This window comes from Dipteris shenzhenensis, chromosome 5 (assembly GCF_047967505.1).
Source record: "Dipteris shenzhenensis isolate YYH24624 ecotype China chromosome 5, Dip_SZ_1.0, whole genome shotgun sequence".
Taxonomy (NCBI): domain Eukaryota; kingdom Viridiplantae; phylum Streptophyta; class Polypodiopsida; order Gleicheniales; family Dipteridaceae; genus Dipteris; species Dipteris shenzhenensis.
The window spans coordinates 38,269,539-38,341,627 of record NC_141600.1 but is presented as its reverse complement, the minus strand read 5'-3'; the positions used below and the strand labels follow the sequence as shown (position 1 = coordinate 38,341,627).

Sequence of the window (72,089 nt, the reverse complement as noted above, 5' to 3'; positions counted from 1 at the left end):
CATCTCCCTCAAGCTCCTCCTTCTACTATCCATTCCATAGAGGATCCAAATGAAGGGAGACCTTCACATTCAGTTTTGAATTAGAGATGCCATAATGAACTCATTCAGTAGCATCGACTATAACCCCTAGCCTTCCAAGCTACTGATGCGGGTTCGATTCCCACTAGCCGCTCACCAATTGAACTGGTTCAAGTTACCCTTCTCCATCTCCCAAATCCCACTAATCTAGGCTTGGGTTCTGGTTCTTGCTCCGTAGGTATCAATCTGTCAAATCACCTTCTTTAATACACTTTTTTGCGAGGCCTTTTTGGCCTTTTTTGGGCCTTCAGGTGCCCATTTTCAGTGTTTCAAATGCTCTTCAAATGTCATTTCGAGGGTTTTGGACCGCTCTGAACGCATCAGTGATGTCAGAAGTACCAAACTCTGCACTGTTCATTAGTGGAGTTCTGTCATATTTTAGTGTTTAGAGGAAAGAAAAATGAAGAAATTGTGAATTTCTCTCAAGGCCCCAAAATGAGCTCCCTTCTTTCCTAATTATTAGCAATGCCTGTCAAGCCAACGGGATAGCAAATCTTGACACATCATCAATAAGGCAGTGGGTTAGGTGACTAACATGTGTTAGATTGGTGGGATAGAGCTAAGGTGATGGGTTATGGGGATAGTGAGCTAAGGCACAACGGGTCATCGGGATAGGAATTGTCTGGGAGCACGTCATGTCACCGACCCCCTTCTAACAATTCCTTGTGGTTGTCCAAGTCGTGAGCATGGGGGGGTTGTGAGGACCTAAACTACTTGTCACAAAAAAAAACATCACAAAACAACACAAACGAGTGGTTTCTACAAGTTGAACTATCAAGCACCCAAAACCACTTTGAAATTCCACTCCAATCTTCATTTTCAAGTGTTTTTAGTTGGATTTTACACTGCAACTAGCTTAGCAATCATTCTAGCTACCTCCTTGTATAAAAAAACAATTAAAAACTAGCTCAAATGCATGACAATGGCTTTATGGACAAAAAGTTAAAAAGTGAGCTTTCCTACTCTAAAATCACTCTTTCTTCACTAGTTTCTGCTTCCATTCCAGTCCTGATCTCAACTGACAAGGCCTAAGGACATGTGCAATGGGGCTTTTATGGGAGGAAGCTAAACAAATGCAAAAAATATCTCCTCGGTAGCAACGCTAAAGATGTGTTGCTTGGTGGAGACACATGTGTCATGGGGATGCTGGAAGTGTGCCGATGGAGCTCCTCACTCCTGGGCTACTCCTTATGAGAGCATTGCATAGAAAGCCTTCACTCTGTCACTCGAGTGCCTACCAGATCATTGTAATGGGGTTTCCACCAAGAAGGAGGGAAGAAAGAGAGAGAGGAGGGGGAGGGAAGAAGGGAAGCGGAGGGAGAAGGAGAAGAAGGTGAAGGCGGAGGATCATGGCAAACACCAAAGGCAAACAAGGAGAGCAAGAAAGCCTCAATCTCAACACATTAGTAAGAAGAAAGCTTGTATTTCTCAAAGTTTGCACACAACAATGAAGACCAAAGTCAACTAGGCCTTTTATACAAGTCACCTTTTGAAGGGAGGGCCAACCCTACTCCTTGTACCACTCTCTCTCTCTCTCTCTCTCTCTCTCTCTCTCTCTCTCTCTCTCTCTCTCTTTCGTTACAACTACTTCGGCCCATATGGCACCAAGGCATCTGTTGATTCTCACAACCTTCCCTCTGTCTTCAAATGGCTCTTGTGTTATCCATATACGGGATCCAAATGGCTATTGTGTTATCCTTGCCAATTTGGGCGATCCCGATGACTACCTCGATCTTGAGCCATTTGTGGCACAAAACCCATAGGGTTTGAACGGGCTAGATCCATCAATATGATCAATGGTTGTTAACACCAATGAATATTATTCTCAATACCACAGTAATCCAAAGGGATTTCTCACTCCAAACTAAAGTAGAAAATACCCCTCAAGGCCTGTTGATGCCAAGTTTTTAGAAATTTAGCATTTACTCTCCAAGGGCACCAAGGGATGGAATAGTGTTTCACACAATCATTGACCCTAAACTCAAGGAAGTAGCTACATTCCTATTCTTTCCTTCTAGTCTGCACATTGTTTTGCTTAGTAGGTAGCTGGAACAAGATTGGATCCAAGAATTTGGTCATCTTCTTCATAAAGACACTAAATTCCCAAAATGTAAAATTCCCCACTTAATTGCAGTAGTCATTCATCTATTGCAAGATCCACAACAAGACTACTGCACCCAAGTGTCATAACTACCAATGAACTAAACCACATCCAACACTACACGGTCATTAGGGTGGATGCATAGGCGCCTCATGTATCAACAATTTTGACAAACCTCATCACCATTTTGCTATCCTCCAACATCAAGCCAACCAAATGCTCCAAATGTCATAAATATTCACTAGCTTGGCCAAGGAGGAGCATACCAAGAATTAGAATGACAAATTGTAGTAGACATCCATGACCAATTTCATGGAATGACAAATTGTAGTAGACATCCAAGCATACCGAGAATCAAAATGACAAATTGTAGTAGACATTCAAGACCGATTCCATGGAATCGAGATAGAGGTCACGTCACTTTTGGACCAAATAGTTGAGAAAGAGGTTGAAGAGGTGTGGATGAACCAAGCTCTCCAAACTTGAGAGAAAACAATGCTTGACATGACTCCCACCCTCCAACAGAGCCAAATACCACTGTCAGTAGAGTTCATGGTACAACAATCCTACAGACTGCCGATGATCACTTCACCTCAGTCCAGGCTTAGCAAACATAGGAACTTGTACAAGCTAGGCTCACACTAGTCAAAGAAGAAGAAGAAAATCCAAGATTTCTAGGAAAAGCTTGTAGAGATACGATAGTCTCTGGTCGCATGCAATGAGCATGCAATTCTTGTATCGACGAGGAGCTCACAAGGAAATGCCTCTTACTCAAAGAATAGCTTGCCACCAATTTACAGGCAACTACTACTCAAGTACAGGCCTTGGAGAAATGGTCAAGTACCAGTGATCCATTCCTCAATAAGAATAGGTCACCTTACAGATGAAAAAGCTTAAGGGTGCATATACATTGATCTACCATAAGTATAAGGAGAAGTTTGATGAGATACACTTGCACAATGTTACAATCTCAAAGCTTGAACCCCAATTGCTAGTGTAGAATAACTTACGCAATGGATGACACAAAAAATGAAGCCCCACTACAATACACAACCCTGCAATTTACCAAGAGGCAGCTCTACAAACAGAAAATTGTCTTAGAGAACATGCACTACTCCAATGGAAGCATCTCCAACTCAAGATCCTATCTACTCGTCCAAAAATAACATGGGAACATTTTGTAGGGGAAAAAGCCTTCTGCAACATTTGTCAAGACTTGTTGGAAGATGAAAAAAATATCTTTTGCATGTCCATCCATTCAAGGTTCACTTCACTTAGGACGGATGCTTTCACTACATATGTATGCCTCATGGGAAGTCCTCCCCTTAGGGTCACTAGTGGCCTACTACTACTACTAGAAAAACCCTCAATCATTTCTATAGGGAATGACTTGTCTGCCATCCTACCCTTGCCAATCATGATCCCATCTCACCAAGAAAAAGAAGTGTCGGAGGATGACTTGGCGTATCTACATCTAACTTGCCATATCTTACCACTCTTTATGCCAATCTCATACCCTCACTACCTCTTGTTGCCACCACTCTCTTAACCTTCCCTGATGAGCTCCAATCAAATCTCCGTTCCCTTCACTACCTCTTTGCTCATGGCTCTCACCACTTCCAGCTTACCCAACAATCTCAAACTTTCTATTCCCTCACTCCTAGTTTCTTCCCTCCTATTGCTAATCCCACCATCGAGGATGACCAAGTTTCTCAATCCATTTTCCCGGTTCTCGTCATAGACCCCTCCCACAAATAACACCCTTACATATTGCCAAATTCTCTCCATGAACCGTCAATCACCTCTAACACCGCTTGAGATGCCATCAGCACCAATGGACATGATCTTTGATTTTGAAAACCAAGATCAAGATGATTTGAATCACACTCCCATGCTGGATTCCAATGATGGGGATGATTATTATGTAATACCATTTCCAGGTAACCCCATCAAGGACTTCTGGAACAACCACCCGGATCTGAAAACTCAAGGTAGATGGCCCTGAACAACTTTCTAGTCAATGTTTGCCAGCATTAGATTATTGGACTTGTATCTACAAGTTGGATCGCCAACATGATTGGAGATGACCCAAACTTTTTATGTGACCTTCTTGCTTGAATACCTCCATGCACCTCCATGACTCATAACCCATCCCAAGTTCTATGTAGTACCATGACATCACCGTTGGGATGCGTGAAGACCATACTATTAATCGACCACTAATTGAGCCATACTTTGGAGTGGAATGGAACATCCAAGGCACATTGATCTGGACACTTTAGCAACATGATGCATGCATGCAAGGCAACATCGACCGCATCCTACAACAAAGTGCTATCTTTTACAAAACCTTGGAATACATACTTGAGATTTACAACCATATCGATTGCCATCATCTGCCTACACTCAGTTTCAATCCCAATGGTCAAATTGATGCTAAGACTACAAGTAGACTCAATCAAAGAGTCATCTTCTTAGAAGCTTGCCACATATCTCTATTTGAACAAATGGCGGATACATGATTCATGGAAATTGAGTAAGAGTTGTATGGTGTGAAGGCATTACAGCATGATCGACTAGCACACCACAAGTTCCATAGCCCCACTGGGATATATAGGCATGGCATCCCAACTCCATGATCATAATAGAACATAACTGAGGACGGGTAATAAAATGGATCCGAGGGGATGTTAACTCTATGCCAGCATGGACTCAAGCGCAGCAGAGAATGTATATGTAAAGTACCGGTAAAGCTCTACTTGTACTTACATAATGCTAGGAATAATACCTCTTAGGAATCCTACATGCATATTCTAGATGCAACTTCTACATGTGCATCACACATGCAAGTTCTAGATGCAAGTTTTATATGCCATTCCTATATGTGTATCCTAGATGCAAGTCCTAGATGTAGAGAGAGAAGGTCCTACAATTCCTAATGGCAGAGAGAGAAGCTTGTTTAAATATCTCATGATGGAATGAAGCCCACACTCTTTGGGACATTGTGTTGAGTTCTACTTTTGTTTTCTAAGCAATTGTCCCCAAGTGTTCATGCTCCCTTGCACTCTCACATCCAAAAGCATGTCCTACCCTTGTCTCCTACTCCCCCTCCTCTAACTTTGCAACCCCTCCCCCCCCTCTCCTCTCTCTCTCTCGACCCCTTTTCTCTTACACCTTCTTTCTCATCCACTCTATGCTTCCCATAACCCTTACCCATTTAGATCAATTCCTCAACTCTTGTCCTCCAAGATCTATGAGGGAGCCAAGTTCTCCACCATATACTCTATTCTGAACCCCGAAGTCCCCTCCTAACCTTGAACCTCCTTCTAAACCCTAGATCCTCCTTCTAAAGCTTTAAACTCCTTCTAGGCCTTAAACCCCCAATGGAGGAAAAAGCCTTCATTTCCCCAATGTTGTTGTGCTAAGCCTTTCATGCAAGCATGCATAATGTTTGCTTCCCACACTTGAGCCTACATCTCTCTCTGAAATACAACCCGAGGTCATGAGCTACACATATACTACAACAATGAGAACACTAATATATCTGTAGGTGACAAAAAGCCTTGGAACACCATGCACGTCCCGAGAATGCCATGGAGAAGTGGCAACAACAACGTCTTGATACATTTATAGATAGTCTCATGACACTTAAATTTCCTAGTTGCAGCATAGGATGCATGGGATAGACTAGGATTTAACAACAAATAGAGCATCATCTTACTATTAGAATGACTTTGGAGAGTCTCCTGCCACTTCAATTTCTCAATTGCAGCATGGGATGCAAACGATCGACTAGGATTTGACAACAAATAGAGCATCATTTTACTATTAGAATGACTTTGGAGTTCAAGGAATTATAAGACCTCTTCCCTCTACATCTCTCCTAATAGTCTCTAGCAATAAATATGTATTTTCTCTCATCACCCTTCATGTCCGTTTCACACTCCTTTCACTCCTCATTTCCCCCAACCACCCCTCCCTCAGCTACCCTCCTTTCATCGCTTTGTTAGATATGCTCAATGCCCCACCCTCTTGGTAACCACCAGTGGTCCAAGGTGCTCAAGTTGTAAGGCCCCCATATGAGGAGAAGCCATGTGTGAGCCCGGGACACTGGATGGATCCTAACTTGCATGTCAGATGAGGTCTATCAATGAGACCACTGATGGTAGAAAGGTGATTGTGGGGTAGCCCCTTATTCTTGCTAAGCCTGGGGGCTAACTGGCCCCCAGCTAGTGGGGGGTCCCAAGGGGACTAGTGGCCCCCCTGGTGGGGGTTTGAGGGCGAGAGCCCCCGAGACAATGGTATAGGGAATATTCCTTGAATATTCCATGGATGACTAGTCGATTCCACCGACTAGGTTGACTGGTCGGCTTCACCGACTAGGTTGACTGGCCGGCTCCACCGACTATGTTGATTCAACTACCGCCCTCATAGCTATAAAGAGGCAACCTCCCCGATCCATTGTAACAGATTAGTTTAGATTAGATCCGATCTTCCAACAGAGATCTTCCAGCTAGTAGCTCTTCACCTAGTATTTGTCTAGATCGCCATCTAAGCTCCACTGTGGGAGCGCATGGGTGGATGGAGCCATCATTTGTACTACATCAGTATTGAAGGAAAATTTTGTTCATCTCCAGTTTGTTGTGTACTCTCTATTCTTTGTTCAGTTTCTGTTCTGCTGCACCATGTAATTTAACACGCTCCTCTATCCATGCCTTCCAACCCATATTGGCACATTTAGAGGTTTGTTTCTCTCCACTTATCGCCTTCCTTGCTCTCTTTGCCTTTTCTTTCCAATGTCTATGAAGAACTTTCAACTTTTTATCTTTTGGACAAACAACTAATATCCTATATTTATATCCCTCAGTATAATTATCATTACAAGCCTCTTGAGAAATAGATTCCAAATATTTTACCTCCAAAAATCTCTTGGGCTACCCTATTCAAAATACATGATCTTGACACTTTGGTAGGAGTGACTTCTTGACATTGGCCTTTCTAAAGCCTAATTCCATCAATGCTCTCACTATCTTATTCAATCCATTCCCCTAATAGAAAATACATTCTTTTTTTTACTTCTCAATCTTAGCACAAATTTATTCTAAGGTAATTCAATAACTATTTTTTTCTAAAAAGGAGAAGATGTGGGTTTGAGCCCACTATCCATGAATTCACGTACCAATCATGCACAGATGTTTTAAATTAGCCTTAGTGGTTGTCAAACACCATATCTTATTTGTACAAAATGCTTGAATATAACATCCATCATTGGATTGAAAGTATTTTTTGCATGATTGAGTGGATAGGCTAAGGACTTTACAATGAATAAGTTATGTTTAAATAACCTTGGTTTTCACTGTGACATTTTCATGTGTTCTACTTGAAGTTTATACACCTTTTCTATCTTTTTGTATGGAAGTACATGATAGCAAGAATATATTCTCTTGTTTACTTTTCCAAAATCCATTTTTCACATTTGGAATTGACCTTTTTACTACTCCAACTAGGTTGCTTGTATTATTGGGAGATGCACCTCCTCTCTAACATTTTTGAGTGCACAACAATCTTGGTCCAAAAGGTGAATCTTTATTTTGGAAGAACTCTAGAAAGTGGTAGCTGGTGTGCCAAAGAATCATTACTCACATGATTTAGCATTAGTTGAGTGTGGGTCCTAGATTCACATGCATGTACACTAGCAAGCTTAAGGAGAGAACATCTTGTTGTTGGTGTTGTCACATTCTCTTCAATCCAGCTTGAGAGAAGCCATATACGATGGTAGTATTTAGACTCAACATGTCTCATTATAGTAACACCATACAAAAGATATACCAATTGTATTCCAAGGTGTGATGTGTCTCAAGGTCTTAAACCATAATAATTCCCGTGGAATACTGTTTATATTCACAAAGTGTTCATGATATTAGACCATTATGTTTTGTGAGGCACATTAAATTACCAATTTGCATGTAATGTGCTTGTAAATATGCTTCAATGGGTTCAAAGAATGATTTACATTACATGGGAGTAGTTTTTCCATTTCTAAGAAGACACAAAATTATGAAGATGAAACTACTTTTGCTTTATAAGGACAAGTATTACTTGTGCTTACTTATTATATAGAGTTATATCTAACTTGGGGAAAATAAGAAGGATTAATGGAAGATTATTCAAGTGTACTTATGACATATCCATGACATGTATTTAAATACCATAAGAATTTACCAAAAAAAGTTAAGAGATTGTTTGATAAACAACTTGACAAAATAAAACTAAATAGAACTCATACAAGGATAAAGATACATGCATTTAGTCCCAAGAAGTTTTTACACTAGAAATTGTAAACTCTTGAAATTATGTGAACTCTTTCAAATACTTAGTTAGACTTACAAATATGAGATTTAGAATCAATATCCATGTATTAGAAGCTCTAGTAAACTATGCTTTTTGAGATTATTTCATATAATTGATTGCATGAAAATTACATGTTAACAATCAAATCAAATATTTCTAGGCTAGATGTTTGAAATTTTGGAAAAGGAATGCCATATAGTTATTTTGAATTGCTAGTCATAATAAGTTTTTGGATCTTGTGTTATTAAGTGTTTTATGTAGATATCAAATTTAAGATATATAATTAACCATTTAAAAGGAAGATATAAAAATGTGTAATGAACTATTTGAATATAAGCAATACTTTTTTGAAAAATAACAAAACATTGTATCTATTTTCATAAGAAGAGCTTTTTATATTGGAATAAACATGCTCGATGTATTAAGAGGCTGGTCAAGCCGAAAAAGAGAGACCATATATTCAAAGAACAATTTGAAGTACAAAACACATGTTATATAGTTACTGACATATTGGAGGCATGTAATAAAAAGAGAGGAAGCATGTAGAAAGTGAAGAGCTTGTCCACGTTTTTGTTCTAGAAGTACATGGGGAAAAGGCATGTGGCAAAAGGTCGTTCTTGGTTACTATATGGGAATAAAGATGGCATCAATTATGGAAAATGTTTCTTAGTGCATCCACAAGAGAGGGGCAAACTTAGAGACAACCATATGGATTTAATGCTTCCAATGTTAGGAAGTCTTAGGAGAGTTGTGAAGCATCTAGTAGGCTTTGTCTGATGTCTTTGCTCAATAGCTTCTAAGAAGTTGTTGTATTGCTTTTCCCTTTTTAATTTAATTTTAGTTTTTTGCTTTTAAAAAAGAGAGGGAGCATCTAGAAAGTGAACAGCTTGCCCATGTTTTGGTCTAAAGGTACTTGGGGAAAAGGCTTGTGGCAAAGGGTCCCTTCTTGGTTACTATATGGGAATAAACACAGCATCAATCATTGAAAATGCTCCTTGGTGCATCCACAAGAGAGCCATATGGGTTTGATAGTTTCCAATCTTAGGAAGTCTTAGGAGAGCTACAAAGCATCTATCAAGCCTTTTCTAATATCTTTGCTGAATAACTTCTAAGAAAAAGTTTTAAAAAAATATATAATTTCAATAATTTGCCAAAAAAAACTTTTATCTTTTATACCCTAGTTAGTTAATTGTTGTTAATGTAGAGAATTGGACTGCATTTAAGATAGCCTCAAACAAAGGGCATTGGTTAATTTTTTAAATGTTGCTTAGATATATCCAACCCAAAAAGTGTCTAAGATGACGAAAGAGGGTAGCAAAGGTGCCCAATGTGGATGGGGAGGTAGTTCCCCTCTTGCCCCCCAACCTCTGGCTTGCACCCTTCCTTCCATCCCTCTCTATATCTTTAAAATTTCTAAAGATAAGGCATAAGCACAAGATAGCATGTAATATATATAAAGATTCTGAATGAACTTATAGAAAAAGTTTTGCAAGCATACTTTATTTGCCTCAATCTAGTAGGTTGCTTACCACCACTAAAGCAATGTGAAGTTGGCATGTTTAGAAATTGTTATTTACTTTTACATGTGAGTGGAGGGAAAAAACTTAAAGATGGATGCAATGACTCATGAGTAGGTTGCGAGTTTTTTTCAATACAGGAAAGGAGATATGCTGCTGGAAAGGAGATATGATGCTATAATGATTAGGGGAATGGGGACGAGAGTGTGAGGAGTTGACTTGGGGATGTATAAAATGTGATTTATGAGATTATTAAACTAAGATGCAGAGTGTGAAAAATGGGTTAATAGAGTATGAAAAGAACTAAAGATATGCGACGGGGATGTATAAAATGTGATATGCGAGTAGAAAAAATATGTTAATAGCTGATGAAAAGAAATAAAGATATGTTTTCCGAAGAAAGTGAGAGATGAAAGATTGAGGATTTGGTGGCACCCCAGAAACTGTCAAGCACCAGTTGCGAGAACCCACATCGCAGAAACCATCAACTGGGCTTTTTTAGCTCGCAACTTTGCACCTCCTTTTATTTATGATCCTCCAGCAGACACCAGCATTCAGCAAATCGCCTTCCTCGTCCCTAGTCCTGCTGCAAACCTCGCATTCTGCATCATTCCTGATTTTCGTTTTCCATGGCTTCCCGCCCATTCGTGAATCCCTTGCCCTACCGCGGCCAAGTGAAGGCAAAAATCGTTGCTACAACTATCGATTGCACAGCCAAAATGTTGTTTCCGGCGAAGCAGCCTTCTACTCATGATGATGGCCCTCCGTCCGCTAGCGCATCACAACCCCCAGCGCTCTCTCCGCTCTTTGCCTACATCTCACCTGGAAGTCGTACTTGTTGATATGGTTTGTTAATTAGTGCTTAATGTGCTGGATGATGTTTGTGAGAGCAGAAATGAATCTTTTGTCCATTTTGATGTACCTAGGGAGCTGATGGTGCTCTAGTGACAAAAAGAAAAAGCATCCCAAGTAAAAGATAATTAGGTTTTTGTGTATGATCCTATGCGCTCATGCAGTTTTTGCATGTGTGCAACGTATATTATAGAGTGCAATTTCAAGCTTAGAATCTAAGGATTTCCCCTAACGCGTTACTATGAAATTGTAAGCTCCTAAAAATCGACAATCACATGCATAAATGCTCCGACATTTTTTAAGTGCATACTATTCTATGTTTTGATAACAATAAAACTCTCCAAACACCAAATCCACATATGTTACATCTGTCTTGCTCTAATTACGAGGGTTATTATAAAGGGATCGATGTTGGCACAATACCTTCACAACCCTATGGGATACGCGAATTTGACCCTCTCAGTTTGCAAGTGTTCTTAAAATAGGAGTTAGTGGCACTTGATCACATGACTTAACCATTTTTTCCATTAAAACAAAACACATTTGCAAGTTAATAGGGCTAGACATGTTACGTGAGGCCCCCACTTTATACTAGCCTCACTCTTTTCCTCCTTTTGTTGAAGACAGGGACTTACCAAAAACATATCCTTTTAGATAGGTTAATATTCTCATAGCATATGTTAATCTCTTTGAATATCTTATTATACTCACAACACAAGTTAAGAACTTCTATTTAATGGACATTTATGTTTGGCACAAGTGGTAGAATATTCATGGAGGCGCATGATGGGTAGCACTTTTGGAAGGTTCATAAGGATGCAAACCCTTGGCCTCTTGTTACACACACACACACACACACACACACAAAGATCAAGCTTGCCCATGTACAAGCAAACACACACACGTGCCCATGTACAAACACACATGCATGCCCATGCATACGCACACACCCAAGCACATGCACACATGTGTGTATGCATGCATGCATGAGTGCACACACACATACATGCACATGCACAAGCATGCACGTGTGCGCACACACACACATGAATTTGTCTTTTTGGGTAATGCGCACAGGCATGCGTGGAGTGCGTGCGTGCGTGCGTGTGTGTGTGTGTGTGTGTGTGTGTGTGTGTGTGTGTGTGTGTGTGTGTATCACACACACACATACACACACATGCACACACGCATGCACGCACGCACGCACACACACGTACATGCACACACACACACACACACACACACACACACACATACACACATTTGTCTTTTTGGGTTAAACTTATATTATTGGTGGGAAACCTTAGAAGATGTGAAAACCCACATTGAAATTTAGTGCAAAAGATAAAATTTACCTCTAGTAAAGAGTGGGACTTCTTTCTTTTTCCTTTTTTGCCAACCTTTCTTAGAGTTTTGGTGTAGCTTCCTTGCTAGACTTTTGGCTGGTCTTTCTTTCCTTTTCTCCTTCCCTTCTTTGCCCCCCCCCGTTCCCTCTCATAGTAGTGGTTTTTACTTCTACTTAGAGAGAAAGCTTCGTGGATGAGGAATCTACATGATACAACCTCCAAAATTTTTGTAATGATAGAAGAGACTCGGACAAAGTATGGACGAAAAGATTTGAAAGGGTGTGGGATAAAGATGTCCCAAAAAAACAGTCTTGCCTTCTTTGGCCAATTCTCCACAAGGGTGTTTGGATGGCCAGCCGGGCAAGGAAGATAGGTCTAGGGGACGGTTTGTGCAAATGCTACCACATGGCATATTCCTCATCTTTTCCTTAATCGTAGTTTTTCTAAATCTCTTTGGGACATAGTGAGAGATGCTCAGCCTCTATTCCTTTTCGCTATGCTTACATCTTGTTGGGAGATACCCCAAGTAGAGCACCCTCAAATTGGAATGTTATTTGTAGCTCCGCGATATGCACCATTTGGGATCAAAGGTGTACTAAGGTTTTCAATGATGTTCAGATTGATGCTAATGGGTACTTGTTAAACTTATGTATGATCAAAGGAATGCAGAGATAATTTTCAAAGGCTTAAACTTTCATCTACAGGTTCAAGATTGTTGCAACAAAGAAGATAAGCTGGCCAAAGAAGAAAGCTCGCTGATGGCCCAAATTCAAATGCTTGCGGAGAGCCTGGGGTAAGAGATACACACGAGCTCGGAGTCTACACATAGTATTTCCACCCCTTCGTGAAGATGATGCCCCCCCCCCCCCCCCCCGGCGAGTTTCACTTCCTACTCAAATGGCTGACCGGTCCCTCCTTCGACCCCCTCGCAATAATTTTGTCTCTCTCCCCTCACCAATGTTAGCAACTCCCTCCCCCGCACAGGCCCCCCAGCCTTTACCTTGTTTCAAGAGGCCGATGTCCCGTACCGACCCTACAAGTGTGTCATTCAAGGTTTGAAATGAGAATTTATCAAAAGAAAGCTTCTTAGAATCTTTACCAAGGACAATAGAGACTGATGCATAGCCCACAGGTGTTAACCCAAGCGCAAAGGAAAAAAGATCCATTGCCCCTACCTTGTTGTGTCGGGCACAGTTGATATTAAGGTTATCACCCATGTGGTCCCGAAAGAGGAGATATAGGATGTGAAAACCCACATTGAAAAAGTACAAAAGAGAATTTACACAACCCCATTCTCATAAAAGAGAGGCAAGGGGTATAAACTTGGAGAAGAGAGTATTCTCAAAGTATTTAACAAGTTTGCCCTCCCACATTGGCCGATCATGCTCATACTAGGATTTGATGAATTGGACGTTAGGTTCCTTCTAGGAGTGAAAAGTAGTCTATGCTTGCTCTTGAGTAAGTGACATAACACTAAGTACAAGCACAATAGATGGTGCCACATCTCACAACAATGAAAAAGCCTACTCCTAGAGTCAACCACATGAAACAGCGAGTCATTAAAAATGACAACGAGTCATGAGTTATCATTTGCAACAGGCTATTATGATTTTTCACTAGTCTTAAATTTGGGATTCCAGTATCCCACTAGATTCTAGAATCCCAAAATTCATCAACGAAAAAAAATTCCATCGACGGATTGAAATTTCTATCGACGCGAAAAAATTTCCGTCGACGAAAATTTTTTGTTGATGAAAGTTTTATGTGACGAAGTTTTTTGAACGATATTTTTGTTCATTCATAAATCAAATTTCATATTTTTTTCATATGAAATTTTTGTTCTATTGATAAAACTTTATTTTTTTTCAAATAAAAAAATCATCATGTTCACGCCTAACAACATAGTGGATTCCAAAATCCAAAACTTCATGAATTTTTCAAAAAGACAATTGCTAGCATATTCATGCTTCCAAATCTAGCCTTTTTTAACTAAAAGCTATATTTTTGCAAAGGCTAGAGCTCTGAATCTAATAGACTGAAACATAGTAAATGATAAATTGTACTAATAAGGACCGTTTACAATTTGACCATTTCAGTCATTGAGCTTTTATCTAAATCTAGAGACATGCTTGCTTTGAATAACCTCTTTTATGGTCATGGACTCCATATATACCTACCTATCTTAATGTCAAAATATATTAAAATTTCACCATTTGATCAATTGTGTATAAAAAAGAAAAGTTGTTTTGTTAGACAATGCACTAAAAGTGTTTCATCAAATTGTATTGGATCTTAAAGTCACATCGTTTTACAAATTATCACTTTGTGGATAGCATGCTATGTACAACAAGTATTCTAGAAATGTGTACTTATCCATGAGGGCAATGTTGTTACTTATGTGGAAGTCAATTCATAAAAAAATCTTTCAACTAATGGACTTCAGGGAACATATCATCTAGAGGTGCTTAAACAATGTGATAAAAGAAAAAAAAATGGAATTCATCGATGTGTGGACATGCTTGATTTATAGGATGTAGAAATCCTTGTATATGGATTTGAGTTAAAAATATATGGGCACTTGCACGAAAAACAATTGGTATTTTAAAGCAAAGGCTCTAACGACTCTCTTAGTTAAATGAAGGAGTTTTTTCTTCTTTGTAATTTGTCGTGTTTTTCAAATTAAAGAAGAGAACACTTTTTTCAATTGATAATACTAGACATTTTTGGGTTCTGGAGTAAAATATAAGTAATATTTTATGCAATCTTTTTCATAAAAGTACTAGTTTTTTAAAATGTTTGACATGAAGTGTATATTTCATCCCTCTAATTTTGACAAAATGCACATTTTTTGGGATTTTTTCCAAAAATGGACTTGAGTTGTCGTTTTCATGATTTTGTTGTCATTTTTTATGACTCGGTGTTACGAGACTCCTAGGCATCCATCCTAAACTCCTAGCCATCCAAATAGATATGTTATTTCATCATAGGGTGCATATGTTTCAATGAGAAGTTGTTGCCAAGAGGTTGAGACACAACCACTACTTCTTGAATTGTCAAAACCACAAAGGGAAATTGGGCCACATCTTAGCCATTATCTTGGTGACAAAAATGTCTTCCTTCTCATCTTGCTACTATGCATGTAATGCATGGGTATCACACATATTAGAACTTCACTAACATTGGCATGTGCATGCTATGGCTATTGAACCTGAGAAAGTTTAGACATGTTCTCTTGGACATTTGGAAGTGATGTATCTAGATGTGACTGCAGAACTCGTGGCTGGACTAAAGGGGTGTTCGGTGAACTAGAGGAAGCCTGCATCCATGGTACAACAATATGAATGATAGCCAAAGCCTTAAAGGGGTTGGACATGGTAAGCATCATTGGCTCTGCCAACTTAGGTTTCCTTTCCTTATCAACCTTTCTCCATTCCTTTTTTTGAGGCTTTCGAAGAACTGGAGAGGTAGCGATCGGAGAAGGGCCCATAACCTTGGAGTGGGATTTCCACTGCACATTTGGTGAATTAATCTCCTCTACAGTGTGTTCTAGAAGGAAGGTGGATACACTTTGATTGTCTCTTCCACTTCCTCGCTCTTCTTGATAAGTTCTTCCTTGTCCTTAATGGGCTCAACCTTTATGATCAAAACTTCCCTTATTCTCTTACAAGACAAAGACCTCCACAATGCATTCTAGGGGGAAAGGTGGATATGCTTTGACCATCTCTCCTACTTCCTTGCTCTTTTTAACAAGTTCTTCCTTGTCCTTAATGGGATCAACCTTACAATCATAACATCCCTCATTCTCTTACAAGACAAAGGCCTTATACTATCATTGCTAGCCTCTTGAGGCTAACTAGATTGCATATCTCAATCATTAAGATTAATGTTTCAACAATCTCTATAGCAATGTTTGAAGTAAAATTCTTGTGCATATGCACCGATTGTGTCAATCCCATTGCTAACCCATGTACAAACTATTATGCCTACAGACTTTGCAATAGTGACATTGCTCTCCTATGGATGAATGATCTAAACCTTTGGACATATTTCCTAAGCGACTCATTCACCCTCATAGCTATATTAGGCAAGTCCACTTGTGCCCTATCATCTAGTTCCAAAAGCTGTAGCTCCACCATATTGACCCCTAGATCCCCTTGAATGGATGATTGACCTACTAACCGAACCTTTAACTCTCTGCTCTTCTTAGGCACTATGGTAATATACTTATGGAAGTGAACACAACTTCTAGCAACACCATTATTTTTTGGTACTCTTACACCAAATGTCCTCTCATGGTACAGGATGACAAAGCCAATCTTTGACATTGCCTAGAGACACAAACCATGTGAATCCCCTATGGGAATTTTTCCTAGAGCTAGATGAACTCCCCATGGGTTCCATCTCTATTAGGTTAACCATATTGGTAAGAGGAAAGGCTCTAAGGAGCTCTCTCTTTAGTTGTTCCTAATATTTAAAATGACCAAACCTATGACATAGCTTCTCTATCCAAGGTGGTAGGAAAAACTCTCATCTTTTTCCTATCAATTTCTTGGTCAAGGCATGGAATACTACCTCAAAGTGCATCAAATGAAACTAGAATTTTTACTCATCCCTTCCTTGGAACTTATCATAAGCCAACCCATGACATAAACCAAAATTTGGAAAGGTTCTACTAATGGTATTCTTGATGAAGTATGGCAAGTTTTAATAACAATGAGAATCCCGACAATTGTGACAAGTTCAAGAAGATTTGATACCCTTTTCCCTTTCTTAGATCTATCACGATTGCCATACAATACCATATCCTCACATGATAATAGCTTAACCATACTAGTCATAGCATCCTAGTTATGTAGGCTTGATCCATGGGCCCTACTATCCTTGGAACTCCAAAGACTACACAACCAACTATTCTCCATTTCTTGATAGAACCAACCACTACGTTCATTAAAAGGACAAAGTATTAGGAAGGTATGATATTCTAAACTTGGATAGTATGGTTGGATACCTTAATAAGGCTAATATCTATGTATGGGCTACGGATTCCTCATCCTCATCATGATCAACTTGTAGCTCTTTTCCCCCCTTACTAATATGTGTAGTTTTCTCTTAGGATTATCCTTAACTATTTCCTTATCTTTTCTCTTTTTCATAGTAGCATCCTTTTCCTTCGAGGAATTCCTAAAGGATATTAACATCCTTTTCCCTTTATGAATAGATGCCACAACCATGAACATGTCTTCTTCCTCTATAAATGGGGAAACAATTGATTGTGTACTAGTGGTATCCGAATATGGACTCTCATAAGGATACACTTCTCTATGTACCTTCAGTTTCATTTTAAAGTCATGTTCACTAAACTACAATGTACATATATCCTAATTATGTATAACATTAGAAGCTACCAATCATGTCTTGGTTAACAAAACCAAATAAGCGTTTGCTACTACTAATGTACATAATGACATGTAATCCACCAAGATGGATAAACCAAATAGTCCTTCCATTCCAAACCATCCCTACTAGTTTAATGTGAGGTTGATTTGCCAATTGAACAACGAGAGAATACCTCCAAATCTACTAAGGCAATACTTTGCATGGTTTCATAAGTCATCATATTGAATCCAGAGCCTCCATCAATGAACACTCCATGAATAGGATACTCTCTACTTTTGCTTCCACTATAGGAGCCCCTATATCCACTACATGAGGTAACATTAACAACCTTTAAGGTTCTATCTCCCTTCTCTTAACTAGAGATGATGCCCGTAGACACCAAATCTTATGGGAAAGAGTCAATAGTTGGAACCAATTAATTCTTGTCTTCGTATTATCTAAGTCCTCAAACAACTCATAATCTTTGTCCACCAGTTCTTTAACCCAATACTTTGTGCAGGAGAGTGGAATTTAGTCTTGCATGAGCAGTCTCTTCTTATCCACAATACCAGTCACCATTCACATAAAACAATAATCATAGTCATTAGAAGCACATGCATGACACCAAATGTTGCAACCGCACAATAGCCATCATCTATCCATACTAGCAACAACCTACTGTGTAGAAATAATAAAGTCCACACTTCAATTCACTTGCTCTAATTGCATGCGTAGAGGATGCCAAGTGTTAAGCTAGGAAGTGCCAGGGACGAGGGTCCCAATCCTTGCCCCATAGCCACATAGAAGACTCCCCATTTCCCAAAAAACTGGTGGGACTTTGAGGAGGGGCTACAACTTCGTCATGCATCCAAGGACTGCATATTTGTGTGTTTGTATATGGCACTAATCAAGTCTCCCAATGCCACATGTTACAAGGACACAAGGGAATTATTACCCCTTTCTTTCTTGGGTTCCTCATGAAGGGGATTGGCCCACCCATCACATGCTCTACATGTTTCAACCCTCGCTTGTGTGCCAAGCACCAAATATGAGAGTTGACCACCCACATAGGGCTAGGCCAGCCATTTGATTTGACCACTCTTATAGGGCTAGGTCAATCATAAATTCAACCATCGTGACATGAAGGTGGGGGTAGTGAAACTTCATACATTTCTTGACTTCTTCCTTCAAGCTTGTTGGTAAGGATTCTTTCACTTATGAAACATAGTTATACATGCTTCTCTTGATCCCCCTCACTGCCTCGACCTCCCCCTTCTATGATAGTTTCCCCCCTCCTCTACTTCTCCTTCCTTCCTCCCACCCTTCTTCTCCTTCTCCCCTCCTTTGCTCCTCCCCCCACCCTTATTTCTCCATTTATCACCTTCCTTATGGCTCCCCTCTTATAATTTTGTTGCTCCTTGCTCTTAGCCATGCTGCTTCCTAGCCTGCTTAGCTAGTTAAGTGCCCATGCCACTACTGTGCCCCACTCAAGCCCCCTGTGAGACCTATTCTTGCCCCTTGGTGAACCCCATTGGCTCATGGCACTTCTTAGAGACCGAAGGCTATAGACCAGGTTGTGCCTACCTTTGGATAGCTATGGGTAGTTTTATGGTGGCTCTAAGGGCTCTCAAGACAGGTAGGTGGCTAGTCCAAGGCACTTGCCACCACCATAGATCTAGTAGTGGGTAGCTCTTGGAACAATGATTGGGCTCTACATTTAGCTCGGCTACCTTTTTGGAGGTCTTTGGAATAAGGCCCCTTGCTAGCCCTCACATCACCCCCCTCAAGTAAAGAGTGGGACTTCTTTCTTTTTCCTTTTTTGCTAGCCCTTCTTAGAGTTCTGGTGCAGCTTCCTTGCCAAACTTTTGGCTGCTCTCTTTCCTTTTCTCCTTCCCCCATTTGCCCCCCATTCCCTCTCAGTAGTAGTGGTTTTTGCTTCTACTTAGAGAGAAAGCTTCATGGATGAGGAATCTACATGATACAACCTCCAAAATTTTTGTAATTATCGAAGAGACTCAGAAAAAGTATGGACAAAAAGATTTGAAAGGGTGTGGGATAAAGATGTCCTAGAAAAATAGTTTTGCCTTCTTTGGCTGATTCTCCACAAGGGTGTTTGGACGGCCAGCCGAGCGAGGAAGATAGGTCTAGGGGACGGTTTATGCAAACCTGCCACCACACGACTCAAGAAGATATTCCTCATCTTTTTCTTAATTGTAGTTTTTATGCATCTCTTTTAGACACAGTGCACAGACACTTAGCCTATGTTCCTTTTCACTATGCTAACATCTTGTTGGGAGATACCCCTAATAGAGCGCCCTCAAATTGGAATGTTATCTGTAGCTCCATGATATGTACTATTTGGTATCGAAGGTGTACTAAGGTTTTCAATAACATTCAAATTGATGCTAATGGTTACTTTTTAAACCTACGTATGATCATAGGAATGCAGAGATAATTTTCAAAGGTTTAAGCTTTCATCTACATGTTCAAGATTGTTGCAAAGAAGAAGATAAGCTAGCCAAAGAAGAAAGCTCCCTGATGGCCCAAATTCAAATGCTTGCGGAGAGCCTGGGATAAGGAGTGTACACATGGTAGCCATTCGGATGCCCTTTAGACATACATAGTCTTGCTTAATGCCAACCCCTTCCCCGTGCCCACTATTTCACCTATCACTACTTTTCCACCCCTTTGCGAGATGATGCCCCCCCCCCCCCGAGTTTCACTTCTTGCTTAGATGGCTGACTGGTCCCTCCTTCAGCCCCCTCACTAATTTTGTTTCTCTCTCCTCACCAATGTCAGTGACTCCCTCCCCCCCATAGGCCCCCCAGGCTTTATCTCTTTTCAAGAGGCTGATGTACCATACCAACCCTGCATGTGTATCATTCAAGGTTCAAAATGAGAATTTATCAAAAGAAAGCTTCTTAGAATCTTTACCAAGGACGACGAAGACTGATGCATAGCCCACAGGTGTTACCCCTAAGTGCAGAGGAGAAAGAGCCATTGCCCCTACCTTGTTGTGCCGAGCACAGTTGATATTAAGGTTATCACCCATGTGGTCCTAAAAGAGGAGATACAGGATGCAGATTGACAATTTCTACTTCTGTCCTACTTCTATTCTTGAAAGCTTCTTCTCTCCTTTTTTGTTCATAAGAGGTAGAGAACTTATCATGATGTAAAAAGTTATCTTGACTCTATAAAACAAGGGTGCATGCATGCAGAAAAGCACGTAGCTCCAAATTGTGGGTTTTACGAGCCTTTAGACACTGTCGATTGTTTAGTAAGAAATAATAAAAAAGAAACGCTTTGAGGACTTGCAAGATCCATTAGGATTTGCCAAGGTTCTATAGTCATTTGCATGCTCCCACACTGACTACAAAGCCGCTGCCCTTTTTTTTTTTAATTATAAAATAAAACTAGAACGTAAATCGGCGTTTTTTTCCTTGAAGGTTTTATGAATGATACCTGCAAAGTTTTGATGTCAACTTTTTGAGGTTTTTTTGGCTTTATTTTTATAAACAGATCCAATAGACGACAATTTGTTCATCGGCAGGCATGAAGCCCATTAGGCAAGCATAAAGCCCATTTGGTTGGCATGAAGCCCTTTCAACAAGAAAACGAATTATTTTTTTACAGGCCAACCTGCTTTTCTGGAAAATGGCTTTTTGGATAGCAATTTTTTTTTCCAGGCAACGGCTTCATCAGAGTTAACACACACACTGCCTTTAGCACACACGAGATGTGGATGAGCAATTGGAAAGCTTGAAGTGACTTGAAGACTTGTAAGCTAGAGGAAGCCAAGGCAATCGTTATAGGGAGAGCTCAAGCATGGAGGGAGAGTGGAGCCCCCGAATTGATTTATGGCCATGTTGGAGGCGCGTACACACAAGCTAATGAAAAGCCAGCAGCCACACACAGGCTAAAAGTTGAAAAGCCAATAGCCATCTAAAAGTAGAGGTTAAGAATTTTAGAAATTCCTAAAAAACTAAGAATAATAACAAAACTCCCACTCAACTCAATCCTAAATCATTGTCTTTAAGAGAGCCAGTGCTAATAAACCCTCATTTTCGGGGAAAAAAAGTTTTGGATTGATCTTAATCCTAGAATATTTCTTAAAGCAGCATTTCCACTTCCCACCATTGAGTTAAAGCCGTTCTTTCATATACTTCAAGCAAAAATGTTTAAGAGATTTAATATAGTCATAACATTCAGAATCACCAGGGATCATAAGAAAAGTTTTGGATGCATAGATAAGGAGCTAGATGTGAGGTGGATCATTGTGTATGCAAGTTATCTCGTCAAGTGATTTCCCCATAATCACTCCAAGGCATGGATTGAAGAGATAGCACATAGAGGATCCCGAGAAGTTGTTGTGCTTGGAAGGGATGCTGGAGAACTCAACTCAAGAAGTGGTCTGTGCAATGAAAGACCCGACTAAAGTGGTCCAAGCAAGAGTTGTTCATGATGAGGCTATGCTATTGAAGGTGGAGGAAAGAGGAGGAGGGCATAAAAGCTCACCGATGTATGTAGCAATTTTAGCAAGGAGGCTTAATGGTGATTTCACTCAAATCACTAAAAGAAGAAGCCTAGCAATTAGTTCAAGCTGAAGTGCAAGGGCGAGATAGGGAGACACAGAAGAAGCGATGGCGAGAAGCAGGCAACAAATTTGCTCATACTTGTAAGATCACTTTGGATCATATTAAGACAAGGCTGGAGACGTTGCATCGGGAACATGTTTACTTGTTTTTCACAGGAAGGCTGCCGACATCGAAGGAATGTGATTTGCCTACATGCAAATTCAAGGCCAAGTTTCTTGGAAGGGGGTTCTGTTCTTTTAGGGCATTTCAAAAATGGTGCAAAACAAATTGATGGGGAGATGGAGTGGCAATTCTCGTCATACCTTGGACTCTGGCTTTTAGTGTGGATACATTTTTGTTTCACAAATGTCTAGCCTTGGTGGACTCCCTGAATTTGCCTCAGTCGTTGGGAGAAATATCTAGATGAATTGCATGCATGCTTGGGAGGATGCTTCTTAAGGTAGGGATTGGCATCCAATCTCAATGCTTAACACATCCTACAGGCTGATTACCAAAGCATTGACACTGCAGGTTAGGGAAATATGCATGAAGGTGGTGATGGACAATGAGCAGACAGGATTCATCCATGGTAGAGTGATATTTGAAAATATGTTAAATGTGAGTACAGGCTTAGACTATGAAAGTGCTATGAGCTAGAAGTGTGTCTTGTTTAGTATAGATTTGGGTAAAATGTATGATAGAATACATTAAGGATAGCAGCTGAATTTACAAATGCTGATGATTTGATTGCATTTTTTGAGGAAAATTACCAGAAGGCCATGAAATGTTTTGGAGTGCTTAATGCCTTTTGTGAGGCTTCAGGTTCCCAATGCAATTGAAGTAACTCTTTTGGGATCAGGGTTAGTTCTAAACAGAAGCAAGATTGAGAAAATTATCTTGCCACATTAAATGGCTCACTTAATGGGTAGAAAGGAGTACTATTGTTAGATATGTGGGAGCTCCATTGGGAGTGGGAGTTGGTCCTAAACAAAGATTTGAATGGTTTTGTGGGAAAGTGAAGGAGAAATTTTGTGGTTGGCATGAGATTACCATGGGCTAGAATGCAAGATTCGTCTTCATTCAGCATGTGTTGGCAGCTGCTACCACTAATGTGTCGTCCATATGGCATTTAAAAAAATCGCATTGGATGGAAATTGAGAAACTTCTTAGGAGATTCCTATGGGCATTGATGGGAGTTGATGAAGATGCGTAAATGCCAAGGAGAATTAGGAACTCCAGATATTCGGATCAGAAATCAAGCTTTGCTTTGTAAATTGCTTCCAAAAACTTTTGATGGTAGGACTCCTTAGTGTGTCTGTGTGAGATGGGTTGTAGAGAATGCACAGGGTGCGAAAGTGGGAAAATGGGCGATACATCAATCCTGATACCTCATAGCTTCCAACTATGCCCTCCTCTCTCCATTGAGGTCTTCCCTTACTACTTGAAGTGCCCTATCTCCCTCAAGCTCATGTGTGGTTTTGATCCTCAACACTCAAACCCTCACCATTTGCAGACTTGGCGATGTTTCCCATTGAAGATCTAAAAGTGGGAGAGCTTCTTGGACTTGGAATCTCCTTGACTATGAGATCGGCAAAGCGGATGAGGTAGAAGTGATGCAAGTGGATGCCTAGGTTGTAGAGGATTTCTTTAGATAGGAGAATGACTATTGGGAGCTTCTCTTGCCGTTTCTTTCTCCTTCTACTTCATTTGGGCTTAGATGCTTCTTTATCTTGATGCTTGTTGCCACTACCACATCGTATTGTTGTGTTAGTGCTCAAGCTGAACAAGATCAACCGTCCGAGTGCTGGTGCCCCTCAAGGTTGGTTTCACCCAATTCATTTCTTGTCTCCCTCGGAAACATAATCTCCTTCGACATTTTCTCTATCCAAGTCTTCCATGGAGCTACACAAAGCCTCCCACACCTTTCCTTCTACTCCAAGCCATCCCAAGCTTTCCCTCTTCTTGTGCCATCTAGCCCTCCACCAACCCTCCACCCTTCTTTCACCATCCACCACGTGGCCCTCCATCTTTTCCCTTCCATCCACCACATGTCTCTTCTTCTATAAGAAATATAAGGGAAGAATATATGGCCTGGTAGGTAGCCATAAAGACAAGTACTTCAAGTGCCTCTGCCCCTCTCATCCCATGCTCATCTATCGATAATTATACCCTTCCACTATAGAGACTTGATTGCTCTTTCTATTACCTTGGAAATTGATGTTGTATTTCCATTGAATTCTTCTAGCTTTGTAACAATTATCCAAATAGATGGTTTATTGGAAGATTCCTATTCAATATTCTCCTAGCTTATTTCTAGGTTCAATCTAAGCAACGGCAAGGACAACATTGATGGCTGGGGTCAATAAAATTGTTGCATCTTCTTTGTTTGCCAGCTCTATTATGACCTTCTATAACCTTATTGAATCTATAATATGTCCAAGTGATAACCTTATTGAATCCATAAACTTATCAAATCTATCATGACCTCTCATAACCTTATGATAATGATGCTCTTGTTTACATTGTCATGCTCAAGACTTGCAACTTGATAGAAGAGCACAACCACCAACAACCAGAGTCTTCACATGGCCTACATCATATGGTGACCAAAGGTGATTTACAAAAAGACAAAACACATAGCATTCTTTTTGGAGTACTACTCTAGGCAGAGAACCTTAAAATTTGACCAAGTGATGATAAACAAAAATTCAAAGACAAGTTGCTCAACAAGACCACAAAATTGGATGCTTCATTTGCTGATGGAGTTCTCTCTTCAACCAGATTTGTCATAGTCCTCTTCTTCTCATTGCAAAACTTTTCAAAGTGATTATTCTTACCACAATATGAGCAAGGGTTGATTCTATAACAATCCTTCTCAAGGTGATTGTTTTTCCCACAGTGTGTTTATAAGCCTTGTACTTGCTCTTTGAAAACTTCACTACAGTGCCTCTATATGCATTTTGCCCATTCTTGAAGTCTTCTTTCTTTCCTCTTCTTGTAAGGCACTAATGATGCCTTTTAATGAGGGTTGAGGAAGATTCTTCAAAGTAGTAACCACATAGTCAAAATCCTGAGGCACGCTCTTTAAAAGCATTGCCATTGCATCATCCTCAATGATGAGAATTAATTGAAGCTAGTTGTGTCATAATACTTCTCATAGTGTTGACATGAGCAGCAACATTATCTCCCTCCATTTTAAGCTCAAAGAACTTAATTTTTAGATTTAATTTGGAAGTGTGAGAGCTAGCACCAAACAATATGTCTAACTTGTGCCATGCTTCAAAAGAGGATTCCAAATCTAAAATGTGGTGTACATAGTCATCACCAAGCCCAATGCAATGATGGCATAGGCTTTCTCAATCCTTTTTGCATCTGCAGGTGTAGAAGTAGAGTTATGGCCTTTCCTTTACATTTTGTTGTAGTTGATTCACCTTCCTGAGAGGTTTGAGTTCCTTCCTTGACTAAGTCTCATAGACTTTCCTTCATAAACATAAACTTTATCTTTATCTGCCAAGTATGGAAGCCTTGGCCATTGAACTTGTCAATTTTATAAGTAGCCATGAGAGGGTCTTATCTTTGTCAAGCAGTGTCTACTCTCTTACAAAATGACATATCTTATTGAACAAAGAAATCTCCCTCACCATAAAAATGTAGATTGCTAGAGATAAATTCAGAGAATCCTAATTGTTTAGCAACACACACACACACACATGTGACTCCCTAGATGCACACATGCACCATAGAGCAAGCCCTTGATCACACTTGTCCCAACAAATGGTTTCATCTTTGTAAACCATTCCTGATGCTTTGTCATGTGAGATGATGCACCATTGTCTATGTACCAAGGATCCTGATCCACTTGATCAATTTGATAGTTGCATTCCCCTTTGGATTCACAATCAATGTCAATATAATTGTGTCAGTCTTCTGCATATCCTCACTTGTAAGATACATAGTGTCAGGCTCATTGGATAATGACTGTGACTTGAATGTCCACCACGATGATTTTCTCTTCCATGGAATTTCCTTCTATTGTTGCTACATTAACCTCCTTGGTCATAATACTTCTTGTGACAATCTCTTTCATATTGTCCAAACTTATGATAGTAGTTGCACTGATGAATGTTTAACATGTTGGTGGATGCATTCCCTCTTCCTTGAACCTTGATTGGAATGATTTCCTCTGGGATGCAAATGTTGATGCTAATGATTCTGATGTTGATGATGACCACTTCTCTAAGATTCCCTACCTTTGCCTCTGCCTTTGCCTATGCCTATGCCTCTACCTTTGCCTCTACCTCTACCCAATGCTGTGAATGCTAGATCATTGAAATGACCTTTGCATGCTTGAATGGAATGAGTCTTGAGTTCTTCACCAAGTAACAGTAACTATAGCTCTCCAGTGTTGGATTTTTCCTTTGAATGGCAATACTCTAGACTAGATTCTTGAATCCCTCTCCTAGTCCATTCATGATTACTTAAACCATCTTTATGGGATTCATTGTCTCTCTTACTGCTACAAGTTCATTGTTGTAATCTTGAGTACATAAGCATGACCAATTTCATTATTGTTGCAAAAACTCTAGTTAGTTTGGTTTCTCAATCTGAGAATCGTAAATGTGTTCTTAGACTCATAAAGAGCTGTGAACATATGAGGAACATATTTCATGCTTCTTTGGATATCTTCACTATGTTGAGCTGTCCAAGCATGACATCTTGCACATTTTGCTTAATCAAATGATATGCATATTTGCCTTTCTTGTCCCATTCTACCTGTGCTCGAGCAATGGCAGGATCTATTGTTGCAAGTGTGGAAACCATTGATGCAAGTGTAGACCCTTCTGCTTGTGGTGGGGCAATGGTGGGAGTACCATCAGATGGTTGAGGTGTAGACCCATCTACATACTGCATTGGCAACATGTCTCCATGTTGGTTTTTTTTGCCTTCCAACCACTAAGAATGGATATGACTACAATCATGTGGTTGTTGATAGATTCTCCACGATGGCAATATTTATGCCTACCACCAAGAATTGTCACGTAATGCAAGTAGCCTATATGCATTTCAAGAAATTTGGGTTCTTTTTAGTCTACCTACCTCCATTGTCTCTAATAGAGATTCCAAGTTTGCCTCTACTTTTTGTACCATCTTGTGCCAATCTTCTATGTACAGGTTTTATTATCAACACTAACCCCTAGCCTTGACTCTATATTGGAGGACCTTACCGATGGTGATACCTTGGACAGAGCTATAGTTTTGTCCTTGGTGTCCTTATCCATCATATTATCACTTATACAAATGGCTACCTTTCTAGAGAGTTCAAAAGAAGTGGGCTTCATAACCATTAAGTCATCATGCAGCTTTGGATCTGCCAATCTGATGAGGAAGAGTGGCAATAGTCGCTCTTCACTCATCCTATCATGTGGTTCGCAGTGAGAATTGAGGTGTTGGATCCTAGCGATGTAGTCTCAAATGGATTCCTTCTCATTTTGTTTCACCTCATATAATTGATTAATCAGACTCCCCTTGTGACCACTCGGGGTGAGCCCTACAATGAAGGCTTTTTGCTACACCTGCCAATTGACTTTCTCCTTTGAGCTAAGGGTCCTATACCATTGGCTTGCCTTGCCATCTAGGCTGAGGCTGAATGCATTAACTATTTTTAGATCTTTGCGAGCACCAAATGCTTCACATATTTGCTCAAATCGCTCCATGTGGGAGATCAGATCTCCTTCCTTGAGAAATTTAGTTATCAGCTTGGATATGGCTATGGGTTGACTCCTAGAGGGATTGGTGATCCCTGCAGGAAATATGGGTGTAGTCGGGGGTGGAGTAGCCCCCTTCCTATTGTGTCCACCAGGATGCGCATCGCCTCATCTAATAGCACTGCTTGGGAAGCTTGTGGAGGCAGCACTGTTGTGGGCCTAATAGGGTGTAGAGGTCGGCGGCCTCAAGCCTTGCCTGGAATGATGTTGGGGCTATGTAGCCCACTCCCCTATACATCAGGTCTATAATTGTTGGGATTCAGGGGAGGAACCGGGTTACTAGGCCTCTACATGGATGCTCCTTGCATTGGACTATAAGGTGGAACTTGCAAGGGCACATAGCTGGCAAATGTTGGGGGCACCTGGAAGGTCGACGATCCATAAGAGTTCCTCCCTTGGAAATCCCGTGAGTTTCCAAGGCCAGGGTTTTGTCTCACAAAGGAGCTCATCCACAAGTCTTCCTCTCACAAAGAACATCCGGGATTTTATCTCACAAAGGACCTCATCCACGAGTCTTCATCTTCCATGCTCTCTGAGTCAAGGTGCCTTATGGGTCCTGAGTCCTGGTGGCCTCAGTCCCTAAGGTCTCCATTAACTTGTGCATCATATTTTGGAACAAACTCAAGCTAAATATAAAGACCAAGCTAATATGCATAGGCACCCTATCACCTTTGAAGATAGAGATATGGTGTATTTACATATGCCCTAAGAAAGATAGAAGAATAATCCTCATGTTAAGTCACAACCACTTAGCTATAGGGCTTTTAAAAACCTCAAACCAGTCCATGCAAATCCCTATCTATTTGACGTACCCCCTAGCCACTTTCTCCACCTTGTCTTCAATGTCAAGTTTTGAATCCCTAATATCCCCCACTCCTCTTTTATGGTTTGCTTCATCTAGGGTTCTCTTCCCTCAAATCTAATTCATGATTATTAACAACCCCTTGCAAAAGATACCTTGCTAGACATGAAGACTAGAGCCACCAGGAGGGAACTTCAATACTTGTATTTTGCTAGTAGAAAGGGCCATATTCCTTCCAATCCTATTGGATGGATCTTGACACTCTTACCTTCAAATTTCCATCCTTGATTGAGGTTGTGGTGACCCTAAACCTTTTTATGGGAGGTAATGATGTGGATCCATCATTGGGTCCATTATTTCATGTCATTTCTAGATGTAATACGGAAACATTACTATTTCTTCATTCAAATTTATCCCTTAGGTTGCAACTTTCTATGACTTGAAGCCTAAATTGTGCAACCAAAGGTCTAATGTCATAAGTTCTTTAGATGCATCACTATTTGGGACTTGGGTTGAATCATTTGTTGGTCAACCATGATAAACCAGCCTAAGTTGGAAGGATTGGTTACCTAGTTTGAGGATCCACAAAAAACCACCTTGTAATGGAGGACTTGCCATGTATTCACTATGATGAATCAAAACTAACCACCATTATGGTAATTACTCTTTGACTAAGTGAGGTGTTACCTAGAAGGGATAACAATCCCTAACATTGTAGGCTTCCCCTTTCTAGGAGTTAGCTCCTTAATTATAAGAGGTTCCATAGAGCTACATCAGCTAGAGGCTACAAAATCTGATCATCATGTCTACCAATTCCATTTTGATGGAATAGATCTTTCACATATTCTCACCAAAGGGATTTCGCATATTCTTAAACAATCTCTAGATATACACCTATCCCTCAATACTAGATAATTTTAGGACTTGGTGATATAGATGAAGGATATTTGTCTTTCTTGTCCCACTCTACTTGTGCTTGGGCAATGGTAGGATCTACTTCAGATGTAGACACTATTGGTGTAGGTGTAGAACCTTATGCATGTGTTGTGGCAATGGTGGGAGTTGCTATTGAACCATCAGATGAACTAGGTGTAGACCCATTGACATACTCCCATTTGTCTTGAAGTACAAGAATGGTCTCCATAATTTTCATGTGCCATAATTTCACTTGTCTAACTTAGCAAATGCCTCCAAATTGAGGTTGCTAGTGGTAGACATGGTGCAAGATAGTACTCAAAGTGCCTACGAAAAACTTTGTCTGAATCAACTGCAAAACACTATCTGTATCAATTGAAATATGAACCGTCCGTGAAAATAGAAATGCAATATGTTCCAATCTACTACTACAAGGCTTATGTGGCAAATGATGCCAAGAATAGCCAAAAGGCTTTACAATGCTCAAAATAGCGTGCACAATGCCAAAAAAATAGCCAATAGGATTTACATGATGGCATGTGAGTGTAAAGTCAAATAATGTGCAATCTGCCCTCTGATCAATGTTCCAATGCCTTTGAAAACTCTGAAGTTTACTCATTGAACTATGGAAGATCGGGTTTCAGGACATGTGAAGATGTGAAACCCGCATGTGAGAGTAGGCTAGGAAGTATTTGGGAATTTTTGGCCATGGCTTTGATTGGCTTCTTTGGAGTTCTCTCTTCTATGGATGAACTACGCTACTCTAATCTAGATCTAAACCAACCGTCGAGTGATAAAAAGTAGCAAATAATTTCTTTTCTTTTGTTCGCTTTAGGTGCTGGTGGGTCATATGAATCCTCAATACTCTCATTATCCCTTTATCTTCCCACTCTCTCTTACCCTCATCTGTCTCCCTCTCACTCCTCTATAAATCCTTCTCACTCCCTCCCATCCTCTCACTCACTCCCATCCTTCCACCCCCTCATCATCCTCCCAACTCCTCATTGTGCCATCCTCCCATCTTCCCTCCCATCCTCCAACTCTTTCCCATCCACTTACTCACTCCCATCCTCCCATTCATTATCACTCCCCTCTCACTCTAAGTCTTCTCAGCATTCATTCTCACTGTCACCCCCTCTTGCACTCACTCTCACTCTTGCTCCCCTATCACTCTCTCCCCTCTTCCCCACTCTCACTCTCACTCTTACTCTTCCTCCCCACTATAACTTCATTCCTCCTCCCTTGCCACTCTCAATCTCTCTCTGAATCTCACATCTACCATTCCCTTGCACTCCCCTTCAGTACACATCCTCCTCTCCTCTCCTTTTTTTTTGTAAGTTACCACCCTTATCACAAGATGCTATACAATTTGAGAACCAAGGACGTCACATCACAACCATAAAACCCATTACAAGGGCCAACTTTGTGACTGGTCTATAGCAAAATGTTACCTCTAGCACTACCTCTTGGTTTGTGAGTAATTTATATGCTCTATATACCATTGAGGATGTAGCATACATGTCAAAGATATCAAGCAAGTTTCTATAGACATGATACATTCCTATGATGGGAATGTTTATAGTCTACAACCATCATCCTTAGGAGAAGCCCATTTTAAATGAGGATGAGGATCAATTATGGCACTCAACATGATGGGGTTAGCTCAAAGCATGCAATGAGGCAAAGATGTTTTCACCACTTAGTGTGGATTCAACATGTGAGTGCCCAAGTACATTTCAATCCCATGGTAAAAGCTATGAGATTTTAGATTCGTGCTAATCTTATGTGTTGGGGAAGCATTTAACACCTAGATGTTAGGCCAAGCTTCATTTGATTCTCTTATGCAATATCTTTTGAATGGTGATAGGGAGTTCTAGCAGTGGGAAAAGAAGAGGGAGATGAGATCCCTAGATGGATGATACAATTCCCCTATCATGGTGCTAGTATACCTCCTTTGGCCACTAACTACTTTCTCTATATAATTTATCTATATGATCCTCATTTTCAATGCCTTATTTTTTTTGAACAAGCCATTTCTTATTGCTTTTTCCATTGGGCAAGACAAGTTTTAAGCAAATCACCCATGGGTATGTATGTCAAGTCCCAAGGGATTGAAGCCCTCATGAACATCAAAAGGGAAACAAGGATGCAAGATTCAAGAAGGCCAAGGATAGTAGTCTTGAGACAAAAGTCCACAAGATCTCATCCATTGCCAATCTAGCCAATGGGAAGGAGTTATTTGATGTATCTTTTGAGTTAATTGAGATGGCAAATAGTCTCTTGCTCAACATTGACAAATTGGGCATAATAGGGCAAATCTATCCAATGAGAAGGAGTCCTTTGATGTTTCTTTTGAGTGAATCTCCCAAAATTCCATTTAGGATTAAAAATAACAACATTTAATTTGTCGAGTATAATAATTTGTGCATCATGTGATAGATTCAATATATTTACTCAAATCTCTTTGGGTTCCTACATGGAGTTATTGTTTAGGCATGCTTTGGGTTGGGGGTTCAAAGTTGGTGCATCTCTCTCTCTCTCTCTCTCTCTCTCTCTCTCTCTCTCTCTCTCTCTCTCTCTCCCCCCCCCTCCCCCTCCCTCCCCCCTCCCTCCCCCTCCCTCCCTCCTTCCCTCCCTCCGTCCTCCCTCCCTCCCTCCCTCCCTCCCTCCCTCCCTCTCTCTCTCTCTCTCTCTCTCTCTCTCTCTCTCTCTCTCTCTCTCTCTCTCTCTGTGTCTCTCTCTCTCTCGACGGCTTGCACCAGTTTAGGGTTGGGGTAGCGCCTAACTCTAAGTTGGGTTGAAACCCCTAGCCCAACCCAAGGGTTATGAGAAGCTTGGGGTTCTCTCAGATATGGCCAACAAAGAGTGGCCTAGACTCCCATCCAAATCCTCCTTGCAATCTCCTTGTATCCCAAGGAATCCAATGACTCTAGCCAACAACAATCGTCATGCCACAAATATTCCTATGCAGTAGCAAACCCCTCTATTCCTCAGTTGTTGTTGCTAGGACACCCTCTCCATATCCACTGACATTTTACTGGGGGGGGTTTTGACAAACCCATTCTCAGGCAACATGAACATATTCTATTTCTTATAGCAAGAAGTGAGGGAGCTGAAAATATTACTGCTTGGGAGAGGTAACAACTAGACTTCGGGTCCTTAAAGGGCATGGACAACAATTAGTTATAGATGAAGCTGTGAAGGTTTGCAAAGCTTCTCCCCCTACTCCCTAGCTAGTCTCCATTAGTGCATACTACAGTTCAAACAATTAAGAAGGAAGTGAATGTGGAAGTGGATGCAAAAGTAAGACAAAAATACATTCATGCATAGATTTAAAAACATGAACCTAGATAGGACAATGCACTCCTAGAAGACTAGTACAAAGAGGAGGACACATTTAATGAAACGCTAACAAAGGTAAAAGTAGCCTTGCCCAACATTGAATGGTTAGATGGTGATGAGGAGGAAGATGATGGTTCCAGACTAGCTTATATTGAACATTCTAAATGTAATGCCATCCTTACATTAAAATCAAAACATTGGTGGATTATGCTTCTCCGATAATCTTACAAGCTGAAAGGTACCAAAGTATGGATAGCTGAGGAGCTTACACAAGCTCAACTCAAGAACAAGGCAACGAAATTAACAAAGGTCAAGGCTGCCAGAAAAGATGGGAAATGGGCAGTATAGCGGGAAGGAGTAGCACTAATTAAAGAGTTCAAACCAAAACCAAAAAGACTCTTAGTCTTAAACTGATGTATGGCCAGCTATATATGTGTATGCTTTATCTAGGTTATCACATAGGTACTTGAATAAAATGGAGCTACCTCTGTTGTTACATTAGCCATAATTCCGGAACCCTGTGGTATGATTATGGTTAGGCGAGGAACCAGAGGGCTTCATGGTGCTTGCATACTATGAGGCCTAGAGGGTTTGGGTCTAGGGTCATGCCTAGGCCTAGACAATAGTTAAGAGGTGCAAAGGGGAGCCCATGAGAGGGCTAGAAATGTAAGGTCCCTTGTGGGACACATGGCACCAAGGCAGGAGGCCACTTTCAAGCAAGCATTAGGTTAGGGGCGGGTTTCCAGAGAGATCTCCATGGTGATGAAAAAGTAAACAAGACTCACGAGATAGGGGATTACTAGAAACCGTGGTTGGGAGGCAATTATCTGGAAACCCTCTATGGTGTGGAAGAAGTGATAACATTGGTATGTCATAACATTGGTATCAGAGCGACGATCTTAGAGGACGTGTGTGGATAAAGTGTGGGTTATGTGGGATAGAAGTCAGGAGCCCCCTAACTTTCTTTGTGTGGCCTTCCCAGGAGGTGGAGTCTTCCATCAACGAGTTCGCTTTGGGCCCTATCCAGACACTTGCTACATTTGCAAGGAGATGAGCATTTTGCAAGAGAATGCCCCAGGAAGGAAGATGATACAAAACTAGCCAAAGGCCCAGTGGACAGGAAAGCAAGAGATGCTGCTAGATCCCAACAAGTTAAGAGTTGAAAGCCTTCCTCTAAGTTTCCGATGGAAGTCACTGGGAGCGGAGGAGAGCACCGTTGAGCCGGCGATGCAAACTTTGCAAAAGGCCCCTTCGTTAGAGCATATTACCTCCAACGAGCATGGCCTTTCCTTGGAAGCTGGTCACCAAGAGAGGTAAGTCGATTGAGGTTAGTCCTTCACAAGGGGGTCCTCTGACTGATTAGGAAAAGACGATGGACCCTCTATTGGCAGATGGTGCGGCTGAACTTGGGAAGTTTCAAGAGGGCGGTAAGCAGAATTCCGTTCAGATGCCAGTCGCTGGCACTTTTGACTAGCAAAGGAGCCCGATGGGGGAGTAGGTCCAAGACCTCAATGCGCAGCAATGGTATGCTCAAGAAAGAGGTTTGCACGTGGAGGGAAATGATACTAAGAGCCAAGACGAGCTTCTCTAGGATGCGAACCATTGTAAACATTTGCTAGAAATTCAGAATAAGAACAGTGCAGCTAAGCCTAAGCAGAAATGGTCGACAAGAGCTCTCCCAAAATAGCTTAAGGAAGTGGCAAGAAGCCAACTATCGGGCAAAGAAAATCGTTTCCTTTACCTCCGCCGAGATGCCGTCAAAGCCTTCACCTAGTGAACGGAGTGGTTAGTTGGGGAAAATCAAGGTAATCTCATGGAATTTAAGAGGGTGTTGTAGCAGACTGAAGCAAAAGTGCTGTGTAGATTTGATCATCCATTTGACTTAAAACTCCTCAATGCAAGCTTTGATTCTCTTCCTCGATCTTCACAATCTCGCTTTCAAGTCCTTTTATTCAAGGTTAGAGGCTAGACCTTATAAAGGTGAAAAGATTTGGGAGCTTTTTAAGCTTTGAAAAGAAGGAAAGAGGGGTAAAAAGGCAATGATGAGGTGGCTTTTAGGACCTTAGGATGTTGAAATAAGTGATGTGGCTTTTTTGTTCCTTTTTTTGTTGTGTAGGTCGACAAAAGAAGCCGAGCATCACATTGCCAGCTCTACTCAAATTTTGGGAGGCAATTAGCTTCCAAGAAATCTTGCACTACCATGTTCTTGCAAGCAATAGCAAGCAATCTGCTCAATTTTGAGGGATCTTCAATTTAGAAGGAGCTGGACTGCTCTTGATCTCTTCCCTCCTGTGCAGGTCACCGGATCTTCCTGCTTCAACTCTTTGTGTTCTATGCTGTGTAAAAATAGAGGGCTCATCACAAAAGTGCCAGAGAGCTATTCTATGCTGGTTGCAGCGCATGGAGTGTCAATAGATCTTAGCCCGATGTCTGTGCCCTCTTCAGAATACATGCATGCATAACGACTTCCGTTTTGGTGCAAAGTAAACAGAAGCCATAAGAGAAGGGGCTGATATTATGGACGTGTACCAAAACTCCCTCTACTTGTCAAACAGCACCCAATAAATTTTTGTGCAACAATTCGTCCAATAGCCATGACTAGCACATCAATGACCTCTCATGTCTCTACACTTGTGACTTCTCAAGAACTCTACGCAGACCTGTATCTCTCCTCGGAGGGGGTGGCACGAGTAGAACCCTTCCCACAACGAAGAAGTAATCCATCGAACAGCTTCTCCCAACCAAGATGAAAGCCTTAGGAATTCAACCCAGACCGGGCACTCATGGAATAGGAACTCCTCCACATTAAATAAGGGGCTCCAGGGAATCGCAGGTACCATAGCGCCTTCAAAACACCAGCACACTAGAAACTACTGCATTTTGCATTGCCTCAAAGAAGCATCTGACCAAAAGGAAGCCCTTCCCCATGAAGTAGGCAGAGAACTAAGAAGCCAGGATATCACACTCAAAAAGCAAAAACTGGTTAAGCTCACCCAGCAATGGCACCCTACCTGTAAAAAATAGGTATACTCCTCCCCTCGCAAGTCTTTCAAGCTCAGGCTTGACCAGTTCGAACGGGACCTCGCACACCACCCCATGAACTTTGCCACTTTCCAACAGACCCTTCCTCTGAGCTTCCATGGCTCTCCAATCCAGTTCCTGCTTAAGCAATGCTTCCACCTCCGCATCCGACAACAGAGAAAACCCTCCTTGGGGAATGCTAGAAAGGGCCTCAGTGTACGAGTGAGCCTCCTCAGGTTTTGCATGCGACTCATTGGGGCGGGAAATCTTGGGGCTGGACTCAGATCTCTCATTTGAGTCCTCTCCGTCATGCAACAACTGGCTTGGTTTAGCAGTCTTGTCGTGCATCTGCACCTCCTCAGAACCCTCAGGCATATCGCAGCGATGTCTCTTCAACCCTCTCTCAACCCGAGCATGATCTTTCCCTGACAAAGCAATGCACAACCTCAGCTCTCAGCTCGCCGCAAATTTCGAGCATACTTGTTAGTCCTAAGGAGATATATGAGTATTACTCCTAATGTTTGAGAGTCTTGTATGCTACTTGTTTTGAGGATTAGTGTGCTGGTATGCCTCACCTCCTAACAAACATGGTTTGAATATGGCCTAAATCATGAGCCCAAAAATGATCTAGACCACATGTGGTGACAAACCACCCATCTTCAAGCAAATTTGAGAGGGAATCCCTGCAAGTGTAGGGAAGTCCCTCTTGCTCTACACAAGTGGTTGCCCTTGAGTTATCCCAAGGTATATGGGAAAGACAGTCCAGACAAGGCTACTTTCAGAGTACTCCAACGCATGCCAAACTATTTGTGGCTGATTTTGGACGCTCGCAAGGAAATTCAATGTGAACATAAGGAATTTCAAAATAACTATATTGGTGTCCATTTAATGTATATAATAAAACAAGAAGCATTTGAACATAAAGTATCAAAGCACTCACTTTTGTTGTTCCATATCCCTTACTAGAGTGGAGTGGAAGATAGTAATGAACAACTTGTGAAAGACTTACAAACCCACCACGGAGGAAACCAACTTGGTGCCATGGCCAAGAATGCCATTTGTAGGTATTGCTTAGGAAAACCATGCTTGTTGGGACTCCATGCTGTAGATGAGTTGAAGCTTGTGGATGAACTACATTGAGCCTTGTTGAAACTCCATGCATGCTCCTATTGGATGTGATGTTGTTGGCTAAGGTCTCACTAGTCGTCGCTAGTCTATTCCTCATATCTCTCTCGTCTACATAATAGTGGCTCTATGTGTGCATGCACTAGAGACGAAGGAAGTGAGGCCTCATAGGATGAATACAAGGCCACAATTCTAAATGATGGAGCTTGATGAGGTAGAGAAGTCTAAGGTTAAGCTCGCTCTATCTGAGCTCTCACTTGGGGGATTTGGGATTAGCTTGCATCATCCTTTCCAGGTTGTGATTAAATTGGTTAGGTAGAGGGATCTCTACTAATCATGTCCACCTAGTGTGGTTAGAGGGGTCTCTACCTATACTAATCATATCCACCTAGTGTGGTAAAAGGGGTCTCTACCTATTAAATTGGTTAGGTATAGGGATCTCTACTAATCATATCCACCAAGTGTGGTGTGGCAAACCTCTTGCACCATTAAACATGCTAGCTATGTTTCCAATGTGCAAATCATGATAGCCATAACTAGTGAGCAAATGTTTTCCCATGGATGTCTTATGCTTTTCCGACTCTTTACCATTGCTTTTCCATATTGTCCATGTTTTCTATCTATGGCGGGACTATTTGCTCTTTAATCATGGTTGCTCACTTATATTTTGTCCTTGCATTGACTTCTACAAAAACAGTTATGCCTTGCTTAGCGTGTTTCTCTTTCCCAAATGTAGCTATGGGTAGACCCTTAAGATTTTGCTCCTACGCAAGTGAGGCTGTTTACATACTAGAGCCTTGTCTAGCCAAAAATGGAGGGGCAAGGTGCCACATGTGAAAGCACGATTGCCCCCACAAATCCCGTTGCTTGGACAAAAGTGGGCAGGCAAGACCCACTGCCTAAGCGCTTGGGGGAGCCTGTAAGGTTCGATCAAACGGGCACGTGCCACATACTCAACCTAGGGGTGGGGGACTTGGTGGTGGTGTTGTGTAAACAACCGGAGTGATGAGCAATAGAGTTGTTCGTAAGGAATTTTTATTATATATCTATGAGATGAGATGTAATTGGTTGATTTAGTTATGGGTTAGTGTAATCGCGTGCTTATAATAATGATGTTGTAATGGAAGGCTTTGTTCTTTTCTGCACGCTTCTTTGATTTTGAGGCAGGTCGCTTCTTCGACAGACTCTGCCACCCCTTCGCGTTCCGTGAGTACTTCGTTGCAGTCCTAATGCCTCTTCCACTCAGAATCCATATTAGCTTGCTTTCAGAGATCCTTTTCTTCAATATGCTTGCTTGACTTTACATTCTTCATGGCAGACTCCACTTTCCGTTCAACACGAATCTGCAGAGGGCGATCTTAGATCAGCGTATACGAGCAAGCGTCTGGTTTTTTAAGTACCGTCACTGGTAGTGCTTCTCCTTTCTGCTGGCAGCTCCATAACCGCCCGTTCTAACCTTCAATTTTCGCACCAATGAGCTGCCCTTGCATCCAGCGTCTAAGAACAACATGCTGTTTGCAAGGTTGCACGGGCAGTGGCAAGTATTTGTGTTTTACTCGACACATGTGCTCCTGGCGAGGAGAACAACTTTGTGTAAAGACATCTTGTCATCACCACCTGCTTTGAAATATTTGGATGCTAGGCTCCTCTGGTTGAAAGTCCGAGGAAACTTACTACCAGTACAAAGATCCGTCTTGCTCACTCAATAGGCTTAGGAGTCCCGATGCACAAGGGTAAGGTTGGGCTCTAAGATTTTGGTCAAAAATTGCAAAAGTGATGCAACATATGAGAAGTACTAGTCTTGCGATGTTGGAAGGTGAGCAAGTGCTTATATAATGAGAAACCTTTTGGTCGGCCTTGCTTTGAAGTGAGACATGGATCTAAGGATATCTTTGATTTAAAAGTACAGATCAATCCAAAGGCAATGAGTTTTGTCCTTCTTACCTACACCATTATCGCTTTCCTTTTGTGGAACCATTTGCAAGGTAGCTGACAAATTGTAAATGAACTCGCAGTATTCCAATTTGACACTTGTATAGGCTTCATAGCCGATTTCTTGAAGTACATAGTTTTCTACCGAAAGTTTGAAAGTTTGATTGTATTTGTTCATCCAACTATCTGAGGATTCCTTTTAGGATGGTGTCCTGTCTTGTTCTCGATAGATCAAGATGGAAAGTCATGATACTGCAGATTAGTCCCCCATCCTTTACCACCGCTCAGCCATGTAGATGTGGAGTTTTTATTTTCCGTTTTCCAGCAGGTTGCAAAGTCCAGATAGATTTATAGTGAATCCAAATATAAGTTGTTATTTGTTAACGGCAAGTCAGGAAGGTAGCGGTGCATAAGTTATGTAAGAGGCACATCCATTTCAGCTCAATTTGAAAGAAATCACAGCTTAAAAGCTTGGTACCTTGTATTCTGAATAATTCTGGAGCATGGAGCAGCCATGCAGAAGGAACGTGTGATTCAAGAGTGAGTGGCTATTGAAAGAAGTATCTTAATCATCTCTAATATAAAATCAATACATGTAGAGATACAAACATAAGCTCTCCACTTAGCTCCAACGTAGTTATGACTGTTATTTGTCAAAGATAGATATAAACATAACCTCTCCACTAAGTTCCAACGTTGCATTGGCCTGATTGCACACAAAATTATAATCCTCATTGCGAGTGTAACCTCCATTCTTGCAGCACAGAAACGTTATCCTAATGTATGGAGTAAACTTATTATTAGTACAAAGATGGATACCGTGTCTATGCTGGATGAAGAAGAGAGTAAATTTGGTATTTGAGGTTGTTGATTTGGCTTCATCAAATAAAGGAATTTAATTGGTAGAAAGACAGCTTTCGTGCCTTTGCTTGGGGCTCGACTTATTCTATTCTTTTCTTTATCTGGCATGTGTGTGCATGCTTCTGTTAAACTACATATACGTTTATAGCATACAGTCACTCACATAAATGATCACATACATCCTTATGTATGCACATACATCTTAAAACCCACGTTTAAAATACATTCTCATATTATCATGCAAACGGACTGTTCTGAGCTCCACTTAGTCCTTTACTTGCAAATTTTATTGAAGTACGGTAAAAGAGCAGTACTCCAGGCAACCTATGCCCTCATTAACCATTAATTGGTTGGTACTTCATATGAATTTTGGTAGACTGCCATTAGAATAGATCGGGCTATTCTGTACTTTGAAAGTAACAACTCGAGTGAGATTTCCTCTCATTTTGGAGTCTGTAAGCTGTTGGTACTAAGGAATCGATCACTAGTATCTCTTGCGGATGAATTGGTTTGCTGGAACCATAGGATGTTCAGAAGAGACGATCCATGTAAGAATAATTATGCACATACTAAATTGCGTCTTATACGGAATTTTAAACTTCTGTGAACCCAAAGATTGTATGTAGTTTGTTGACGTTTAAATGTGACTTTCAGAATTAAATTTGAGCTTGTCATTGTAAATGGGCTCACACCATCTTTTTTGTGCAGGCTGAGTTATCAGTTTGCTTTGAAGCAAGTGTGCTCCAACAAGTCACCTCAAACTCTCAGGAAGATTTGTTAAAGAGGAAAAATGGGGGATTTATACCCCCATAATCCTGATCCATTTGCAATGGTAAGCATAATGTTCATCACATTGGGATTATATCATTTAATTTTGCAAGATTAGAGTCTTTTCTATCCATAAAGAATATCTGTCCATTATCTTTTGCAATGGTAGGCATAATGTTCATCACATTGAAATTATATAATTTTTAGTTTTACAAGACTAGAGTCTGCTCTATCAAAAAAGAATCTCTATCCATTATCTTGCTTCAATTCTTGGGAAACTTTAAGGTCTTTTTGTGATGCTAGGTTGCTTGGAAATGGAGCATTGGTGTAGGTTTGCTGTTTTGAGTTATTTTTTCTAAGTCATTATTTGCTTCTTATTACCATGCATTTGATGTCGATTGTATTTAATGCAGTTTTATGGAGGGTATGGGGTGGGATACCCTGGCACCCCATTTGAGCAAAATTACCGTTGTTATCCAATGTCATTTATTGACAAAGTATGCAACTTAACTCCTTTGTGTGCTTTCAATAATGCTTCCTGAGTGTTGGTGCTTTCTTGCGTTTCAGTTTGTTGACTGTATTTTAGTTTTACTAGTATAATAATCTTATTTACCTTTTTTTTCAGCCTCAACTGGAAAATGGTGACAAAGGTAATTATTCGACTGTCTGTTTTTATGTGCAGTTTTGTGAAACACATTGAGTAAATTCACAGTTTGAAGGAAGTCAAATGACCCATATTGATTTGTTTAATTTTCTTGGACTGGCTCTGAGTTTGCAGTAATCATGCCTCCATCGGCTCTTGATCGTCTAGGTAAGGAATTTTTTCAATCATTTGAAGCTATAGGATAATGTAACAAAGGTTAGTTTCTTTATTGTTCTACAGTCAACAACTTTTTCTTTCGGACTTGATGAGAGTGCTCGTATGTACAAGTTATATATGATTTGGTGGGGTAATGTCTGGGCTTCTCTAGGCATGTGAACAGCCAGCTGCCATGTCTCTTGGAATGACAATATCCCATATACATAATTGCCACGCAGCTAGCCCTAAAAGGTTGCTGTCCCCCATTGAATTACAGAAACTTTTGATATAATTGAGTACAAGTCGAGTCATTGTTTATGCTCTTAGTTCCTGTCCATGTGCAGTTCCTCAATGCCAATGTTACCAGTCCTCAGTCCAGCCCATGATCTATATATTCCAAGGTGTTTGTAGCATTGCCTATGCATGTCACGATTTGTGACGTATTCCTTTCTCTATATCTTAGACTTATGGATGGTTTGATGAATGGACACTTGTGAAAGGGTATGCCCTTTCGACGGGACACTTCCTATGAGGCACAACCCTTCACAAGAGACATTCTATGGAAGAGACACTCCTATTGTAATGTACCCTCTCATCAAGGGTCACCCTTCACAAGGGGTACACACCTCTTCATGCACATACACTTTGGAGTACACACCTTTTCATGTGTGACTCTTCACTCTCTATATAAGAGAGGCCCAACTGTATGGATGACACACTACAGACACTCAAGCAATACAAATATTCCTTGTTCTCTGGTATTTCAGTCTCCTTTCTGTGTTCTTAGCGCATTTCTAAATATAGTAAATCTAGGATTTCTTACAGTGGTATTAGAGCAAATTTCGCTCTTGCCTGTAGGAAATGCCCCCCACCTTCTAGCGCCTATCTAATACATCTCTTTCCGCTAGAAGGATATCCGCGCACATTGTGCATGGAAGAGATGGAGAGAATGAGTGTAAAAATTTTTAGCGCCAACCCCACCTAACGTCATCAATGGCCTCTCCATCTCCCCCACATCACGAGTTGATGTGAATGGACACGACAAAAATCGTGTCTTTTGATGTGCTTGGGCTGTCCCAAAACCAAGGGACGCACCTTTTCCACCATCGGACACACCTTTTGATGAAGAGTTTTGACTCCTCACCCAAGGGACACACCCCATCGTGGAAAAAAGGACATCTTTTCGTGTGGGGACACCCCTTTTAAAACAGGGTCACATCCCTTCATGAAAAGGTGTACCTATTCCAAGGGTCACACCCCTTAGAATAGGCACACCTTTTGGCACCAAGCACCCTACAAAAGGGTACCTAAAAGGGCTAAAAAGGAAAACCAGCCCTATACCCAAGACCTAACCCTAGACTACCCAAGGGTTCTCCAAACCCACGTTTTAATTTTTGGTAACCACCACCCAGCAATAGGCGCACAAATCAAAACGCGAATTCCTGCAATACGTTTCGCCTTTTCTGCAGTATGTGTTTGCGCCATATCCCTGCAGCAAGCCGTGCCCCTCGTCAGGCCTCCATCTTGTGTCGTTCTCGATGGCCTGCATCAGCCAGCTCTTTTGCATACCTGCCCGCAAGACCTGGTGATCGAACAGACCCCCTTTGCAGCCTCTATCGTCATCTTGCTGCCCCGATTTCTGCAAACAGTGTAGGTGCCAAAAATTCGCCATCTTCTTCTACTGCAAATCAGCCCTAGAAGCAAGCAACAAGCAGCGCCAGATGCAAGCAGGCTGCACCCTTTGTCAGGCTTCCATCCTACAATCTACTGGATCGTTTTTAACAGCCGGCCCTCGGTAGAGCATCGCCACTATAGCTGCCTGTGTTCAGCAGCCCTTGCTGCCCCTCTATCGCGATTCAGACCAGCCTGGTTCTTGCTGGCTCATCTCGCTGCCTTAGCCTGTGAACAGCGGCCTTTTTGCTGCCTTCCAATTCTGACCAGCTAGGCCCAATTTTGCTCCTCGCACCCCACAGGTACTTGCCACTGAATTCAACACAGGAAAAGCGGTCCGGTTCCATGCAATCTGCCCTTTTCGGCACCACGCCTCTGCCAACGCCCCTATCTGCCTTGAAAGTCTCGCCAGGCACCTTTTCTTGTTCACATATCCACGTGGACTTGCAAGGACAGCAACATGGACCTCCGGACAGTGATCTGCAGGCCTTTTCTACGCAACTAATTGGCAGATCTAATCTATGCCAGGTGGATTCTTTCCATTCTATTTCTAAGGATTCTCTTTCATATTGTTATTTGACGCTCATTATCAAATTACAACAAATAAAAGCCTCCTTCTTAAAGCATGGAAACCCCTGGTAATTCCCGAGTCCCTTCAAGGACACCTTAGGCATCATCTACCACACAATATCGTGTTCAGATTGCACAACCAGCCCATTTCGGAGCTTTTGCATCGTGGGTCTTCTGTGTCACGTGCCCTTCCAGTGACTTGGACCACATCCTATATCTTCTGCGTGAGGCACCTCAATTACATTACTTCCTCAGCATAGTCCAGGTTGTGTTCCACGAGACATGTAGATACCTAGAACCCGATATATCTCACGAGTTTGCTGTCCATCTTTGGAGAGACTTTTATCCCTTAGCTTCAGCATCTCCAGGGTACTCTCCATCTCCTTCAGCTCCCAGATATCCTCTTGCACAGGTTGTACCTTCCCCAAGACAGTATTTACATTCTGAAGGCACTCCTTCTCTTGGATATCCTCCACTCCCGATAGCAGCTCCTTATCCCTTCTCAGATCCGTGGACTCTGCTACCTACTCCAGTACTCTCACGAGCAGTAATACCCACTTCGGCATCACCAGTGTTCTCTCAGACAAGACCTCCTTTACCAGATTTTCACGGGTGGTTCCATCCTGCCTCGCCTGCCCCCTCCAACATGAGCAACCTTAGGCAGCAGCCCGGATCTTCTTCCAAGAATGGTACAAACTAGAGCGCAGGTTCGTGCTCTTTTCACAGGAACCTCAGATATGTCGCAACGCTCGCATGCAGCCTCTCTGGAGATACGTGACTCAAGACCCCTGAAGTCAATTTACAAGGCGAAGCACTACTTTAACTTCAAATTTCTCTGCTTCAAGACAACATCTTCGACTTGGTCCAGAAAGTCTAACAACTCCAAGATTCTCGCAGTACCTCACATACAATACTGTTGACCTCACTGAAGGCAAAAAGATTGCCTTGGCAGCCTCCCTCCTCAAGGATACAGCTTTCCTATGGTGGCAACAACGCTTAAAGGACGGCAAAAGTGTGTTAACTTGGGAACGTTTTGAACATGTGCTCCGTAAGCAGTTCATAGCTGCTAATGCGGACTTCGAAGCACGTTCAAAACTCAGACAGTTAGAGCAAACATGCTCCCTGTCTTGCTACATCTCTCAGTTCACCACATTGGTGCTGGAGATTGATGGTTTAACTGATGATGATTACCTTCATGCTTTCATCTCAGGCCTAAACCCCTCGTTACGCATTGATGTCCTCAAAGCAAACATCACCACCACAGCTGGTGCTATTGCTTATGCAGAGCGCATTACAGATTTTCAAAACAGAGGGAAGCAGAGTGCTAATAGAACACAGAACTCTACTATGGCCAAAGGTGCTCGTCCTCAAGATTACCCCAAGTTTAGAAAAAACTCAGGAAATCAAGGTCAGCGACAGTCTCAAGATCCCCACAAGTCTCAGAAATCGTATGCTGGATTTCAATAGAAGCAGTCCCTCAAGAATCGCGCCTCTTCTTCTTCACAAAGTCATCACCGTCATCCCCAACATAAAGGTGCGGCCACTGACAAGAAGAATAACTTTAGCACAAAAGGACTTTGTACCATCTGTACAGGCGACCATAGATGATTCGATTGTCCCAAGCGACCAAAGCAAAATTCCAATATGGAACCTAGCACTTCCCAAACAGAAGGTGCTACCCCAGCACAAGACAAGAAAGGCAAAGCTGTTCGAATGGCAAATACCATCCACATGAGCTTTGCCAGCAACCCCGAACCTTCCCTGGCCACTGAAGTACTTCGTGCTCAAGGATCAATTCGTGGAACAATGGTCACTATCCTCATCGACAGTGGCTGCTCTCATAACTTCCTAGCTAGTTCTATGGTCGACAAACTTCGGTTGACCACCCGTCCTAGTTCCATGGACTTATCAAATTGAACTCGCGAATGGAACTACCTTCTTGTGCCAGGATCAAAAACTCGTCTTTTCGCATTCAACATTATACGGACAAGTTGAACTTCGACATCATGCCTCTTTCTCGGTACGATGTCATACTCGGACAACAGTGGCTCTACGACTATGATCCACCATCGAAACCTCGTTATCAGGTTTCTTACACTCAAAATGAAGAAATCCAAAGACAGGTGATCGAACTACTCGACAAAGGTCACATTCAGCCCAGTCGCAGTCCTTTCGGATCTCTTGTACTACTTGTGGGAAAAAAGAATAAGTCAATGCGCCTCTGCATCGACTATCGAGCCCTCAACAAGCTCACTATAAAAAACAAGTATCCATTGTCTCGCATCAATGACCTCTTCGATCAACTTCTACATGCAACACAATTCTCAAAGATTGATCTTCGTTCATGTTATCATCAAATTCGCATACGAGAAGGCGATGAGTACAAGACAGCTTTTCGAACAAAGTATGGACACTATGAATGTTTGGTCATGCCTTTTGGGTTAAACAATGCCCCGGCCACATTCATGACACTAATGAACGACATCTTCAGGCCTTTCCTTGATAAGTTCGTCATCGTTTACCTCGATGACATCCTCGTTTTCAGCAGATTCCTACATGAGCACAAACAACATCTTCACCAAGTTTTTGAAGTTCTCCATGCAAATTCTCTCTACATCAACATTGAGAAGAGTGAGTTCTTCCAGATCCAACTCGAATATTTGGGACATGTTATTTCAGCTCAAGGCATCTCTGTGGATTCCAAGAAGGTCGAGGTAATCCGAAAGTGGCCTACTCCTAAGAATGTTCACGATATCCGCTCTTTTCTCGGATTGGCAAACTTCTACTATACAAAGGTCTATCAGTTTTCCGAAATCGCAGCTCCTATGTCTGAATTATTGAAAAGCACAGTAGTTTTTCAGTGGCTTCCCGAAACAGAGTATAGTTTCCAACAACTTAAGCAAGCACTCACTACCACACAAGTTATGGCTATTGCTGACCCAAACCTTCCATTTGAGGTCATGACCGATGCTTTCGACATCGCTATAGGCGCAGTCTTGATGCAAGAAGGTAGAGTTATTGCTTTTGACAGCCATAAACGTTCCAATATTCAAACCCGATACCTGGTTTATGATAAGGAGTTTCTTGCCTTGTACATGCTTATCGCTCTTGGAAACATTATCTCATGGGAGCCGACTCGGTGGTCAAGACAGACCATCACTCTCTAAAGTATATCTTTACTCAGCCAGTCATGAACGCTCAACAAGCTCGCTGGGTTGAGTTTTTGGCCAACTTTCACATGACCATTGAGTACATTCTAGGACTACGCAATGTAGTTGCAGATGCTTTCAGCAGGTTAACTCTAGCATCAGCTATGGTAATCTCTACATTATCTGTGAATGTTCCGAATTCATTCAAAGGGAAGTATTTCAATGATAAAGACTTCGGCATAGCAGTACAAGTTCTTTCAAAAGATCAACCTTTGACTTCAGAACAGAAGATTTTCTCATCCTATTCTTATACGGACAACCTTCTGTATTATCAAGATCGTGTCTGTGTACCACATGACAAGGATGTTCGACGTCTTTTGTTAAAAGAGCATCATGTAGTTTCTTATGCTGCCCATCCAGGCATCAACAAGACTTATAGGTTACTTAATGCAACATACTATTGGCCTCAGATGAAAAGCGACGTCATCAAAATGGCTACATCTTGCTTATCTTGTTAACAAATGAAAGCAAGCCGACGACTTCCAGCAGGACTTCTTCAGCCTCTTTTAGTTTCAACTGAAAGGTGGGAAAGTATTTCCATGGATTTCATTACAACACTACCACAATCCCCTGGAGGTAACACTCAGATTATGGTAATTGTTGATCGATTGTCCAAAATGGCACATTTTGTTGCTTGCAAAAGAAGTGCACAGGCTCCGGACATCGCCAAACTCTTCATACAACACATCTTCCGACACCATGGATTGCCCAAGAATATCGTATTCGATAGAGATCCTAAGTTTACCAGTCACTTTTGGATTTCACTATTCCAATCTTTGGGTACAACTCTACTGTTCAGTTCAGCCTACCACCCAGGATCAGATGGCCAGACTGAAAGAGTCAACCAAGTTCTGGAAGAAATGCTTCGACATTATATTCAGTCACGCCTAGCAGCTTGGGAAGAGTATCTACCACTCCTTGAGTTTGCTTATTAACTCTTTCCATAGTGCCATCAGCATGACTCCATTTCAAGCAACTTATGGACACACTCCAATTGTACCAACGAATTTTGTACTTCAACATCGAGTGGCCCTAGTTGCTCAGCTGGTTCAAGAAATGCACGACATTCTACTCCAAGTCAGGGATCATTTGCGAAAAGCGCAAGAGCAGTATCAACGGTCTACCAACAAACATGGAGGTCACTGGAATTTGACACTGGTGACATGGTGCTATTATTTGTAGCCCCACATCGCTATAAGACGGTTAAGTCTGTGTTTCCTAAGTTGCGACCAAGATACTATGGACCTTTTTGGATTGTCAAGAAAAATTCACCTTTAAGTTACAAATTGGAATTACCACCATCATGGGGTAAAATCCATCCGACATTTCATATTTCTTGGCTAAAGACGTATATTCCAGGCGATGAAGCAGTTCCTCCTATAGGTGATTATGTCCCAGAAATCGAAGACGATTATGTTCTCCTTATTCCTGAGCGTATTTTGGACCATCGACAGCGAGAGATTCGACATTGACTTATCACGGAATTCCTTGTTCTTTGGCGAGATCTGGATGACTCCGACGCTACTTGGCAATTTGATGAAGACTTATAGCAGTACGTTGACATTTTACAGCAGTATTTTCAGAATTTACCGTGATATTTTCTACATCAGTTCATTATCTCCACCAGGGTCTTATTTTGAGTGGGAGGGGATGTCACGATCTGTGACGTATTCCTTTCTCTATATCTTAGACTTATGGATGGTTTGATGAATGGACACTTGTGGAAGGGTATGCCCTTTCGACGGGACACTTCCTATGAGGCACAACCCTTCACAAGAGACATTCTATGGAAGAGACACTCCTATTGTAATGTACCCTTTCATCAAGGGTCACACCCTTCACAAGGGGTACACACCTCTTCATGCACATACACTTTGGAGTACACACCTTTTCATGTGTGACTCTTCACTCTCTATATAAGAGAGGCCCAACTGTATGGATGACACACTACAAACACTCAAGCAATACAAGTATTCCTTGTTCTCTGGTATTTCAGTCTCCTTTCTGTTCCTTAGCACATTTCTAAATATAGTAAATCTAGGATTTCTTACAATGCATCATTTGCCGATTTAGTGTGAATTTTGGCTTCGTACGGCTTGTTTACCACCCTACTACAACTGTAGTGTTCGAAAACAGAGATGAAGGCTGCTTGCTGTAGCTGACACTCTGCAGCGGAAGATTATAGTATATAGCCCAGGAATCACACAGTGCTAAATCCAATCTTGCTCCCTACCTTAGTGCACACGAGTGTATAGAGAGATAGGCACACACAGAGATCTTGTGTTAGAAATGACCCAACAGAGGGTACAGTGTGGGGTGTGGAATCATAAACTTCTTAACTTGTGTGCATAAAATAGATGTGCATACTCATCAATAGACAATGAACCAGCCAGATAGAGAAACCACCAAAATATATTTCCGTCCCAAACTATGGACACAATACAAAAGATATAGATCTAGAGTCCCACCAATGGTGTGGTCCTCTGATCTTACCACAAGGTCCTTCTCCTATCAGCCAGTTATCTCTAGACTTGAGTCTGCGTGCTCCACCTCGAGCTTTTGTAGACTATCCGTCCAGATCCGTTCCGCCTTGCTGTCTTTGCACCAGCCTAGGTGGGCAGCTCTCTCAGCTCTTAGTCTGCAGCTCCTTGTGCTCCCTTCACCTCCTGAACATAGGCCCAAGGGAAGCTCCTTTGCTGCTCCTATCTGCTGGCTGTTTGCTGCTGCAAGTGATAAGAAGTGAGGCCTCAAGGATCTCCTTTTATAGGGCCCCAAGGGCTGGCAAAAATACCACACTTCTAGGGCCTTTGGCCCTCCAATCTAGGCAAGGGCCCAGCCCTTTATAACCCTGCCTGGCCAACCTGTGTGGGCTATAAATATGCCCCCCAGGGTCAGTCCCTTGCAGCCCTCCTTGCTGCTGCTTCTGGACACCTGGGTGCCCACTCTCCAGCCTTAAAGCAGGGCCTCCAAACAGGCCCAAAAACTGCTCCACATCTGCGCTTACCCATCCTGCACATCTTGCCATCATTGTGCCTCTGCCAGGCCCTTCTACAGCAGTATACAGAGCTGTAGACCCTGCAGATGTCAGCGCCATGTGATCGCCTCCTATTCTGGGTCCCTTGTGCTGGCTACTGCTTTGCCTTTTGCTGCAGCAGATCCATCCTAGCTCCGGGTACCTTCCATGTTCTTTGATGTGGGGTGCTGCCCATGTGGCAGCCCCCTCTCTTCTTTTTCTCTTGGGCACATCCTGCCCTAGGTCTCCCTCCCCCACGCTCTCCTCATTTGGGGGCTTACAGATGGGGAGGTGACCATTCCAACACCCCCTCTCACCGACACATCTCGGCCCAATGCCAATACGTTGATGACGATGCTCCAATAACTCCCTGGTTGTAGTCCTCTGGAACACTTCGATGCCGAAATCTTTTCTTGGCTTTTCATCGAGTGGCTCCTGCTCCACCAGGTCTGGTTCCACTTCCGCACACCATCCTGGTACACAGGTCCATCTTTGGTAGCACCACCTCCTTCAGTCACGTTCCCGCCTTCGAACTCGAACAATCCAGCTGTCACGATCTTCCAATTGTCCCCCTCATAATGAGTGAACAACCTGGAGACTTCCATGCACCATGCTTTGAGGGTCTATTTCAATCCGTCCTTCGTTTGGCAAGGTTTGCAACCAATGAATATTTCCAGTTTACCTAGACCATGAACTCTTGCTGAGTTCTCAAGTAGGTACTCTTCTGGCTTTAGTACTCTTTGTCCATCACCTTCCAGCAATCTGCGTCCAAGATTTGAAGAAGCACCAATACTTCCCCTTTTGCCTTCGAAGAAGGCCAATTCCTTCCAATCTCGTATCACCTGAGACAAATGAAGAGCAGGCTCAAATGCAAAATATCAAGTACATACTAGACTGTTGTATTGCCTGTGTGTTTGCCCTGAAAGCAAACCTTGTACCTCAATGAGGCACCCACCAATAGCGTGTGTAATCCTTTACTGTCCCCTTCAGCCAGTTATCTCTAGACTCGAGTCTGCGCGCTCCACCTCGAGCTTCTGTAGACTATCCGTCTAGATCCCTTCCACCTTGCTGTCTTTGCACCAGCCTAGGTGGGCAGCTCTCTCAGCTCTTAGTCTGCAGCTCCTTGTGCTCCCTTCACCTCCTGAACATAGGCCCAAGGGAAGCTCCTTTGCTGTTCCTATCTGCTGGCTGTTTGCTGCTGCAAGTGATAAGAAGTGAGGCCTCAAGGACCTCCTTTTATAGGGCCCCAAGGGCTGGCAAAAATACCGACCAGCCTGCAGCAAACTGGCCGACCAGTCCCCTCATCATCTACACCACCTCTCTCCTCCCCCTCTCTTGCATCATCATCACAGGTCTCCTCTCCAATAGCCCCACCACTAGCCCCACCGGCCACGGCTCCACAGTACTTTTCCCTCGTATCCCCTCTACCTCTCAGTCAGCCACCCTTCATCACCTCGTCTGGCCTCGCTACTCCTACATACCACTCCCCCGCCCAGATCACGCCGTTCCCACCATCAGTATAACCTCAGCAGTCCACTTTCATTCCAACCCCTTTCGAGATCCAGTTCCCACCTGGACTAGGATATCTTAGGCCCCCACCAGATGCTTGGGACTCCCTATTGGCTGAGATACACAGCATCCGGGCCCGTCAAGCAAAGCTGACACATTACACTCAGGAGTAGGCCCGATACACCCAGGAGCAGGCCCACATTATACATGAGCAGGGCACCCTTATCCAGGGGCTCAAACACGACATCACACAGCTTCGAGAGGAGCTCAGGACCGTGAGAGCAATGCCTGGAGGGACCCCAGTCATAGAGATGGAGGCACAGAGAGCCACGATACAGTCGGCTATAGCAGAGACAACTAGGTGGGTGGACGTGGCGAAACGAGAGCCCGCAAAGGCAATTGTTTCAGCCGCCATACAGGAGCAGCAATAGAGGGCTTCGAAGGCCCTCAACATTCGGATGCGAGGGATCACGCGAGACAGTACCAGCGCCACTACGACGCCCATGGAGGAGGCGATCACCTTTGTGACCACACATGGGGGTCGTCGACCATGGCATAGAGGGAGCATGGCGTGTTGGGAGAGATCTTAACCGAGAGCAGCCCCTAGTCATTCGCTTCAGAGATTCACATGCTCGACTAGCGACACTTTGACGTCGAGCCACTCTGCGAGAGCATCCCACCCTGTCTATGGATGAGGATTTGACACCACTACAGATTGAGGAGCGACGAGTTCTTCTCCGGCAGTGGGATGTTGTCCGCAAGGAGGGAAAATGGGTCGTGGTCCGAGATGGTAGGTTGTTGATTGGCATCCGTTGGGCTCCCACCCGCACCCCCTAGGGGGACAGGGCCTATGAGACTCAGGTTTCCGAGACCCTAGCCTGCACCATTTGGAACTGTAATGGTACCTTATGGTCAGACCCAAGGAACTTCTCGGAGTCTTACACAGGACGAGACAGTCTTCTACACGGACACACACCAGAGCCTAGAGTGTCCACTACCGATAGTCAGTGGCTACATATGGGAGTCAGCCTTTAGGGATGAGACGAGGAATATAGGAGGAGTTCGAGGATCAGGCGGGGTCGCAGTATTGTACAGGTCTTTCCTCGTTAGAGCCATCTCCATTGAGAGGAAGGACACTCTCGATTCATGTGGATCCGGATCCGATGCACAGCTACTCGTGACCTTTTCATAGCAATATGCTACTTCCCGCCAGACACATCCCACTTCGCCAGAGTGGCACGAGAGGAGGGTGAGACATCGCCATATGCACCCTTACATCAGGATATCCCAGACCTTTTAGCGTGCGGGGAAGTTCTCCTTGTTGGGGATTTCAACGCCAGGACGAGCACGTGCCAGGCACTAGTCGTGGACTTCCGAGGCGACTCTATCATGCTACCAGACATGGACCCAGATGGAGCAGGTATGACCAAGATCTCATTGGACCGACACGGGCCTGTTACACCATATGGACACGCACTCCTTGATCTGGGCAGGATGCATGATCTCATCATCTACAAGGGGCTTGACCTATGGCTCTCCTCAGGTGGTTTTACTTGCTTCCCACAGGGGGGGGGGCACTAGTGTAGTAGATTACATCATGGGATCCCCTACCTTCACCTCATGTATCACTGACTTCACCGTAGCACCACTCCCTCCAGGAGCTGATCACACATACCTATTCTTCACTATCGCCATCCCACGCTTAGCCACACCACACACACCACATAGGAAGCACGACACATACCATGACATACACTTTGATCATAGCCTCTCCCTTGCCTACTCTGGATGCCTAAACAGACTCCTAAGCTACATCGATCACATACCACTCATAGAGGACCGTGCCTACTCTGGATACCTTGCCTACTCTGGATGCCTAAACAGACTCCTAAGCTACATCGATCACATACCACTCATAGAGGACCGTGCTGCCTTGATTAGTCGCACACTCCACGAGGCCGTCCTCCAAATCTTTCGGTCGACTAGACCACCACCTCTTGGTTCTGTATCCTGCAACAATTGGTACGATGTGGAAAGCAAGGCTTATCGCCGACAACTCTGACTTGAAACCAGATGTCATCTCCCGAACACACCAGACACAGTACGCAAGTACCGACGTCTTGTACGTCGGAAGAAGTAGGCATTTCTTCGTGGAAATGAGGAGCTGCTGAACATCTTGTACATTAGCAACTCTAAGGATTTTTGGCGGAGATTGCTTGAGTGTAGGTCTCCATCATCCCTCATTGACACGAGAGTTTGGCACACGTATGCACACCATTGTTATGATGTCCCATAGCAGCCTACTCCAGATCTCATATACACACCTCGCTCCACCAGTTGCACGTCGTTCATTGAAACTGCACAATGGCCGAGCTAAGGATCATGAGGGGCTATGCACTGAGTTTATCGCATATGGGATCGACACGTTAGCCCCGATCTAGCAAAGCTATTCAATGACGCTGTTGCCTTGGCTTCCCCCGCACTTGGACAGTCAACACCATCATCCCCATCCACAAGGCAGGGGATCCCATGGACCCGAGTAACTACAGGACTATCATGATTGGACATGTGATGTCCAAGATCTATGCAGCAGTATTGGATGCGTCGGTCAGCTTGTCGCAGAGATGAGAAGGCTCAGAGCAAAGGGTTAGGTGGCGAGACCATGGATTATGGATCACATACTCATACTCAGGAGTGTCATTGAGGAGGCTAGATCATGAAAGGAGAGGGTATATTGCTGCTTTGTGGATTTTCGCAAAGCCTTTGACACAGTACCTTGAGCTCGTCTCATCACACGCCTACAGACACTGGGATTTGATCAAGAGATCATTTGGGTAGTCATGGCACTTTATGAGAGAGTCTCAGGTCGAGTTCGGACATGCGCAGGTTGGACAAATGAGATCTTGAGTACCATAGGTGTCAAACAGGGTTGTCCCTTATTACCAACCTTGTTTGGTCTCTACATCGATGAGCTTGAGACTTTCATGGGGGCTTCCGGAGGGACTAGTTGCTTACTTGCCGGGATCATCATCAGGATTCTTCTTTATGCAGATGACGTGGCACTCTTGTCGTCCACACTCCAGGGACTCTAGTTGAATGCACTGCAGGCTTTTTGTTTATCCCATGATTTGGAGGTCAACCTTGGCAAGACCAAGGTCATGATCTTTAACACCTCTCGAGCAAACATGCAACGGAAGAAGTTCACTTTTGGTGGGTCACCAGTTGAGATCGTATCCTCATACACTTACTTGGGGGTCATCTTCTCCGACCCAATCTTCACGATGAGACCAGCAATGCCAGCCAAATTGAGTAGGGGATACGCCTCACTGGCTCGACTAGAGAGACAGTACTTCCACTTCCACTTCCAGGACCCTCGGACGAAGGCTCTTCTCTTCGACTCCTTGGTTTGACCAGTTGGTATGTATGACAGTCCTTGTTGGGGACCTGACATGTCAAAGATAGAGTGGACACAAGTGGAGTGTCGACAGATTCTCATGCTCTCACGGATAATTCGGGGGAAACCATCTGTACCACATCACATCATTCAGGCCGAGTTTGGTGCTTCTCCACTCTAGCTAGATGCAGCCTTTCAGAGCATCACATATCTATACCGGGTTAGATCATATGAGGACTGCACGTCAGGGAGACAAAGGTTGCCATGGTTGGCTCTCGATTCCTCCATGAGATTGGCAGCAGAGGGAGACGAGCAAAGCTGGTATGCATGGACTCACAGATGGTTTGTGAGACTAGGGTTTCACATCGATAGGATACCTCCTCTTCAGTACAGTTTAGATGTCCCTCCGGTACTCCCACCCACCGTCCCGATCGGGCCAACCAGGTCATTCGAGAGGATCTCCTGCAGCTACACACCTTTAGGCTTGGTTGGAGCCGAGGGAGCTTCCAGTGAAGCTGAGTTTCTACAGAGATTACTGTCTTCGTATTTCGGAGGAGGGATTCATCACACCACCGGGGTACAGTGAGCTTCATATGCCTCACTCACTACAGATCTCCATCGGACAGTTTCGGGTATCATCACACCGCCTCCGCATAGAGAGCGACAGAGCAGAGGGGATTCCTAGGGAGCATCGCAGATGCATATTGTGCGACTGTCAGGAGGTTGAGTCGGAGGAGCATTTTATTTTCAGGTGCCCAGTGTACTACAAGATCCGAGGTTGCTACCATTGTCTCTTTAGAGACGGCTTCGGCTCCTTTGCAGATTCCTCGCCCACCCAGATCAGAGATGCCTCGGGGCCTTCATTCACAAGGGAATTTGACACAGTACTCAGAGTACTTACTCAGGCGATGGGGCTTGGCCACACCATCAGACACCTCTCAGAGCAGGATCACAGAGTTCTTTCCATCGAGTGACATTGATCGTCCAATCTCTAGCCGCAGACGTGATAGAGACCTCGACCCGACGATCGTAGCATGACTCACGAGACATCGAGGGGACACACAGATCACTCTGGGAGACGTCCCGTCATTGTTTAGATCCGGGATACGTCCCATGGGAGTCACAGTGGCTCTGGTCTTGCGTCGAGCCTCCTCCAGGAGACCGAGACGCACGGCACCCCTTGATGGACGCCAGCATCCCATCACCGGCTATGCACCAGCCAGGGCGACATGACATACGGAGGATTCGGATCCGCTTCAGACTTTTTTCTTTTCATTGTCACACCTAGATGTATTTGATTATGTATCATCAGACTTAGGATTTAGCATGGGTGATGATGCTTGTTTTAGTAGCTTCACCCTTACTGTGATTTGTATCAGGTTTTCTTTCAGTCTCGTAGACCCATCGATCTTTCGAAGACTCTAATAAAATTTCTTTCTTTCTTTCTTTCTAAGCTTCTTGCACAGAAACAAGGAGCATAAAATTTTGGCCAAAGGAAGAGGGGTGACAATCCTAGTTGTCTCTAATTTATTTATTTTTTTCTAAGTCAATACTTTGTTTTCATATGAGAGAGAGAGGGTGAATCTCAAGTGAAAGTGAATCTGTTGAGAAAGAAAAATTTGAGTTTCTTGATTCTTTGAGAGATTGTTTCCTAGATTCTCTTCCAAGAGAGCTTCCTCTTGAGTGGCTAGAAGATCATGTCATAGAGCTCCTTCCAAGAAGTGAGCCTCCAAATTGGTCACCTTATCACGTGAGTGCAGCACAGAGATCGAAGAAATCGTGGCACAGGGACATGACCTACTTTTCAAAGGCTAATTAGACGCAGTTCCTCACCCTTTTGTTCACGAGTGCTCTTAGTTCAAAAGAAAGATGACTCCTATCGTATATGTGTGGATTATAGAGCCCTTAACAAAATGATGGTCAGAGAATAGGTTTCTAAACCCTCGCATAGACGGTATATTGGACAGACTAAAAGGGGCTAGGATCTTTAGTCGCATTGATTTGAAAAGCGGGTACCATCAAATAAGGATGCATCCTCAAGATGTTTTTTCAGCTTCTTCAGCTCATTGTATCATGTTTTTTAGTCTCATAGATCCTTCGGTCTTTTGAAGACTTTAAATAAACTTTCTTTCTTTCTTCCTTTCTCTCTTATCTATTCTCAACCGCCCACACTACAGATCTTCCGGTCTTTTCATGGGTTTAGATATTTAGTATTTGTGTTTATATGTGTAGATGCCTGCTTAGGGGCTCTAGCCATTCAGCTCATTGCATTTGATTTTTTCAATCTCATAGGCCCTTCGGTCTTTCGAGAGTTTAATAAACTCTCTCTCTTCACAAATACATTGTGCACACACAAGCATATGCATGCACAGACAAATGTGCACACACATACGCATTATAAAAATCCAAAATACACATACAAAAAATATTGTAGATATATAGACTATAGTACACGACTTATTCTAGTCTTACAAAAATATATAGTACACATCGCACACATGCACATACACACATACGTTAGTGCACAGTGCACATGCACACAAATATTAATGTAGACTATAGCGCGTGCACACACACACACACACTCACACTCACTTTGTGAACCCCTCCCACAGACACACACGTTTTTGGGGTGAAACCATTGATTTAATTAATTCAATGTACAAGCGTTACCATCCAGTGTGGCAACTAGAAGCAGAAACAGTTGGACCAAAAGCATTTGTGCGAAGAGAAAGCATGGTTGGCATTGCTCCAAAAGGAGAGCAAGAGAGTGGCCTTAATGAGCCAACATATAAATGTGAATGTTGAGAATGTTCAAACCCCCATGCACCTTGGGTGAATAGACAAAAGTGTATTTCAAAAGGTGGAACCGCCTTAGGATCATGCTTTGTAAGCTAGAAAGAAAAAGGAGTCATTTATAGGTGTGCCTTCAAGAAAGTCAATACCATGCAAGCATTCTTGCGAAACTAAAGCATCCATATGCTTCAACGGATGAGTAGGAATTGCAAAAAGTAGGGCATTGGGAGGACAGCCTTGACGGACAAAGCAACCTAGTGAAGAGAGATAATAAACAAGTTGTGCCATCTTCATAAAGCCGGTAAACGACTTTTTGCATCTTAGGACCAAAGCCCAACCGCCTCATGACATCTGCAATAAAATCCCATTTGACAGTGTCGAATGCTTTTTTAAGATCCACCAGCATTTGCAATGTTGTCCATGATCTGTCTTCGTGGCACAAAACTAAGGAGGGTGCAAGCCTAGTATAAGTGATTCGATATGCGTAAGAGACGAGCATTTTAGAAATCAACTTACACCTTTCCATATTGATTTAGTGGCTGCCATTACAACATGCATCAGTGTGATTGTCACTCTGCTTCAACAACATGTATCCACTTGCTTGGTAATATTTCTTTTAGATTTAGATTTGATATGTTTTGCAAAATGATAAAAATGTTTTTCCCACTGTTCAGTTCGGTACATGGGGGCAAGGTCTAGCATTTGAAGGTGGACCCTCTTTGTTGGGGTTAGGGGCATTAGTGTCCCACAGAGTTATGACCTCCTTTAGGAGGGACATTGGAAATCACACTCCACGTGAGTACCCGATTTCAAATGCACAGATTGTATACAGACCTAGCAACCATTTAGGAGAATGTCTCCAGGCTTTGGGTGTGAGGAAGCATGCCAAAGAGACATGGAGATACAAGATAAGACGACAAACTAATGAGCTCAGTTATGGCTCTTTTGTGACTTTAGAGTACGTCATCCGATAGGACAAGCTGTTAGGTACCTGATAGTGAAATCAGAATTGAATTCTGACCACTTTGTATTTTTAGGGTTTTTGGGTGACGTGGCATGCTGACATGGCAGCCTTGACATATGGCATAGCCACATGGCAGCACATGGGACACATGGCAGCCTGTGGGGACAAGTGGAGAGCCATGTATGGACCATGGCACCACTTGTCACTGCAGGAACTGCAACCCCCATGCAGGCTGCAGCCCACCAAAATCTGCTGCCAAGTGTCCCTCCTTCTATCCTTGGCTGAGGGGGGGGCTCAGCCTATAAAAGAGGGCCTTCCCCCTCCCATTCTTGGATAGAAAAACTCGTTTTTTGCCTCTCTCCCTCTCTCCCTTGATGCAGCAGCCCCTCTCCACCCTTTGGGACCAGCCAACTCCGCTCCAGGCCCTTCTCTCTCTTGCTGCAGGCTTTCTCTCTCCTCTTCCAGTCTTTATCTCTCTACAGTTTAGGCTCTTTCCCTCTGCAGAAATCAGTCCTCTCTTCCTTTCCCTGCCTGGGAGCAGCCATAACACTCTCTCTCTAAAGCATTACTCCCTAGCAAGTTCTCTCTCTCTACTGTTCCAACCCTTTCCATGCAGAAATCAGCCTCTTCTCTGCACTTTTGGAACAGCAGTAGCATCTCTTTCCCACATGCTAGCCTGGGAGAAGCCATGACACTCGCTTTCTAAAAGTATCACTCCTCTCAAATCTTCTCTCTCTAGCCTACATGCCTCTTTTCTGAGTTGTTCTCAATCTTCCCATCCAACGGGGATGCAAAAGCATCAAAGACTCCATTTCCAAAGGAGTCAAGTCATGAGGAGAGTCTGTAGTTTCAAGTTTGTCTCATTTGCAGCACATTTTTCATGTTGGTATTGCTCTCTTTCTAGATAACTAGTCTTGCAACTAATGTTGGATGGAAGTGGTGATTGTTGCAGGCTTCTTCCTTGAGGATTGGGATGTCTAGGAGCTGAATCCATTCTAGTATCAACCATGGAGTCATTCTCTCTACCATTTATCTCTTCTACAGTGTTCCTAAGTCTTTTGTCTAGGTCATAGTCATCAAATGAGTTCAAAGTTTGGGAGGTGCATTGCACCTTGGTCTTGTATCTCTTTTTTCAAGAAATAAATTGAGCCTGGATAAGGGGGGGTCCCATCTTAGCCCCTTAATCCACGTGTACTGTCGGCAAGTTTTGCAAATGTCAATTTAACTCCCTATCTCCAAGTTGTCTGAAAGCACTGAGTAGTTTACAGTAATGGGCCGCCAATGTGATAAATGTTGGTGTAAAGGCTTTTTGGGAATCCCTTTTCTATAATGAAGGCATAGTGACAGAAATCCGAGCATGATTATTCGTGTGTAACAGAATAGTGCTAAGCTAATCCCAAATTTAGCAAAAAATTCAACCGTGAAGGATTTAGAGCGGCCCAACTTTAGACAAGGTTGCTTTCAATTCTTGATCAGTAAAAGGAAGTTCCAGAGCATTTGCTACCTCCTGCGATAAAACCAATAAAAGCCTTTTGCAAAGTGGCTTTGTATTATGCATTGGCAGACCAAAGTTCAAGATCATATAGATTGGAAAGTGATGAGATAGGCGCAAAGTATAATCCAAGGCCATCTCTCACAAGTAAAGTCATTAAACTGTGCGGCATGAAGCATGTACGATCGGTCCAAACAAGCCTAATACTAAGTGAATGCATTAGTATGAGATGCTACCATAAATCGCAAGGAGGTTTCAAGGATAGAGGTTGCGGATGTCTTGCATATCCAATGAGAAGTCTTCCCATGTTTGGTCAAGATGGATTGAAGCATGCAACACGAGCCTGTAAATAAGAGCTTGGACCATAATTTGGAAGGCATGATGCTCTGACTTGTTCCTCAGAGCTTTTGCATGGGAGTTGATGGAGCATATCTTCCATAAAGTGAGTGTTGGTGCACATGGTTTGTTGAGAGGGGGGGTTTCAGAATTAGAGCTCAACTCCCAACCTATAGATGTTTTTGAGCAATTTAAGCAGCTTCAACAGATGCTGAGGGATTCAAATGAAGCTATTGCACAGAATGAGCAAAAAGTGGAGGAGATGAAGGAGAACATCCGCAGGCTTAGGATGAGGGAGGAAGGAATCAAGAAGCAACTTCATCATATACAAAGCAAGAATAATGGTATTGATGGCCGTAATAGTTAAATCAGATGCCTATCGTGCTATGCAACAAGGTCCGAAATGCATGGTCTGCCATACCTCCATCATAGATGATTGTTGTATCTGATGACCTATGTGCTATTGCCCTGTGCATGTTTTTTGCTTTGGGGTGTTTGTGCATACAAAATCTCTATGTAGAGAATGCCGTTTGCCATTGCCCAAGTCATGGACAGATCAAATGTGCCTGCCTACTACAGCTATCTACGACGAGAAAGTAGATGCTGCAGCTCAATTTGCCTTTTGGGAAAAAGATACAAAAGACAAGGAGCTCAAATTGAAGAAGGCCAAGACCGAGCCTGATTGCAAGGAAAAGGAGCTTGAATGGAGGAACCAGTCCCCTTCACGAAAGGAGCAAGAAGGATTGAGCCAGCAACCAGGAAGCCCAAATCAAGGAAAGAGGAAGCGGCATGAAGGGAGGGGTCGGGCCCCTATGGGAAGGAACCAGCCCCATTCTGGAAAGGAGCAAGGAGGGTCGAGCTTGCAATCAGGGAGCTCGAGAAGGAGTCCTTGAGATGTAATCTATGTAATCTGTGTGTAATCTATTGAATACACACTCCATTGTAGAGACCATGGGTGCATGGTATAGTAGTCATTAGTTTTTCAGACTTGCCAGCCTACTGAATAGTGTTCACAAACAAAACATCTTTCTTCAGTTTATTTTAGGGCAGCCACAAGGCCTACCAAAGAGTCTTCTCCTTCCAAAAGCGTGCTAGTTGGCAAATAGAACTTGGTAAAGGAACTAGAGCGCAGGTCGAGTCTCCCACCTCCCATAACCAAGCTACTGAGATGTGCCAGGCTGTGATGCTGGAAATCATCTCCTAAACAGTATCCTATAGCGAGGACTCTAGGCGCCAACAAGTCGAGGGAGAGGCCTTGAAAATATTTTGATTAATGACTGGCTCACCGTCAATCAGATAGGCTAGTGAAGTCATCTCAAAGAAGAAATTAAGAGCTCTCCTTGCAGCAAGTGGTGATACACTATTGTGGCATGTTTTGTACTTAATTCATTGTTCTATACATGAGATTTCTGGCTATACCAATGTGTGTATTCTGTCCAGATCTGAAGTATTTCTTCATCTAGTGGTGTGCACATGTATGAAGTGATATAAGATTGTATCTGGTATCTTGATGAAGCGTCCACATTAGATGACTTGTGGTCCAGTTTGGTGATAGCGCATGCTTATTGTTGTTCTCACATGGTGTCTGAGCTTGAGTGTTGAGCTAGAGATATGTGCTTAGATTCCAGTGGGACGGTATTGTCATGTTTCCATTATCTCTGATCCCCTTCAAAGCAAGGAGGAATCAGACGAACAACCATTAGTATAGCATGTGCCGGTCACTGATGCAAAGGCGAGATGCTTGGGGGCCTCTTAACCACATTGGATGGGCATAGTGGGGGGGAAGTGGTCTAGCAAGCTCCTTAGGTAATAGCTTCTTATTTATATTGTGATGCATGTTTCCTAGAAAAGTGGTTGTGATGTGCAGTGTTTGGGGATACCAATGAATTATGCATCCTTTATATGATTAGGTGCTGAAACGCTCCATAGAGTATTATTCTGTATAGTATATTCTTCGAGCAACGGTTTAGTAAGATATTTTCTTCACCAGGCACCTTCACTTTCAAAATTAAAAGCATATGCGTGTCCTTGAAACGATCCTACTAAATAGCGACCTTGGTATAAATGTATGCTTATGTATGCACGTATGAGAGCATAGTTTCGACCATGTTTACACATGTTGGAGGCTCATGATGTCGGTGGGATGTCATAGTAGCTAGTCCCCACTATTCATGGGTATTACATAATTAAAACCACATGTATGTATACATATACATATCTATGTATATCTATATATATAAATGTGTATGTGTTTATATTTATGTGTGTGTGGTGTGCATGTGTGCGTGCATGTATGCTTGAACATGATCTGCTTCCATGCCAAGCTGTAGGATTTAAGAAGGCTTCTTGATTCTCAATCTGTACGCATAGCCCATGATAAATTCTTAAAACCTTTGTAGAAGCAACTGTGTTGTCTTACCATGTGTTAGCTTTGGCATATGGTGCAACATCATGGCTTGAAAGCATTGAACAGGATATTGATGCCAGTGACAGTATGTTGTATTTGTTTAAGTTTATGGAGGATTGCCTCTTATGAACTTGACGTTACTTCTATTTTTTGTTGATTTTTGCAGCATCATTGCGGATAGATTATCCTATGCTGTTTGAATTGCATAATCCTGCCACAAGTCGCACTTCTCACTGTGGCGTTTTGGAGTTCATTGCAGAAGAAGGAATGATTTATATGCCTTACTGGGTATGTCCCATCCGATGTTACATCTTGTTATATTCTTCCAATGGTTCAACATAATGTTATTTTTTGCTTTGCCAACACCTAAGTGCTTCATAATGTTTAGGGAAACCCCCAGCTGTATGTTCATACAGTACGCAAGTTCAAGTTCTGCCAGGTGATTGGTTGGGAAGATCGTTGACTGTTGGATGGGGGGTTCCTGTTTCATCAGATGATGGAGAACATGCTACTTTCAGAGGGAGACATAGTGAGGGTGAAAAGTGCAACATTGCCCAAGGGGACCTATGTGAAGTTGCAACCACATACAAAAGACTTTTTGGACATATCAAATCCAAAAGCTGTGTAAGCATTCTTTTTTGTATAGCTTTGATTTGGTACTGCCTTCTTATGAAACCCAGTATAGCTGCTTATGCTTGGGCACTGATGACGACATAAAGTGTTGCTTTGCTTGCTAAGTATGTCTTCCTTTTGTTTTTCTAAAAAGTTCTTGTTTACCTCTTTTTTCTTCTCTTTCATATTCTCTTTTATTTTCTCTTTTCTTTTCTGTGTAGATTTTTGATCTTTAGAACAACAGAAAATCTAAATTTGTATGATTGGACTTATTCTAGTCTTACAAAAGGTATATTGATTTGGTACTGCCTTCTTTAGTTGTAATGATATCCATTGTCCAAGTATCTTGACCTGGCAATTACAATAATCAGACCACTTTTTTTGTGGCCAGGCTTCCGGAGTAGACTAAATCAAAATAGTATCTCGGGATATCCTAGAAAGCGGGTTGTTTTTGCAGGTGGCCTCAGTTTGAGACTGGATAAGCCCAGGCTCGGGCCTTTTATAGGCCAGGTCTAATGGCCAAAGGTTGGCCATGTATTGGTCCGTTGATAGAGCAGCTACAGCTCGTCAACGGACCTGGGGTTGGCCTGATGATGAAGATCATATTAACCCTAACTGGAAGCCAGATATGGCCTATGGGAGGGAGATGTGAAGTCTGCCCAGATTGGGTTAGAGAGTCTAGGAGACCAACAAGGACTAGCCAACATGCTCTAACTAGATGGCACTAAAGAATATGAGCCAATTTAGAGAATATGGCGTGGTCAGTCGCCTGATTGGACCAACTTATCTATAGTATGTGCACGTGGCATTCACTCACTAATCATACTAGTGGCTGCAGTAGACCTGTATTACCCATCTTGTAAGAATTGATAGGATGCAGTGTCAAAATGCGTCCAAAGTTGCACTTATATATGTAATGGGGAGTAAATATGGCAATATCTGTCTCTTAAGTTATAAAGACGACATTGTTTGAAAGATGAAAATCCAGAAATTGCTACTTTCCCTGTAAAAAGAAGAAAAGAAAAAGGAAACTAACCCACCTTTGGCATGGCATCCAGACGCGGCTTTTTGTTCTTTTGAGCAGCACGAACAGCAGAATTTGATTCAATGGTTTTTAATGCTTCCAGGCTAGAGACCACACTTCGAAATTTTTCATGCCTGACAGTGGGGGACAACATTATGGTTGCTTACAATAACAAGAAATATTATATTGATATCATTGAGGCAAAACCCTCATCAGCTATCTCCATCATCGAGACTGATTGCGAGGTTGATTTTGCACCACCTTTGGATTACAAAGAACCAGAGCCAGTTCTACCTGCTGTTCCTTCTATCAATGGAACCACTTCCCAAGGTATTATAAAGTGCATTATTCTCTCTCCTTCCCTTGAATATAAAGCTGCTGCTCCATCAACCACCACTAACTTGCCCTTGAATATGCATTACAAACTCTTATATTGCTATATTGATGCTGTGGTGCTTTAATGGTGGTCAGCTTCACAGGCAGCTGAAGAGCCAGAGGAGCCAAAATTCAATGCTTTTACAGGTACGGGGAGGCGTTTGGATGGGAAACCGGTGAAATATTCAACTGCACCTGAGAATTCTTCTGTACCTTCTGCATCACAATTTGCAAACAAGAAGATCTCACCAACCCCAGTGGCAGCCTCTGGCAGTGGCCCAAACAGGCCACCTGGAAAGCTGGTCTTTGGAGGTGGTAATGCAAACAATAATGCATCTGCGCAGGTATATTGGAAGGACCTTATGGCCCAGACCTATTGCACTTCATGCACATGCAAAGCTAACATTGAAAATACATACATCTTCTGGTGCAATTGCAGATGCATGCACACGTGCACACACAGAGGCACATACACGTAGGCAGAGAGAGAGAGAGAGAGAGAGGGGGGGGGGGGGGGGTTTAACATCTTTGAAAGGCCAAATGGTCTATGAGACTGAAAAGAAACCTGATACAATGAAAGCTAAGGGTGGGGCCACTAAGTGGGTACCCATGCCAAGGCTGATGTTTGTGACAAGAAAAAAAAGTAATACATCGTGCTGTTTCTGCGAGAGAAAATCAAATCCGGGGATCATCGAGGAGGAAGCCCCTGGTTGCCTACCAATCAGTCAGCTGTCCACCTGATTGACTGGACCTGGTGAGGGATGGCGTGGAGGACGAAAATAAGTGATAGATCGCTGCTTGCTCTCAGCCTGTCTAGGTCCATCCCTCCTCTGTAGTAGCCCGCTGTTTGACAAGTGCTATCCTCACTCCAGTGGTCTGAGAAGAGAGAGAGAGAGAGAGAGAGAACTGAAGAAGGCCAGAGAGGCCTATGAGTCCACGTCAGAATACATTGTGAAATCTAAACCCGCTAGGGGTGAAGTGGAAACTGAAGCTGGCTGCTGGAAACACGCTGGGTGTGTGTCACCCTGCAGCAAATATGTAGCCCAAAACGAACTGAACTGACAGGTTCCAGCAGGATAGGCATGATGTTGTCTTGGGCAGCCAGCTTTTGGGTGTCCCAGTCTTGAATTAGCACAGCTGCTTTTGCCACTCATAGCCGTGATTGGAGTTTTACTTTTTGTGGTCTCAAGCTAATTCTGTTTGCTAAGGGTGAGGGTTGGCTTCTAATAGGAGGAAGGATGCAGCAGTTTTGGAGCAAGAAAAGGGAAGTCGTGTGATGCTACCTTACAAGCTGAGTTTGTTCTGACAACTAACTGAGAATCAACAAAGATCTGCAACTCGCCAGTGTCAACCCATCAGCAGCTCTCAGTTGTTAGTTACATTGTTGGACCTCACATCCATCCATGCCTGCTTCCGAGTGGGCATGATCTCTCCCTGCCCATCATACACGGCCATATCTTCTTAGAAGGCAAGAAAGCTCCATCAAAGTATAAGACATGCTCACCGAACCAAAAATGCTGTTCCCTTTCCTTTAGCTCTTTGGTTGCTCCCTGATCTTGCAAATTGTCGTTCTACATCCGTGTGTCCTCTTGTCAACAAGTCAGCTAAGGATGCCTGACTGCACACTGCAGTCCACACGGTAGGTAACAGACCCAGTTGGCAGCCTGACAGGCCAGTTGGGTGTCTGTGGCAGTTTGCAGGCCACAGAGTGAGTTGGCCCAGTATCAGCCCTATTTCTATATGAAATGGCTTTTCCAGCCATTTCACCATCAGCTCCAGGCATAGCCTCATCCATGAGCAGCCCCATAACTTCAACAGAGAAGCTGCCTAGGAGGCCAGAGAAGAACGTCTCTACACTCTCCAATAAGCAAAGGAAGCTGCCCAGGAGGCTAGAGAAGAGCATCTCTGAGCGGCACAAGAAGTGGGATCGAGCATTGATGTTATCACTGCTCCAAGTCAGAGCAAGAGAGCTTGACAAACCAGAGAGAGAGAGAGAGAGAGAGAGAGAGAGAGAGAGAGAGGGGGGGGGGGGGGATGGTGATGTTCTGTTCTTCTGAGGTTTGAAGATTTAGCTGATCATGTTGTGTTTGGGGAAGTTTTTCTCCTCTCAATTTGTCTGACTTTGTATGTGTTTTTCAGCCACCAGTGCCAAAAGAACCTGTTAAGCAAGAGCCTCCCATGGATGACCAGCCTAAATTTCAAGCTTTCAGTGGCAAGAAGTACTCATTGAGAGACTAAGTCTTGGGTTCTTGTCTATAGACATCTTAATGCCAATGCATCAGGAGGCTCTCAAATGCATTTGTACAGCTCAGCGTTAGGCATTTATAAGAGTAAAAAAAGGTGGTAAAACCCTTTATTTGAATTTGTTTGACTAAATAAATACGTATTATGGCAATAGTAAACAAATTCTCTCTTTCTATGCTCTTTATTTTATGACATGCATCACTTCAGTTTTGTCAGGCCAGCATGCGAATAGTTGATGTCCGTGTACATATGTGTAGTTCAAATAGGGAGGATACACAATCTAATGCTAATTCGATTGAGGAGATTGGTATTGCGAGGCTTCAGATGGAGGTTACTGGTAGCTATCTGGGGGGGTTGGGTTGTTGTGTTGATTGTTGTGAAAAGTCTAGCTCATACATTATTATGGACATGTTATGAGAGTTGGATGCAGGGATTGATGATTTATCCAAGGGAGCCATTTGGTGGGTTTGTGCTCACACAACTTTTTCCCTCACCAACCAACACACAATAAAATACTACAAGCTCAAAAGGAACTTTGTCTGCCTCTTTGCTGTAGTGTTTACCAAACCGTGTTTTCTGGGACAGCCTGCATTAAAGTGATGAAAGCCGGTTCATCTTGAAGGAATTCTACAGTTCCCTGAGGTTTACAATTGTGTAGTTTGAACAGGAAGGATACACAATTATGCTGTTGTCCTGAGAAGATTGAAGAATCAGTAATGGGAGTAGTTGCGAGCTAATTTTGTGCTGAATTAAGTTGTGCGAGAGTAGGATGTAGGGATCAACGACTTATTGCAAGAAATTGTTCTCTTGGGTTAGTTCTAATCCAACAGCGAATTAAAAACAGGAGCTGAAAGGGAACTTTGTCTGACTTTGCTGCAGCATGTCACAGAACATGTTTGTGTTGCTTTTTAACCTGCCTCCGTTGAACCCCCGTTGCCTTTTGTCTTTGTTCTTAAACATAAAGGATTCAATACTTCCACTTTACCTTCGTTTGTTTCTTTAATCGAAGGGCCTTGTTCAGTTTAAAGGAGCCTATACATGAAATTGAGGATACGTTGGTTAACTTGGCACTGATTATTTTAGGACTTGCATGCTTGGCATAAGCCAATTAGCTAATGTGACATGGATAAATTGTCGATAATTTTTGTTGAAGATTTCTTTATTGAGCATTCTTGGAAGTTTTGGGTGCTAATAAGGCCTACCCATTTTTTTGAATTTTCGGGACTTGAAAACCCTATTGAAGAGATTGGCTTAGGGTTTTTTTCACGGACTTGGAAATTTTCCGCCACCTAGTCTGTCTCCCCCATGCAAAGGCAAAGTAATAGATGTGTTGCTCTTGTTCCACCTAGCCAACAATGTGCTTGAACGAGTCTCGTCCATTGGATGTCTTGCAAGGAGATAGGTTCCATGTGATGCTGCTGCCTTTGAGCCACTTGGACTAACAGTTTTCTTTGCAATGTGGCAGTCTTTGTCTTGTCCATTGGATGTCTTGTAAGGAGAGAGGTTTCATGTGATGATGCTACCTTTGAGCCACTTGAACTATGAGTTTTCTTTGCAATGTCTTTTGATTCACCCTCGGGAGTTTGCTTGATCCCTTGTCGAGTTTTCCAAGGTGACTCTTTCCAAGGTTTTTTGTTGTGAGTGAGCTAAGGTTTGGGTTTTGGGTGGTTAGTGGGTTGTCTTGTGTTTCTTGCCATGGGTTGGGTGAGTTGCTTATGTGTGCGTTGATGTGTTGTTTGTGCTTGCGTGTTGCATTCGTTTGGTGGGTGTGAGAGCTCCTTGGTGCATGTGTGGAAGTTGTTTGGTTGTTGCTTCTTGTTTGCATGTTTGGCTTATCTCTTCTTTTTGTGTAGCGTTTGCTTTGTCTTCGGTTTTTTTGCTTGTGGTTTGTTGTTTTTTGTTCTCTCTTTTGCCACGAGCATTGTTTACGTGTTTTCGTGGGGCATGTTTTATGCATTGAGTGGTACTTGCATGTTGTGTGCTGCGTGATTTGCATGTTTATGCCCTATGTGTGGTGCTTGCATGTTGCATCTATGGTACAACAAATGTTCCCTAATCTAGAAGGGATCCAATCAAATTAGAACAAAAGAAGAAATGGCAAGCACTAGATATATGCACTTTTCAAGGACATCACTAAGCCAATACTCATAGTAGTAGGAAGTTAAGGCATGCAACGAAATCACTCCTTGAAAGTGATTTAGAAATGCAAAGGAGAGGTATTTGAGTGCAAGTGGTATAGAAATGCCAAATAGTCTTTTATTGGGACAAGACATGACAAAAAAGATGTTGGTAAAGAGAGCTTCCATGACATGTGTTTGTAAGGAACTAAGTAAATTTCTAATAAAGAACCCCCATTAATTTGATAGAACCATGCTTCAACTCTAGATTTGGTCCAAAATAAGGAGAATACTTATTACCCTTCACAAATAGCAATGAGTTAGTTTATGATGGGAAGAGGTGTGTCAATGGTCCTAAGTATTTGTTATCGACATCAAAATATTGATGTGTTCCAATGTAAACAAAGCATGAGAGACCATTTCAATAATCATAGGCTTGCACTAAAGTATGCAATTGCAAAAATTAGTGAATCAATTATAATCATACAAAATGGTTGAGTGAACTTAAAACTTTCAATATAGTGCCAAATCTTTCCTTGGAGAGTGTCGAAGTTGTGGAAGTTTAGTTATGTTAGCATGAAGGTAAATAGACCCTAGCAAGGCTATGAAAATTAATGTGCAATCAACTACCATCTTGTCAACACTAGTTGAACCATTATAAGCAAGAAATTTCCCTTGTAATGGAAAAGAATGATCTTGTTAAGAGTATTATAATTACAGATCCTATTATACCACTTTGTGTCCCAAAGTAGAGCATAAACTCTAGTCAAAGTGATTGAACACAAGCTTCAAGGACTAACTACAAAAGCTTAGAGCTAGTGATAAATCTTCCACATTTAGTCTATGGAATTACTACCATAGAGCGAACAAATAAAGAGCAAGTTATTCAAACCCTTTTGAGACTATTAAAAAAAATTAACAAGTAGTAAAAGCTTGAGGCTCAAGTTGACTGTTAGTAATAATGTTTTAGTGACCAATTTAAACAAAAGTTTGAGTAAGGATGACACAAATGTGGCAGTCCTTATAAACTTCAAAGAATTTGAATTGAAGTAAGTAGGTTTCAGTTTAAAATAAAGTGAATAAAAAATATAGAATTACCACCCATGTAGAAAATAAAAACCCAACCCATGCACAAAAGGCAATGGGAAAACAACAAACACATGCAAGCTTAAAACATGGGTGACCATGAGTGCACAAATAGCTCAAAGTTACAAAAGAACACAGCCAAACCACACAAAAATCACACTATGCAATCCACAGAGCACACATGCACCATACATGTAGCACAAAACATATGCAATCCATATTTGTAAAGAAACACACAAACAACACACACAATCAAACAAAAACAAAAATGGCAAACCATAAGAAAAACCTTAAGACCAAGCAAAGTCACAAAAAAAAAAGGAGAGACACATAAACAAAAAATAAGTAGTAGCCAAACGACTCCCATAGACACACCCAAGAGCTCACATACACACCGACCAAACGAACATGGCATGTAGGCACACTACTAACTACAAACATTCAAGTTGCAATGAAGACCATTGCCAAGTAGTTATCTAGAACTCCCTCACTATGGCTAGTTGTGTACAAGGGACAATGTGAACAAGTAGCACCTCATGTCTATATACACCCATGTGCATATCTTCGTGATCTCAACCTTTTCATGCATTGGGCCATTAATAGTCTATAGTGCTGAGATATCGAGCTCCACTCGCGATATGCCAGGGTGACCGTTGTGCATTTATGTCACTGACTTGTTAGCTACAGATGCGGTTGGTACACCACCCATGAATAATAGCTGGATGATAGCTATCCTTATCTACACTAGTTCGTGGCTCAGTTAGTATGCCACCTTAGTTAGTTGAGTTTGGTTTGAGACCCACATATAGGGTTCTTCTATTTCTTTGTACAAGAGTTCTTTTGGCTTTCACAACTAAGAAGAGGAAAACTATTTTCAGCCTCCACCTTTGTGTGTATTCTCCCATTGTGCTTGTGAGAAAGCCTCAAGTGAGACTCCTTCCCTCTCTCCCACTATCTTCACATGGTATCAGAGCCTTGTTCGTGGTAAGGAGCTCAAGAAAGTAAACCAAGTTCGCAGTGTCCTGGTAAGAGGACAAGTGTTGCTTTCCTTTTTCGAGTTTGGGAGCAAATCTCTGCAGGTAGCACAGTCGGAAGTGCAAGAGTGCACTGTCTCAGATTGAGACGCCCTTTGCGGTGTGGTGAGAGGGCATTATATGCTGCGGGAAAGGGGCAAAGCCCTTGGTGACTTTATTTTTCTGATTCGAGGTCATTTCGGGGCCCGTTTTGGAGGCAAAATTTCTCCGCAGGCACTCAGAAAAAGGCCCTGTTTTTGCTGTGCGACCACTGCTCGGCTAGTCGGTGAAAAGTTGTCGTAGAAATTGCATCGTATGCCTGTGTGCAGAGATATTGGGAGTTGCAGATTCATGCTTGTTGCCTGTTGATGCAAAATCGTCACTAGAAAGTGACTGTGTAGTGAAATACCACTTTCGTCAGTTTTGTAGCTCTGCCCGTGTGAGGCAAAAGCTGTGTTTTTGCAGTAACAGAATATTTTGCAGTGTTCTGTAATGGCATCTGATTCTCTTTCACAGATTGTCATTGAAAAGCTTGACAAGAACAACTTCCAGGCATGGAAGTTTAGAATGACGAATTTCTTGATGGGAAAAGGCTACTGGGAGTTCATTACAGGAAATGAAGAAGAACCAGTTCTTCCTAATGTTCCCAATCAACAGGAAATGCAAGCATTTAAAGGATGGCATGAGAGAGCCATGAAAGTTATGTACTGGCTGTCTATCAGTATTTCAGAT

The 72,089-nt window shown here is 42.5% G+C and overlaps 2 protein-coding genes across 3 annotated transcripts; one reads left to right on the top strand and one right to left on the bottom strand.

Annotated features, from left to right (window-relative positions):
* Nucleotides 1-35,708: 35,708 nt before the first annotated feature.
* LOC147901991 (uncharacterized) lies at nt 35,709-36,491 on the bottom strand. The gene is made up of 2 exons (XM_087374327.1): nt 36,031-36,491; nt 35,709-35,921 (listed from the first exon to the last, which is right to left on the bottom strand). The coding sequence occupies exons 1-2, from the start codon at nt 36,413-36,415 to the stop codon at nt 35,890-35,892; spliced, it is 417 nt and encodes a 138-aa protein (XP_087230453.1). The 5' UTR covers nt 36,416-36,491; the 3' UTR covers nt 35,709-35,889.
* A 1,756-nt stretch (nt 36,492-38,247) lies between these two features.
* On the top strand, nt 38,248-67,314 carry LOC147901990 (ubiquitin fusion degradation protein 1 C-like). Of its 2 annotated transcripts, XM_087374874.1 has the most exons (11): nt 38,255-38,371; nt 38,484-38,573; nt 40,667-40,790; nt 41,140-41,223; nt 41,352-41,376; nt 41,505-41,537; nt 63,053-63,174; nt 63,380-63,510; nt 64,626-64,852; nt 64,994-65,241; nt 67,037-67,314. In XM_087374874.1, exons 3-11 carry the CDS (start codon nt 40,749-40,751, stop codon nt 67,133-67,135), a joined length of 1,011 nt encoding a protein of 336 aa, XP_087231000.1. In that variant the 5' UTR covers nt 38,255-38,371; nt 38,484-38,573; nt 40,667-40,748; the 3' UTR covers nt 67,136-67,314. The 2 variants fall into 2 exon arrangements, with proteins under 2 accessions (XP_087231001.1, XP_087231000.1); XM_087374875.1 differs by lacking the exon at nt 38,484-38,573 and having other exon boundaries at nt 38,248-38,371.
* The last annotated feature ends 4,775 nt before the right edge of the window (nt 67,315-72,089 follow it).

Coding starts and splice junctions, on each gene's coding strand:
- LOC147901990 (XM_087374875.1), top strand. CDS start 40,749: ATGGGGGATTTATACCCCCATAATCCTGATCCATTTGCAATG. Junction 63,175..63,379: donor TGATTTATATGCCTTACTGG/GTATGTCCCATC, acceptor CTGTTTCATCAG/ATGATGGAGAACATGCTACT. Junction 65,242..67,036: donor ACAATAATGCATCTGCGCAG/GTATATTGGAAG, acceptor TGTGTTTTTCAG/CCACCAGTGCCAAAAGAACC.
- LOC147901991 (XM_087374327.1), bottom strand. CDS start 36,415: ATGCCTGAGGGTTCTGAGGAGGTGCAGATGCACGACAAGACTGCTAAA. Junction 35,922..36,030: donor AGTATACCTATTTTTTACAG/GTAGGGTGCCAT, acceptor CCTTTTGGTCAG/ATGCTTCTTTGAGGCAATGC.